The sequence below is a fragment of the Procambarus clarkii genome, chromosome 30 (genome assembly GCF_040958095.1).
Source record: "Procambarus clarkii isolate CNS0578487 chromosome 30, FALCON_Pclarkii_2.0, whole genome shotgun sequence".
Lineage (NCBI taxonomy): Eukaryota > Metazoa > Arthropoda > Malacostraca > Decapoda > Cambaridae > Procambarus > Procambarus clarkii.
In genome coordinates, this window is record NC_091179.1 from 15,682,642 (window position 1) to 15,754,730 (window position 72,089).

The window sequence follows — 72,089 nt, forward strand, 5'->3', positions numbered from 1 at the left end:
TTTCCGATTGGACTCTTCATTGACCTGAGAAAGGCCTTTGATACTGTTAATCACAATTACCTCTTACGTAAACTCCATCATTATGGAATCCGAGGCCATACACTGGACAATATCCAATCCTATTTTAGTGATAGACACCAATGTGTAGCCATCAATAATATAACCTCTCCCACTCTACCAATAACCGTTGGAGTGCCACAGGGCAGCATTTTGGGACCTCTCTTATTTCTTATTTACATCAATGATCTGCCCAACGTCTCTAACATTCTGAAACCTATATTGTTTGCTGATGATACTACCCTCATCTACTCTAACCCCAACCCACATGCACTAAATAATGTTGTTAATAATGAACTAAAAAAAGTCCACTTATGGATGTCAACCAACAAACTAACACTTAACATAGAAAAGACCTACTACATCTTATTTGGAAGTAAATCTACAAATGCAATTCAGTTTCAGATAGACAATGTAAACATTAGCAACAAAAATGATGGAAAGTTTCTTGGCCTATTCCTAGACAAGAGACTCAACTTCAGTACCCACATACAACACATAACTAAGAAAGTCTCTAAAACAGTTGGTATACTCTCCAAAATCAGATATTATGTACCTAACTCTGCTCTCATCTCTCTATATTATGCACTAATCTATCCCTATCTTAATTATGGCATCTGTGCATGGGTTCAACCACTGCAAACCACCTCAAGTCCATCATCACCCAGCAAAAATCTGCTATCAGAATAATAACAAAATCTGCTATCAGAATAATAACAAATTCTGCTTTCAGACAACACTCAGCCCCCTTGTTTAACTCCCTAAACATGCTAAATATAATCTCCACAAATTCTCTTGTGTCAACTACATTTACAAAACCCTGTTCTTAAATGCAAATCCTGCTCTGAAACTCTCCCTGGTGCTACCCTATTCAATCTGAATGATTACACAGTATACATCAAAAACTAGCTATAAGTTCTTCTAATATTCCCATCTCACAGTTTAGATAGTTTAGTTCATTTATTATGCACCCCATACCCATCTTGTGGGCGGTAGTGGAAAGGGTTACAGAGGCACATAATGGGCTCAGGGACTGAACCCCACAATTCATTTAGCTAAGCAAGTTACAATCTTGATGGGCTAGTTACAAAATTCAATATAAGTCGTCACATCATAAACATTGATTGTTAAACAATTTGGCGGGTCGTATTCCGGGAAAAAATAATAATAATAATAATAATAATAATTTTTATTTAGGCAAAGGTACATACATAAAGAGATTTTACAAAGTTTGTTGGCTTTATAGATAGGAGCTAGTACATACAATGCCTAAAGCCACTATTACGCAAAGCGTTTCGGGCAGAAACGAGATAAAGATAAAGTTCTCACCTTCTAAAGGACCTGCGACCCACCTTCTAAATAAGATAAAGGACCTGCCTGAAACACTATGCATGCTAGTGGCTTTATAAGAATGTAAGAACTATTGTATATATAAATAAAAGTAACAAAAATAAAATAGACAAATGAAAATAAATTAGGCATATAGTCAATGTAGCAGTACTCTAACCGCCCAACAAATTGTCTCCCAGGATGAACTAGACCAACACAAGTTACTCGACTCTGTTATTGTCGTCCTCAGCCGTCTCCGTGGAAGAAGGTGAGAACTGTGTTGATATTATACATGCAATGCTCTAAGACCAACTGAATTACGAAATCAGTAAAACCAACATAACTGCTGCATATAGAGTAGGCAAAATTAATTAAGATGGTCAAAATCAAAGACAAATTGGCCTCAAACTAGCAGGCCGCTCCATACAATCCGATCTTGTGCAGGTTTAGACAATAGGATGTGATCCAGGGTAGCAGTATCCTCTAACAAGGGGCTGTACATTAATGAGTGACTGACTAGGGCAAGACAGGAACACCTCGACCGTCTGCGTCAAATCCATAAGAAAAAACAAAAAATGATCCATCAATGTTATGTTAGAGATGGCATCAAACAACGGGAAAAACTTTTGTCATATCAAATGAGGATAACCTCAATAAATTCCTCTCCCAATATGGTCTGTCTGAACAAACTGACCCAATCTGTTCCTCATGGTAATTAACCCCTTGTTGCCTTGCCTCCTCCCTTGCTCCATTCTACTCTGGCTATGCCAGTTCCTGTATTATAAACTTTTGTTATCATTGTATCAGTTTACCTCATAAGGTAAACTACCTCAGTTATCTAGTGGTATTATAGTATTTTTTACTATTTATTTTATAAGCATCGTTTCCATTATATTGTTAACAGACTTTTTACTGTGTGTCATTGTCTCCGTAACCCTTAAGTTTCAGTCACATGATACTGCTGCTGTCTTTAGAGTACAGTACTGTATATCTGTTATAATTAGCTATTAATCTTTTTAGTGTATTCATCTCAATTACTCAGCTGTCTGTCCATATGGTATTTTTTTTGTTCAACTGTTTTTATTAAAATTTATTACTAGTGTATTACAGTCGTACTTTAAGAAATTACTGGTTTCGTAATTCTTAATTATCTGTTGTTAAATTATCCCAGTTGTTAAATTGTCCTGAATTTTATTTCATTTAGTCTTACTCTAATTTTAAGTCATTAAATTTTCACTTTGTTATTCTCTATTAATTTTGTCAATCTAAATTGAATTCATGATTATATTGAATATTTGATTTTGTCCATTTATATTGAATCCTTAATCTTACTTTTTACTTATTGAATATTGTAAATTTTTATTGAATTCTTATTTGTCATATGTATAGTACAGTATACAGTTAATTACATTGAATCTTAGTTCATTTATACTTGTTCCTATTATACAGTACTGTATATTACAAAAATGAGTTTTCGATTGGACTCATTGACCTGAGAAAGACCTTTGATACTGTTAATCACAAATACCTCTTACGTAAACTCCATCATTATGGAATCCGAGGCCATGCCCTGGACTATATACAATCCTATCTTAGTGATAGACACCAATTTGTAGCCATCAATGATATAACCTCTCCCACTCTACCAATAACCTTTGGAGTGCCACAGGGCAGCATCTTGGGACCTCTCCTATTTCTTATATACATCAATGATCTGCCTAATGTCTCTAACATTCTTTAACCTATATTGTTTGCTAATGATACTACCCCATTTACTCAAACCCCAACCCACACACACTAAATAATGTTTTTAATAATGAACTAAAAAAAGCCCCTGCCTCTTTCAGCAGATTGGACCAGTTCTTTACATGGCTGGTTCAATCTTCTTCTCAAGTCTTTGAGTCTGGTTTTTCTGATGCTGGTCTATCACCACTTGTATGGTGAGCAGGTGGCTTCGTTGTTGGTTTCCCACCTACGTGCTTCATCTCGGCAGCAGTATGAAGTTTCCCGGCAGTCTTTCCATTATTTCTTATCCCTTTGTAGGTTTACGTCTGTCTCTGATAGGGTTGTCTTGTCCTTTCTTTTGTGGTTGTTCCAGGACCGTCATCTTATGCTGAATACTGTTGCTTCATATTGTGTGGTGTTGGCGGAGCCGCTGTAGCTTGCGTTCGGCATTGATGTTATATACTTCTGCGCTGTTCCACAAGCTATCTCATGAGTTGTTTCCCCTCTGGCCTGCTCATGCACCGCCTGAGCCATTCTGGTCATTGGACCAGGTGCTCTCCTTTTTCTCTCACCACCTCAGGTTTGTGGTGGCCCCTTCGGTTCAGGATTGTTCGGCGAAGGCTCTTTTTCTTGTTGGCATTGGCTTCTGGGAGTTGCGTCGGGGAGCTTCATTCTCTCCTCTAGCACAGGGGTTTCTGCTCTTTTGGGTCTGATGGTAGGCTTTTGTTTGTTTGCAGCCATCTCCTCCTTTTCTGGCGAAGAATGAGACTGCTGCTTTCCGGAGGGGTCCTTGGGTTGTTGATGCTTGGTTGGTTAGGCCAGGGGTGCATCATGTGTTGTGTCCAGTTGTGGCTCTCTGCCAATACTTGGGCTCCACAGCCACGGCAGTTGGGGATGCGCTTTGGGTTGACACAGTTTCCCTTTTTCCCTGTTACAAGATTCGGGTCTCCCAGGTTGTCAGCAGGGTTATTCGTTCCAGCCAGCCTGCAGTCTATCCTCACGATGTTCGTAAGTTTGGTATGCTGGCTGCCGTCTTCTGTAACATGTCTTGAGCTGACATTCAGGCACGGGGTTTTTGGAGGTCAAACAGGGTCCTAGTTACTTGCTAACTTCTCAACATTCCTGGGCCTAGTCGAGCCTGTGTCGCATTGGGTCGGTGGTTGCAGCCAGTTGTCTTGACTTCTCGTTGAGGAGCGAAGGCCGACCGCCTCTCGGGTAAGTCTTTCTTGTTTCTGTCTATGGGTAAGTAGCTCCGGGGAGCTGAAGGTGCTCTCCCCCAGAAAACCAGTGTTGAATGTAATGAAATGCCATTTTCTGGGCGAGACCCCAGAGACCTCTCTCCCTCCAGTCAACATTTTTTTTGCATGTTTTGACAGAACTACAGCCTCAGAACTGTAGGATAGATTGCCGGTGTGGGGGCCTGGGGTTACCCTTCCCCCTCTCGGTGAGGAGGGGAGGTTGAGCAGACAGTGGCAGGGTGACGTGATGACGTCATGCTCGTTTGCTCTTTTCATTTGGGGAGTTCTGTCCACTACTTCGGCTTTCAGTAGCAATATTTTAACCAAAATAGGGGTTTGTTTTGGGGCGCTTACCTTTCAGGGTACCTGACTCGGTCAATGGCAGACATATAATGCTTCAAACCACATGAGGGTTTCTATAGGCCATTGTTTCACGTGCATCTCTGAGGGGGCTAGGTTCTGGCTTGTGGTCCCCAGTAGGCCTAGAACTCCATGCACATTGATGCCAGGGTCTAATACATTCATATCAGCCTGGATAGCTCTGGGGAGGTTCCAGGACTCGCCCAGAAAATGGCATTTCATTACATACAATGTTAGTTTTTTGTCTTTTTTGGTTGATCTCTGATAGTAAAGCTCCCCTCACCTCATGAAGAGCCGGATTTTGGCCTAGGCTACTGGTTACCTTACCTTGAGGTGCTTCCGGGGCTTAGCATCCCCGCGGCCCGGTCGTCGACCAGGCATCCTGGTTGCTGGACTGATCAACCAGGCGAAAGTAGTTTTGGTAGGCAAAAGTGAGTCTCAGAAGCCTGGTACAATTTTCTAAGGTTTTACAGTGCCCTTGTTTAGGTAGGGGGAGGCTATTAAAGGCTCACCATAAAAGGTTAATGCTTGATTTTTTATATGAAACAAAATTTAAGAGTAAAATTTATAATGGAGAGCAAAATACCAATTAATTAAATTTGAAATGTTTATTCAGGTAAAGTACATACATACAGGATGTGATACAAATATTGATGAATTTATAGATAGAGCTAGTACATACAATGCCTAAAGCCACTATTACGCAAAGCGTTTCGGGCAGGAAAACACTAAAGACTAAAACTTAATACTAATTGAGATTAAAGTATAAAATGTGTTGAGAAATTCTATTATTCCTATTCTGTGTTAAGGAATTCTATTAATATATCTGCAGATGCTTGCTACCTGAGATGATATTGGGCGTTCACCAGTTGCTAATGAGCCACAGTGCAGTGTTCATTCTTCTGTGCAGCACTATTCACAATATGGCTTGTCACCCACCACTTACTACCTCTTCATCCATGTCATCTGAGGTATGGAACTTGTTTGGAAAGCCTGGAGATGGATATTATACAGAACTGGAAATTGGTACACCTCCGCAGAAGGTTTGTTATAACGGTTTCCATTTATTTTCTTACCAGGCAATTATTTGTTACCGTTTGTAGTACAGTTAGCTATGGTCTCTACTCATGTTTGGGGATCCTGAATTCAATTTTCAGGGGGGAGAGAAATAGTTGGGCATGTTTCCTTTCACTTAATGCCTCTATTTACTAGCAGTAAATAGGTACCAGGGAGTTTGGCAACTGTTGTGAGGCTGCATCCTGGGGAGGGTCAGTAATTCGACCTTTGGGGGGGGGGTCTTTGTACAGGCCTAAAGTATATACAGTGCATTCTCACTCTAATTAATCTCGTTCTAACGAATTCCTGGGTGGTCCAAACAAATTGCATTTGATACTGAATGTTCAGTGGAACATACAAATGTTCGATTAAGTGAGGATTGTTCGTTCCAGCAGTTACCGAAACCAATCATTGGAGGTGGCTGTCATCTACTATGAGCAAACTTGGCATCTGACAGCTTCACTTACTTCACAGATGGATACTCTGTAGGTCTACTTCTCAGTAGACCTACAGAGACAAGAAACCGCAGCTGCAGTTAAAGCAGGAAACTCTGTAAATAGTTGGAGACTCTCAAATAGGTGTTCGACTTTACAGAGATGCTAGCCATTCAAAAAGCTTTGGAACATGCTCTTGCTGAACACCGACAATATGTTATCATACATACAGATTCGAGAACTGCCATTGAAACCTTGCAACAAGAACACATATGTGATAACATCCATCTGATCACAAATGTCATATCATTAATGCAAACACTCAACGACAAGGCCGACGGGTACTTATCAACTGGGTGCCAAGTCATGTGGGAATAATAGGAAATGACATTGCAGACGAAGCTGCAAAACTTGCAACTAAGAGAAGAAATGTAGACATTTACACACCACAGAGTCTATCACAGATTAAGAAAGTAATTAGAAACAGAGCAATGCAAAAGATGTACAGTGACCACAACACAGCAGTTGCAATATCAGGATCTGCGGGTTGGTACAAGAATTCAACCAACTACGAACCACTTAGTTTGATGAAAGGGAGCAGTAGAACAACAGAAGTACACTTACAGTACATCGCATCAGGTTTGGATACCCATGTGCATGGGAAATAGACTTACAGGTTCCAGAAGATGAGTGGAATTGTCAGCACTGTGGAGAAATGCCCGACAGACCACTAAAACATTATCTAACATAGTGCAGAGTTACAAACCCATTAAGATTTCAACTTCGATTCAACAGAGAGGAAGAAGTTGTTAAACATGTGGGACAAAATCTTACTGAAGCGACCATACGAGTCATAAATTCTCATACTCCGGCCAAGTAAAACAGAAACAAGCAACACTTAGTGGGCCAGCCAGAGGCTTAGGGCCCCGCGCAGGAATATCCCTGCAAAAAAAAAAAAAAAAAAAATCTACTATGATTCACCAAAGTGTAAACAGTTGTACAGTGTTTTATTTTGCTTACGCATTGTTTCTAGGGAGAAGTGGTTGAAGGATGATAAAATGGTGTCGGGGAGGCAGGTGGTGTCATTGGTGAGGGTTGGAGTCAGAGGGGAAGTGGTGTCAGTAGTTGGAGTTTAGTGTCAGGGGGGCAGGTGGTGGAAGTTGTTAAGGGAGGCAGGTGATACCTGCTTGATGGGGTTCTGGGAGTTCTTCTACTTCCCAAGCCTGGCCCGAGGCCAGGCTCGACTTGTGAGAGGGTGGTGTCAGTGGTAATGTTGTCAAGGGTAGCAGGTCGTTTCAGTGGTGGAAGTTATTATCAGGGGATGCAGGTGGTGTCAGTGGTGGAAGTAGTTGTCAGGGGGAAGCAGGTGGTGTCAGTGGTTGAAGTTATGGGAGGCAGATGGTGTCAGTAGTGGAAGTTGTCAGGGGAGGCAGGTGGTGTCAGTGGTGGAAGTTGTCAGGAGAGGCAGGTGGTGTCAGTGGTGGAAGCTGTCAGGAGAGGCAGGTAGTGTTAATGGTGTCAGGGAAAGTAGGTGGTGTCAATGGTAGAAGTTGTCAAGGGAGGCAGATGGTGTCTGTGGTGGAAGCTGTCAGGGTAGGCAGGTGGTGTTAGTAGTGAATGTCACTGAAGGCAGGTAGTATCAGGGAAGTCAGGTGGTGTCAGTGGAGGAAGTTGTCAGGAGGCATGTGGTGTCAGTTGTCAGGGTAGGCAGTTAGTGATAGTGGTGTCAGGGAAGGCATGTGATGTCAATGGTGAAGTTGTCAGGCGAGGCAGGTTGCATTAGTGGTGAGTGTCAGGGAAGGAGGGTGGTGTCAGTGGGCTAGGTTGAACTGAAAGCACTTTAACATGATGTACCAAAAAAAATCAGGAGCAATATGGAGGATTTGAATCTATGTGCTGGGTACTCCCAGGTACACTCTAGACTAGCGGTCGCCAACCGGTGGTCTACAAGGACATTTTGGTGGTCCGTAGAAAAATCTGGACATTATTGGCATTTTTTATCTTTTATTAATAATAAAAAACTTAGTGTTGAATGTTGTGAAACACCATTTTCTGGGCAAGCCCCGGAGGCTCCCTGGAGCTAGCGGGTTAATGTGTGATTTATTAGCTGGGGCATTAGTCTATGGTGTTCATCCTACAAGGGAACAATGGCCCTGGAAAACTTCCCTGTGGTTGGGGGTTTTCCTTATCTGCCATTGACGGGTCAGACACCCAGAAAGGTAGGCATAGCAAAAAAAACCTTACCTGATAAGAAAATAACAACTAAAACCCGAAAAAAGAGGTAGAACTCCCTCCAATCCTAAGGAAACAAGCAAAAGTCACACTCCACTGCCGTGCCGCTCATTCGCGCAGCCCTCTCCTCCCCACGCCAGTTACCCAGCATTCCAGTTCGGAAGCTAAGCATCAAAAAACGAGTAAAACCGCCAACTGGAGGGAGGGAGGGAGGGAGGGTTGCCAGGGAGTTGCTGGGGCTTGCCCAGAAAAATGCCGTTTCATTACGTTCAATGCTGGTTTTCTGTGGGGAGCCATAGGAGCTACATAACCAAAGATAAGAAAAAGAGGGACTTACCTGAGAGATGGCCGCAACAAACTCCTCAACGCGAAGTCGAGACAACTGGTTGCAACCTGCGACACAAATCAACAAAGGAACGTTAACCAAATAACGGACGGCCAAGACCCTGTTCGACCTCCAAAATCCCTGTGCCCGAATATCAGCCCAAGACATGTTGCCAAACATGGCAGCCAATGCTGCAAATTTCCAAAGTTATGGGCACGAGGATAGACCCCAGGCTGGCTAGATTTAATAACCCTGCAGACGACCTGGGAGACCTTAGCCCTGGAACTGGGAACGAGGGAAACGGGATCAACCCAAAGCGTGCATCCCCAGCCACCAAAGCCAAAGCACGCAGATAATGGTGGAGGGTTGCAACCGGACACAACACATGATGTACCCCTAGCCTGACCAACCAAGCATCAATGACCCGAGGACCCTTTCAGAAAGCAGCCGTCTCGTTCTTCGCCAGAAAAGGAGAAGGCTGCAACCGTACAAACCTCCTGCCAGGGCCGAAACAGCAGAAACCCCTGCACCAGAGGAGAGCATGCTGCTCCCTGACCCGACTCCCAGGGGCTAATGTCAACAGAAAGAAAGCCTTGGAAAAACAATCTTGAACTGAAGGGGCCACCACAAACTGAGGAGAGGAAAGATAGAGCACCCTGTCCAAGGACCAGGACGGCTCATGTGGTGCATGAGCAGGCCGGAGGGGAAACGAAACACGAGAAAGCGTATGGAATGGGGCAGAAGAGACATCCATCTTGAATGCAAGCTAGAGTGGCTCTGACAGTGCCGCATAATTCTGGGCGACAGCATTAGGCATCAAATGGCGGTCCTGAAAAAGCCAAGACAGAAATGACAAGACAACTCGATCTGAAATAGAAGACAACTTATGAAGAGAGAGAAAATGGCGGAAAGAACACCAGGAAACTTTATACTGTCGCTGAGATAGAGCTTTCAGGTGGGATACCATCATTGATGCCACCTGATCACCATACAAATGGTGATAAACCTGCGTCAAAAAGACCAGACGCGAAGAGCATAGGAGAAGACCGATCCAGCCATGTATTGGACTGGTCTGACCCGCTGGAAGAAGCAGAGCCACAGAAAGCATCCTGGGTTCACACGCCGAGCATGCAGCACCTGAAACCAAGGCTGGGCCGGCCCCCAAGGGGCCACGAGGACTATTCCTCCATGGTAGGACTCCAACTGAGCCAGAACCCAAAGCAACAGCTAAACCGGAGGAAAGAGGTACAGGTAACCCCACCTTGACCAGACCTGCCGAAGGGCATCCATTGCGAGAGCCTCGCAGTCATGGAAGGGCACTACATAGATCTGTCCTGGTGAGCACGGGTCACAAAGCCCCAGCCGAGAGACGAAGTGTTTGTGAACACATCGAGCGAGGGTTCGGGTAGGTGCAGAGGCACTGAACCCCCCAAATCACAAAGAGGATGCTGGCACTGCAGCAACTGATGCAAGGCCCCTGGAGGACGAACCCAGCTATTGCGAGAGAAGCAGAAGGGGCATCCTAGAAGGAACCAGAACAGACGCCAAAGCCAAACCCAACCCAGTGGGTAGACCAGCACGGTGAATTTCAAACTCCCTCACAATTGCTCGGGTAACCACCGAGTGACCAGGGTCCCCCCAGACCGCAGCTGCAGCAATGCCTCTGGAGGGAGTGACATGGAAGTGGTCCGAGTGTCCCAAACAAGACCCAGACAGGTCTGAACCCGGAACGGAACCAGATAGGATTTCATCTAGTTCACCAGGAACCCGAACCGGGCGAACTGGGAAAGAACCACATCCCTGGCGAGCAGACAAGCAAACCGACTGGGAGCCCACACCAGCCAGTCGCCAGCCAGCCAAACCCCTAGCAGATACAGATGGATCACCACGACTCGGGTAAGATGCGCGAATATGCGAGATTCATGCCAAAAGGAAGGCAACAAAAGCGGTAAGCCTGATGCCCCACCACAAAACCTAACCAATCCCTGAATCCCGGATGAAAAGGAACATGCTAATACGCGTTCTTGAGGTTCAGGGACACCATCCAGGCATCTGGCTCCAACAGAAGCCAGACCTGAGATAGAGTGGTCATCTGAAATGGAGGGGCCAGGAATCCAGAGGTTCAGACGAGACAAGTCCAGAATGAACCTCAGATCTGCACAGTCCCGTTTTGGCACTTGAAACTGGCGGGAAACCCACGTTTGATCGTTTCGGCCATGCCCAAACGCACCCACTCCAGGATGACCTGACGAACCGCAGGGGAAGAAGCCTGCCTCGCATCCCTGAACCCCCCAAACGGAGGAGGAACCATCCAACGCCACCACAGGCCAGATGACACGACTGAAAACATCCACAAATCGTGGGACCAAGCACGAGCAAACAGAGCGAGCTTCCCCCTTATCGCCCCGTCAACTGGGCAGACCGCGAACGGGCCGATGCCCTTTTTCGAGAAGCCAGTGATCATCACGCTGACTAGACAACGCCGACTCCAAAGGCAACGTCGGTTCAGAAACGGACACCAATGGCCCACCTTGACCAGCGGAACCTCGAGCCCTGGCACGACCCCTTCTGTGAAGGCCGAGACCATTCACCCAGGAGAACCAACAAGTCCGACATAGACAAACGACAACTGGACGAAGCCTCCTGCAGAAACTGCATGACGGCAGCCTCCGCTAACAGCAACGGACAAAACGGAGAACGCCTCCACATGCTCCTTGAGCCAGGCAGAAGATAGCTTGAGAAGCGAAAAGAAGCGCAAGACCGAAGCCAAATGCCCACAGGCTCGCAAATCCTTTGCAACCAAGGATGCCAAAAGGGAAGGAACCTGCATGAGCAGCTGCACAAGGCCAACATTCTGAGACAGCACAGGGGCGAACAAACACACATTAAGGTGCTCAAACTTGCCCCCTCCCCCAGGTGAATCTGCAAAACTGTAGACGTTTCTTGCCACTCAAGCGTCTGGGTCCGACAGAACCCATGCCATGTTCCCAACAAAAAGAAGGGGCAGTCTGCCAGCCAGGAAGACTCCGGAACCTCCAAACGCACCCAATACTGAGAAGAGGAACAGAACTCAAATGAGGACGGATCCATTACTGAGGTGGAATCCGGGTCTCGAAGGAGGTATGCAGCAATAGCCTCCCAAACCACCTCACGTGGAGATATTAGAGGCAGAAAGAGGCCCCGAAATACTGTATACTTATACAAGGAAGGGAGGGGGGGATATGAACCCCTCCCCCTGCAACAACAAGCCCCGTGAAGAGGGTACTAACACCCAATTGGGGTCAAAGGGAGCCCAAGCCCCCAGGTCGACTCCTCCCCAGCCCTGGAATCCCCCAAACTGGGTCCTGGGACAGAGCAGTCCTCTATACCCTCTACCCCTGAAGAAAAGGCAGAGTCCAGGGAAAAGGCTGAAAAGAAAGGGGCCTGCTGGTAGGACCCAGAAGCCTTTGTAGAAGGAACTGGCTCGAAGGTCTCCTTCCCAACCCGAATGGGGCAGCCCCCGAAGCTGCCCGAGTCTCATTACCAACCCAGCTCCGTCTCTGAAATCCTCACATTTGGGAACCGAAAGCGGAAATGGAGGTGCAAGACGAACAACAGGGGAAGGACCAGGGAGCACTGACTGAACGAAACGCTCCCAGGTCTGGGTCCCTATAGCCAAAGTGGGGCAGCTGCGGTGCATCCAGGTGGGAAACCAACCTAGCGCGTTGCAGCAACTTAAACCTAGCACGTTGTAGCAACTTAAACCTAGCATGCAATGCGGATGCTGTCTGTATCATAACAGTAATGTCATGAGAATAGTACTGGAGAGCAAGCAGAGAACATGACTTGCAGGACTTTGGGTCAAAGATGTCGTTGACCCAACAGGCAGCATGACGTAGGCAAAAGAGGTGATTGTCACTCTGAGACAAGGGCACACAGCACCCTTTGAACCCACACAAGGCGGGCTGGAACTCGGAAGACGCATCCATTGATCCACCGAGCCCCGACAGGGTTTTCCAGGGCCCATATCCTGACTGCTATGGGAAACCCGGGCATGGTGTTTGCTAACTGGTTTAGGCCCAAAGCTAACAAGGGGGAGATCAAAACACTGAAACCCCTGTGATGTGTACAATCACGGGGTCCTAGCAGAGGGCCACTAAAATATTATAAGTGGAATGATAACCACACCAGGCAAGAAAAACCAAAAACAAAAGAAAAACCCCGCAAAAGTATGTCTCCAGAGGAAACAGGAACGGGCTGCTGCGTAGGTAGGCAGGCAGCACAATACCTTGACGCCCCAACCAGCACGATACCACTCCCTATCCAAGGCCAAACAAGGACCACGAAACCCTAGTTGGCCCCAAGGGTGGGGTAAATGCTGAGCAGCAAGAATCCCCATGGAAATGGTTATCCCGAGAGCACCAGGGAAGGGTACCCTAATATGCAAAGGCAGTACTCACAGGGCGCCTAGGGAAGGACGCCCTTAAGCACATGCAGCCCTGGCACTGATTAGGAATACCTGCCCACCACACACAACAACACTGCAGAGGTCACCATGAAGGCAAATCATAGCCATGGAACTTGAGGCCAGAGAAGACGTCCACCCCAGATCACATTAGCTAACTAACTGGAGTGCTGGGTAGGCGGCTCGGGGAGGTTCGGGGCTCCCCCTTTCCCCTCGGGGAGGGGAGAACTGCACAGATGAGCAGCACAGCTGTCGAGTGTGATGTTTGCTTGTTTCCCTGGGATTGGAGGGAGTTCTACCTCTCTCTTTTCGTTTTTTTTCTTATTATGTGGGGTTTGTTTTGTTATGCCTACCTTACTGGGTGCCTATCCCCAGTCGATGGCAAATAAGGAAAACCTCCAAACCACAGGGGGGTTTTCCAGGGCTATTGCACCCTGCAACCTCTCTGAAGGGGCCAGGTTTTGGGTCATGGTCCCTGGTTCAGACATCATCAGTTGTAAGTCGTGTGTAAACCGCTTTTCATTCATAAATTCCCAGCGAGCATGAGAAATATTGCCGGAACAACCGTGGACATCTTCAAGATAAAACTAGATCTTTTTTTCTAGGAGTGCCGGACCAACTGGGCTCTGGATATGTGGGCCTGCGGGCCGCTGCAAGCAACAACCTGGTGGACCAAACTCTCAAAAGTCAAGCCTGGCCTCGGGCCGGGTTTGGGGAGTAGAAGACATCGAGTTTCGTGTTACATCTTTCATTTTGGTATCAAATTGTGTGCACTCTAAAGGTGCTTATTTTGAAACTATCCCGAAGTCGATCGGATAAAAAATGAATTTTATACAAATATTTTTGTAATGGACGCGAGCGCTGTCCATGGCTATGACTCGAGAAAAAAAGTGGACATGATCGGTGTCCAAAGCGAGCAATAGTGTTTTAATTGAGCAAAAGCTCATCAATTGAGACAAAGATTCCATGAGTGGCTCGCTCGTTACCTGAAATGCTTGTAGATGGGGCTGCTCGTCACACGAGATTCCTCTGTAATTGCTTTAACAAAAATGACAGTTGGAGACAAGTTCTTATTAGTGGTACAGTACATGGGATTTAAATTAGTGGTCTGTGGGATCATATTAGTGGTCCGTGGGATCATATTAGTGGTCTGTGGGATCATATTAGTGGTCCGTGGGATCATATTAGTGGTCTGTGGAATTAAAAATTATGAATTTAGTGATCCGTGAGGTCCGAAAGGTTGGCAACCACTGTTCTTGACCACTACACCATGACATGGTCAAAAGCATTTCAACCTGGGATTCATCTGAATTCTCTAGGGGTTCCTGAGGCTTCTAATGAAGCCTAGTCAGGAAGAGAAGTTTAGTCTGAAGAGAAGCATTGTAGGTAGAATTCCTAGACTACAAGCTAGAGTGCATGGAGGGATTGTGTGAACAGGAACCCTAGAGGTTTCAGTTGAATCCCAGTTTGCAATGCTTTTGACCATGTCATGATCTAGAATGTGCCCGAGAATACCCAGCACATAGGTTTGAATCTTCCTTATTCCTTAGGGGCCTCGTAGCCTGGTGGATAGCGCGCAGGTCTCGTAATTCTGTGGCGCGGGTTCGATTCCCGCACGAGGCAGAAACAAATGGGCAAAGTTTCTTTCACCCTGAATGCCCCTGTTACCTAGCAGTAAATAGGTACCTGGGAGTTAGTCAGCTGTCACGGGCTGCTTCCTGGTGGTGGAGGCCTGGTCGAGGACCGGGTCGCGGGGACACTAAAGCCCCGAAATCATCTCGAGATAACCTCAAGAAGATGGCTCCTACTGATTTTCTCATTGATACATCATGTTAATGTGATTTCTTGTGTATTTGAAGAGAAGTGTTGGAAGTAGAATGCCTAGACTACAGGCCAGAGCACATGAGGGGCATTGTGTGAAAGCCTGACTAGGCTTCAGTGGAAGCCTCAGGAACCCTAGAGGATTCATTTGAATCCCAGGTTGCAATACTTTTGACCATGTCATGGTGTAGTGGTCTAGAGTTTACCTGGGAGTACCCAGTACGTAGGTTCAAATCATCCTTATGGCTCCTACTAATTGTCTCAATAATAATAATAATAGTCTTGTGATTTTTTTTTTTTTTTGCCAACAAATGTATGAATTTGTTGCTATTGTTAATTTTAATCTTCACCTATTTCAGTTTAATGTGCTAGTGGACACAGGCAGCAGCAACCTGGCAATTGCAGGGGCTCCACATAAAGAATTGGACACTTTTTATGTGAGACAGAATTCCTCAACGTATGTGGATCTTGGCAGGGATGTTAAGGTTATATATACTCAAGTAAGTAATGTGATCTAGATGTATGTTATATTATTCCCTCTATGAATGACAGAGTAAAGGCCTGCTGTTGGGTGTAGGAATTCATTGATCCTGAAAGGTGAGTAAATACAGTGGAATCCTGTTAGAATGTAACATGTGGTTTTAAACCCCTCTTTTGCATCCGATCTTTTCTATTTTTCTGAGGTGGAATAAATAAAGATGGGATTTCTTCTCCATCAGTAACTCTCTGCGTTTATACAAAGGCACTATCAAGTCTGAGTTCCACATACAGTACAAGGCCTCTTAATAACCATATGTCACCTACTGGAAGCCAAGACCAGAGTCTGACTTTACAATGGGAGAGTAAGGGGATCAGAAATCAACCAAGACTGTGAGAACTCCATAAAGCATAGTCACAATAAAACTAGTGACTACTTGAAGGAAATTAGGCCCTGACAAATGTAATTGGCAAACGAGTGTTGCTGCATGGTAATCACAGCAGTTTACCACAATACACCCACCTGATAACCAAACCAAAATTCCCCACAAACACCTCCCCCACACTCTTTTTCTGGGGGAAATCCTGTTGGCTTCCTGGAGCTATCTAGGAAGCCAACAGGAAGAACTAATGCTATATTTCACCATCCATATAATTAAAAGTGGGAGGGGGGTGTTTGGGTTTTTGTACCCTCAGAGCGGGGCTTGGTGTTACAAGGAGAAGGGTTCACTTTCACTCCCTCCTCGTATGAATTGGATTTGGCATGTACCCCTCCCCGGGTTTGGTTCCGTGATCCTGTGGGTTCCTCGGTCCCGTCCTTCCTGAGGTTTTTGTCTTCCCGCGACCCGTCACGTGTGTTGCAGGAAGCCCTTGCCGCTTACCTCCTGCGCGACCTGGATTATGCTCTCGTTATGGATTCGCATTCCTTCGTGCATGGATCTTCGTGTTCGTAGTGGGTTCGTTATGAAGTTCCGGAGTCATCCTGGTTAGCAGACTGCCCGCTCTTCTCATTGATTGCAGCCATCTCCTTCTTTTCTGGCAAAGAATGATACTGCTGCTTTCTGGAAGGGTCCTTGGGTTGTTGATGCTTGGTTAGTCAGGCTGGGGGTGCATCATGTGCTGTGTCCGGTTGTGGTTCTCCGCAGTTATTTGCGCGCCACGGCTTCGGTGGATGGGGATGGGCTTTGGAATGATCCGGTTTCCCTTCTTCCCTATTCCCGGCGCTCGGGTCTCTCAGGTTGTTCGCAGTATTATGAAGTCAAGCCAGCCTGTGTTTTATTCCCATGCCCACGATGTTCGTAAGTTTGCTGCTTTGGCTGCTGTCTTTGGCAATATGTCTAGGGTTGACATTCAGGCACAGGTTTTTTAGAGGTCGAACAGGGTTCTGGTCGCCATCGACCGGGTCAAGCATCCAGAAAGGTAAGCATTCCAAAACAAACCCCTATTCTGGTGAAAATTGCTACCTAAAGCCGAACTAGTGGATAGAACTCTTCAACAGAAAACAAGGAAACTAGTATGACGTCATACGTCACCGCGCCGCTGTCTGCGCAGCTCCCCCCTCCCCGGGAGGGGGAAGGGGGAGCCCCAGACCTCCCACGCCGGCTATCCACCCATCAGTTCTTCGGCTGATGCTATAGGCAACGGTTATGTGCTCCGGCTCCAGTGGTTGTTTCAGCACTGTACCTAGAGTGTGGTGTCTGTTTTCTAGGTGGTGCGTGAGCCGGGAGTGATTCTCCAGTACTTGGGCTGCATGCGCCTAGGGTTCCCTTCCCTAGGTGCCCTGTAAGTACTGCCCTTGGGGCTTGGGGCTACCTTCCACAAGTTCCTTGGGTTCTGCCCCTGCTAGGCCGTTTACTGCTTGGTTTTCGGCCGCCCCTTGTGTGCTCGGGTGTTCTGTCTCCCTTGTTCGCCTTGGGGTAGGGGCAGTTTGCACTGGCGGGGCGCAGGGTACTGCGCAGCTAGTTTTTACCTATTATAGCGGCCGGCTCTGTTCCGCCTGGGTACGCTGTCCTCTTGCAGGGTTTTCTTTTTCTTTTTGTTTTCTGCCTGGTGGGGGGGTCTGCCTTGGTTCTTGCCCCCTTGAACTGAGTACTCTTCCTTCTTCCGGTGGTTTCCCCTGCTAGGTCCCCGTGAGTGTACATGTCCTTGGGGTTCAATTCTTAGAATGTTGTTTGGTAGTTTTGGACGCTGGTTAGCAGTACCCTGCCTGGGTTTACCTGGGCGCAAGTCCTCTTAAAGTAAACGCTCAGGACCCTGGGAATCGCCACGGGGACGCGTGGGTTCGATGGATGTGACCCCGGGGTCCCCCCTTCGCTTTGTGCGAGTTCGAGGGACAGTTCGAGACTCTGTCCCCTTGTCTCAGGATGACTCGCTGTTTTGCCTCCGTCTGCTGCCTGTGGGGTCGGTGGCACCTTCGACCCGGAGCCCAACGAGTTTTGTTGCTTGTTCGTGGCTTGCTGACCCAGTCTTATGCTGACTATGGGGGTGCAGACAGCACGGGCGTTATGCATCGTGTTTCGGTTTGGCAACGCTCTAGGTTGTTGCTCCCGGAAGCCCTGAAGCTGCCCCGTTTTGGTTACGGGGCTTGGGGGTGTTGGTTGTTTTGATTTCCTTCCACGCCCCCTTGTCCTCACCCCCTTCCCCCTCTTCCCTGCATCCAAGTCCTTACCATCTCTGGGTTCGGGGTCGGGGTGGGGTTTCGATGGTTTTGAGACTCGAGTGGTCTTGGGAAATTCCCCTTCCGGGGTAGCGATGGGGGCATTCGAGCCTGTTCCTCCAGCCATGTTGTATGAGTCTGCCAGTGGGCTCTCTTCCTTGGTATTTTTCACGGCTGCCCCTGTTTTTCTTGAGGCCGGGGCTTTGGGGGGACGGCTTGGCCCCGGGGCCTGACATGTGGATTCCTAGGGCTGGGGAGGGGCTGTCTGGGGGGCCCCGGGCCCCATTGGTCCCCGCCAGGGTTATTCTGCCCTTCGAGCGGGGCTTGCAGTTACGGGGAGTGGGTTTTTTTCCTTCCCCCCCTCCTTGTACGATTAGTTGGGCATCGGCCCCTCCCCGGGCTCGGTTTCTTGTTCCTCGAGTCCATTGATTCCGTCCTGTTCGTGGGTGCTCTTTGCGTTTTTTTCACCCCTCTTCTTGGGACGGGACTTCCCTGTCATGTTCCCCTTTTCTTTTTGGGGGTTCTGCATGACTTTTGGTCTCGGGTGCGACTGTGCTTTTATGAGCCTTCATCGGTGTTCGGGAAGGTTTTCCCTATTTCCCGTATTGTTGGAATGTCTTTGGTGTGGCTTCCCTCCGATCTTTTCAGGGGTTGTTGGTCCCCTTCCGGGTTTATTCTGGGTTTTTGGTCCTGTCTCGGTCTTTTGTTCCTGTGTTTTTCTTCATCTTTGGTCTCGACACTGTTCATACTCCTTATCCGGGGTGCCAGTTTGGTCTACTTGTAGCTCAATTGGGTTGCTGGTTCGTTCCTTGTCTTCCTTACATTCACCGGATATGTGTGTCACTGCTTCCTGTTTTTGCTCCTGTTCCCATCCGCTGGGCTGTTTCTGCCCCTGCGTCCAACCCTCAGGTCACGGGCTGTTTGGGCTACTTGTGCAGTGGTCCTTTTGGGTGCCTTCCCGCCGAACGGGTTGTGCGCGTGCTCAGTGAGAGTTTGTTTTAGTCTGGGCGGTGTGCACGAGTGCTCGTGTTTTGCGGCTTTTTTTCTCGGGTGCTTCGCCTCTCATTCTTCTCGCTTCTCCAGTCCTTAACCCGTAGCAGGACTGGAGGACACCCCGTAGCTACTGGGGTATTCTGCGTTGCGGTTATAGGGCGGACACCGGGGTTTTCCCGTGTTATGGGTGCGGGGCGCTTTTTTCGCCTCTCCCCTTCCCTTCTACATGTGCGGCTCGGGGCTTCTTCCCCTGGCGGTGCTCCCAGCATCTTCTCGGCTACGTTGTGTAATTACCTAAGTGTAATTACCCAAGTGTAGTTACAGGATGAGAGCTACGCTCATGGTGTCCCGTCTTCCCAGCACTCTTTGTCATACAACGTTTTGAAACTACTGACGGTCTTAGCCTCCACCACCTTCTCGCCTAACTTGTTCCAACCGTCTACCACTGTTTGCGAAAGTGAATTTTCCTTTATTTCTTCTGCATTTGTATTTATCTAGTTTAAATCTATGACCTCTTGTTCTTGAAGTTCCAGGCCTCGGGAAATCTTCCCCAGTCGATTTTATCAATTCCTGTTACTATTTTGTACGTAGTGATCATATCGCCTCTTTTTCTTCTGTCCTATAGTTTTGGCATATTTAATGTGTCTAACCTCTCCTCGTAGCTCTTGCCCTTCAGTTCTGGGAGCCACTTAGTAGCATGTCTTTGCACCTTTTCCAGTTTGTTGATGTGCTTCTTAAGATATGGGCACCACCCAACAGCTACATATTCTAGCTTTGGCCTAACAAAAGTTATGAACAATTTCTTAAGTATATAGCTCCTGTGCGTTCTTGTCGCCTTAGGTTGCAGCCTGCTGTCTCGGCTTCGCGTTGCGGAGTTTGTGGCGGCCGCCTCCCAGGGTCAACCCTTTCTTTTTCTTTTCTTTGGATATAAAGCTCCAGGGAGCCGTAGGGGCTCCCCACAGAAAACCAGCGTTGAATGCAATGAAACGCCATTTTCTGGGTGAGCCCCTTAGGCTCCCTGGCAACCCTTCCTCCCACCGGTCAGCGTTTTTTTCGTGTTGGTTGAAGCTTAGCTTCCGAACTGATGGTAGGCAGCCGGCGCGGTAGGTCCGGGGCTCCCCCCTCCCCCTCTTGTGGCGGGGAGGGCTGAGCAGACGATCGGCGCAGCAGTAAAGTGTGATGTTTGCTTGTATGCTTGTTTGCTTGTTTCCCTGGGATTGTAGGGAGTTTCTACCTCTCTGTTCAGGTTTTTTGTTTTAGTTTTTTTACCATGTGGGGGTTTGTTTTGTTATGCCTACCTTTCTGGGTACAAACCCCGGTCGATGGCAGATAAGGAAAACCCCAACCACAAGGGGGTTTTCCAGGGCCATTGCTCCCTGAAACCTCTCTGAAGGGGCCAGGTTCTGGCACTGGTCCCTGGTAGGTCTGAACTCCTTAGCTAATGTCCCGGTCTAATATAACATACATTAGCCCAATAAGCTCCAGGGAGCCTCCGGGGCTCACCCAGAAAATGGCGTTTCATTACATTCAACGCTTTTTTTTTTTTTTTTTTTTTTTTTTGGCAAGCTCTTCCCCAAACACCCCCCTCCCACTTTTAATTATATGGATGGTGAAATACTAGACTCATAACAGTTCATGACTTTTTGTGAGACCAAAATTGGAATATGCAGCAGTTGTATGGTGCCCAAATCTCTAGAAGCACATAAATGAACTGGAAAAGGTGCAACGGCATGCTACAAAATAGCTTCCGGAACTGAAAAACAGATTTATGAGAAGAGACTAGAGGCGTTAAACATGCCAAAACTAAAAGATTGAAGAAAGAGAGGTGGTATGATCACCATATACAAGATACTAATAAGGAATAGACCAAATTGACAAAGAGGAATTCCTGAAATCAGCATCTTCATGAACAAGAGGACACAGATTCAAGCTAAGAAAACAGAGGTGCCGAAAAAATATTAGAAAATTTTCTTGTGTAAACTGAGTGGTAGAAGGTTGGAACAAACTAAGTGAGAAGGTGGTGGAGGCCAAAACCATCAGTATTTTCAATGCAGTATACGACAAAGAGTACTGGGAAGACAGGACACCACGAGCGTAGCTCTCATCATGTAACTACATTTAGATAATTACCCTCCTGATACACAGATGTTGCTGAAACTTTTGTATACAAACATAAATGGGGTTAGATAAAAAATACTGAAGTTAAATCATATAATACAATTAAAGATATCAGATAGTGTTGCACTAGCAGGGACAAATCTTTAGAGATAAAATTTTAAATGAGGTGACATTCTGAAAGGCCTTCTCAATTTTGCCAGTAATAGCTATAAAACAAAAATTAAATTTCATAATAAAATAAAATAATATAAAAGCAAAATAGCTGAAAAATTTGATTTCAAGAGAGGACAGTATGGGGAAGTTAGCAAGTTCTTTAACCCCTGCACTGCGCAGGTATTCTAGCATTGGTTTACATGGTTGGGAAGTTCATTAGACAGGTTTTAAGGTTTCATTCTCCTTATGAACCCAGCAGTGGTTTGTTTTGGCTCTACTTTCTGGATGCTTTCCCCTGGTGAAGTGGCAAAATATCACTGCTCCCTGCACCTTTGTGAAGGGGGCCAGGTTCTATCTCTGGTCGCCCGATAGGCCTGAGAACTTCACGGCTGATGGGACCTGCTAGATGGGAACCATCTCAGTGTGTAGCTTTAAGGAGCCACTGGAGCTGACCCAGATATTAGCATTTCATTACATTCAATGCTGGTTTTTCTTTTCTTTTCAGAGTAGTTGGACAGGCCACTTGGGACGTGATTTGGCACAGTTTCCCAGTCTGCCTGGCACAGTACCTCTTGTAACAGACATGGCACTTATTACCATGTCGGACAATTTTTATGTCAACAACTCACATTGGCAGGTATTCTAATTGATCATATTGTTTAAATTATCCCCATTTTTATAATTTTGTTGTTCCAAATTTGTTAACTCTTTAACTGCGCAACGCGCCTGCAGGCCCACGTCTGGGGTGCGCTACGCGCCTCCGGGTATTCGTATTTTTCACGCTCCATTCAAAACTCCCGTGGCTACATGGGGTTTACATCAGCTTCCTCAGGGCTCTTGTAAACAGACGCCATCTTTAACCACTAAACTGTGCCAGCCAAGTATTCTCAGTCGGCGGGAAACTGCGCCAACCGAGAAAACTCTTTTTTTTGATTTTCGGTACCAATTCTAAATGTGTACGAGGTTGGTGGTGTACGAAATGAATTCTTAGGACCTCTAGTGAGAGGCAGCCATCTTGGAAAAAATTCCCAGAATGCCCTAGGGCTACTGGCTGGGTTAGTATTGAATGAGCAACCATGGGTGGTGCACGCGCCTCTGGCTCCCAAACACCTGTCCGACGCGGTGTTGAAAGAATGCTCTGTCGGTGAAATTCAAACCTTATTGTTTGAAGAACATAAGGGTCATAATATTGGTGAAGCTAGGCGCAATAAGGACCTAATACAAAGGTCGGATGCAAGTGATACAGCACCTATGAGGACGATACAGTGAGCATATCCAGTTGTAGCTCTGAGCGTCACCCTTGCAATCCTATGCTATCTCCAATTTATTTAGATGATACATAAATGAATTGTTTTCTGCATTCAGTGATGATGCATCTGATACAAGTAGCATAGATGAACAGTGTTAGCGGCTTCCATGGTGGTGTTTTCCATAGATATTTTCAAGAATACCTGAATCTCTTCCTAACTGACAGACACTCTTTGAGGCTACCTGAATCTCTTCCTTACCGACAGACACTCTTTGAAGCTAGCTGAATCTCTTTCTGACTGACGGACACTCTTTGAGGCAAGCTGAATCTCTTCCTGTGTGGGTCCATACAAAGCGATCTTTTCAAGACTACCTTACAAATTTATCTTTTCCTATAATCTTTTCAATACTACCTTATGCTTTACAAGCTTGGTTACATACAACCTACAAGTTCTAAAGCCAAGGGTGTACGTGAGTGTGTTATTTGCAAGCACACAGAATGAAGAAACAGGAAGCGAAAATTTATCTGTGCCTGGTGCACTGAGAGCAAAATCTCGCTGTGTGCCATGGACTACTTCGTTGATTATTACTCACTTTCGAAGTACTGAGTGTGTAATACAGTGTGTTACTGTGTAAATAGTGTGTGTGGAACTGTACATATTGTAATTTTAGTGAATTTTTAACAGGTAATATAGTGACAATAATTATTTATTGTGGACACATTAATGACACATGTATCACAGTTCCAGAGAACATTATGAACGTTCTACTGTATACATATTGTAAAGGACACAATTATGCATCATATACGATAAAAAAAACAAATAAAACTGCATTGGAAATACATAAAACAAATAATTGAAAATATATTTGTGGCAACACCCGGTGCTTGAATGGCCCGTGTGACCGTGTCTGGGCGATTCACGCACGGGTGACCAGGCCCTGATGACGTCACAGCGCAGCTTGTCCACGTCCCCACAGCCAAAGTAAGTGGAATTTGGTATTTATTTTTACATAGGGGTTCAGGGAAGGGAATTTATCATTTTACAAAGAAAAAAGAATTTTTGGGAACACTTTATTTCATGCGCACTGGGGAAATTTCACAATAAACTCGGCACAACACGGTGGTTAAAAAAAATTGTGGTCCACATTCCCGGGTGTGAGAGCCTCAGTAGTGAGTGAGCAACCAAGGCCGGCACACGCAGCATGAGCGTTCAGCACTGCTGTTCAGCGTATGACCACAGCATCGCCTAATAATGTCAAAAGATATATACAGTGGCACCTCTATTAACGAGTTTAATCGTTCTGGCACTGAGCTCGTTATGTGGAAAACTCATCTTAAGAAATAAATTTCCCCATTTAAAATAAAGGAAATAAATTTAATCCATTCCACTCCCAAAAACATCCATACTTGTATGACATTATTTTATGTAAATATAATATTGCACATGTAATTATAAATGTTTTGTTGTACTGTTTTCATGCTTACTTTACCTTACAAAGAGTCGTTGCTGGCTTGAGGGAGACGATGGGGACGTTGGAAGGAGGAGAGGGGTTAGGGTGTGGAAGGAGAATCCACCTCTGAGTCAGGCGGGCTCTCTCTTCTTGGGAATTTCACCCCACTGGGACCGGGTTGTGGTTCACTATCACTGGCTCTACTTTTCTCTACTTTTGCAAAGAACGTATCTATTAACAATTGCTTTTGTCTTTGTTTTAGGATGTCCCTGAAACGAGGCAGCAGATTGTCATTAAACATGTTCACACATCGGGTTGTCACTACTTTATCAAGGGTGATATTTTTCTAAGAATGCAGTCACCTTTACAAACATTCCCAACACGTCCCTGATCTCACTTTAAGAGGCAGCAGCATCCTCCCCTACCTCCTCCTCCCCTGATGAGCTCTTGTGCCTCCTCTTGATTAAGCTCGTTCTGAAGTTCCAGGAGTTCCTCAGTGGTCAGTACCTCACTGTGCTCCTCCACTAACTCCTGCCCATCAGCAGCATCCAACTCCAGACCCAAAGTTTGCCCCAGAGCAACAATATCATCCACTAGATGCACTTCTGGATCTTCCACAGGTGCAGATGCAGATGCAAGTGCAGGACTGAAACCTTCAAAGTCTCGCTCAGGGACACCCTCAGGCCACAGGTTACGCCATGCAGAGTTTAGGGTCCTCCGTGTCACTCCTTCCCAGGCCTTATCGATCAAACGTAAGGCACCCAGGATATTGAAGTGGTTCTTCCAGAACTCTTTGAGGGTCAGCTCTGTTGTCTATCACATCAACACACCTCTCCAACAAGGCCTTCATATAGAGTTTCTTAAAGTTTGCAATGACTTTCTGGTCCATAGGTTGGAGGAGTGGAGTGGTATTGGGAGGAAGGAACTTGATGGTGATGAACTGATTTTCGGGATACAATTCTTCTCGCATCTGTGGAGGATGTGCAGGAGCATTGTCGAGCACAAGCAAGGCCTTGAGTGGCAACTGCTTCTCTTCAAGATATTTCCTCACTGAAGGGCCAAAAACATCATTGCCCTATTCAGTGAAGAATATCTGCATGACCCAGGATTTCTTATTGGACTTCCACATCACATTCAGTCGCGCCTTGTACACTTTACATGCCTAGAACACGCGTGGATTTTCTGAGTGGTAGACTAGCAGCGGCTTGACCTTGCAATCGCCACTTGCATTGGCGCAGAGCATGAGAGTAAGCCGATCCTTCATCGGTTTGTGGCCAGGCAAAGATTGTTCCTCCTGTGTGATGTAGGTCCTCTTCGTCATTTTCTTCCAAAACAGGCCAGTCTCGTCACAATTAAAAACTTGTTGGGGCAAGAACTCCTCTCTAGCAACAAATTCCTGGAACTCTGGTACAAATTTCTCGGCAGCAGCTTTATCAGAGCTGGCAGCCTCCCCATGTCTCACAACACTGTGGATACCGCTTCTCTTCCGTAAATTTCTCAAACCATCCACGGCTTGCCTTAAATATCTCCTCCTCTTCAGATGACGCACCTGGTGTCTTCCTGACAAGGTCCACATACAACTTCTTGGCCTTAGCACAAACAAGAGCTTCAGACACACTATTGCCATGTAATTGCCTTTCATTCATCCAGACTAGCAGTAGCTTTTCAGACATCTTTCCCCCGGTTCAGTTATTGCTCTAGGTCCTAACTCGCTTGCAGACTTACCAGGGAAAAGTAGTCGTCTTGGCCCCGTGGTGGCCGGCCCAGAAGTGATTTCAGGTGCTGCTTGCTCGGTGTCCGAACCCGGAGGTTTTTCCGTGGCTCTGCCTTTTCCAGCAGATCGGACCGGAGCGTCACGTAGCTGGTTCAATCTTCTTCTCAAGTCTTCACTTATTGTATTTTTTACTCGAGTTTATCATCATCTCTATGGTGATCAGGTGGCTTCCTTGTTAGTGTCTCATTTGGGGGCTTCTTCTCAGCGGCAGTACGAGGTGTCCTGGTGGTCCTCCTGGTAAAGTTCCTGAGACCTGGAACTTTAAGAACAAGAGGGTCATAGATTTAAACTAGCTAAACACAGATGCCGAAAAAATATAAGAAAATTTGCTTTCACAAACAGAGTGGTAGATGGTTGGAACAAGTTAGGTGAGAAGGTGGTGGAGGCCAAGACTGTCAGTAGTTTCAAAGCGTTATATAACAAAGAGTGCTGGGAAGACGGGACACCACAAGCGTAGCTCTCATCCTGTAACTACACTTAGGTAATTACCTCAACTTGACACTTATCCCTCCATCCCTCCCTCACATCTCTCCCTCCCACCATCTCTCCCTCCCTCCCTCCCCTCCCTCCTCCATGGAGCTGGTCGGCCGAGTGGACAGCACACTAGACTTGTGTTCCTGTGGTCCTGGGTTCGATCCCAGGTGCCGGCGAGAAACAATTGGCAGAGTTTCTTTCACCCTATGCCCCTGTTACCTAGCAGTAAAATAGGTACCTGGGTGTTAGTCAGCTGTCACGGGCTGCTTCCTGGGGGTGGAGGCCTGGTCGAGGACCGGGCCACTGAGGACACTAAAAAGCCCCGAAATCATCTCGAGATAAGATCCATCCATCCATCCATCCATCCCTCCCTCCCTCCCTCCCTCCCTCCCTCCCTCCCTCCCTCCCTCCCTCCCTCCCTCCCTCCCTCCTTCCTTCCATTCCATCCATACCTCCCTCCCTCCCTCCTTCCATCTCTCCCTCCCTCCCTCCACCCATCAATCAATCCATCCATCCATCCATCCATCCATCCATCCATCCATCTATCCATCCATCTCCATTCTCTCCCTCTCTGCCTCCCTCCCAGCCTCTGCCTGCCTGCCTCCCTCCCTGCCTACCTCCCAGCCTCTTCCTACCTGCCTGCCTCCCAGCCTCTTCCTACCTGCCTGCCTACATTTCAGCCTCTCCATCCCTGCCTGCCTGCCCATCCACCTACCAGTCAGCCATCACTGACACAATGAGTGCAATTAGAGCCGACATGGTGCACGGATGTTCCTTGATTGTGCAGATATGTCCAACAAAGTCACGGAATGAACACTCCAGCCTTTTGACAAACCAAAACAATGTGCAGTGAATCTTTGACATCACAGGGTAGAAGGCACTAGAGTGGTGGACCAAGTGGCAGTCTGTACAAAATATATCTTACCTGAATGTTACTTGAAAAATTACCGACTCTTAACTTCAGTAATATCGGAGCTCCAGAAATAATGACTAGGGTACAGCCCCATATAGGCCGGTAAATCGAGTGGATTCTGTGTTCGGCTTTTGGTAGCAATTTTCACCAGTATAGGGGTTTGTTTTGGGACGCTTACCTTTCTGGGAGCCTGACCCGGTCGATGGCAGACATAGAATGCTTCCAACCACACTGGGGTTTCTATAGGCCATTGCTCCCCATGCCTAATCTGAGAGGGCCAAGTTCTGGCTCGTGGTCCCCGGTAGGCCCACGGAACTCCATACACATGACTGACTGATGCCAGTCTGACATTATCATAGCAGCCTGGATAAGCTCTGGGGAGCTTCCGGGTCTCACTCAGAAAATGGCGTTTCATTACATTCAACGCTGTTTTTTTTTTTTTTTTTTTTTTACATGATGTACAGGAGTTATTTAATTTTCAATATGTAAAAGAGACGCCAAAAATTTAATGCAATTTAATTGTTAATTCTAGGGTATTTTGGGCCTGGCCTTCTCAGCATTAGCTCAGCCGCAAGGAGTAGTTGTCCCGTGGTTTGATGGACTTGTTACCCGGAACCATACTGCCAATACTTTTTCCCTTGAATTGTGTGGACCTTCTATGGAAGAGGGCGTATATCACCACTTTGGACGACTATTTATTGGTTAGTTGGGTATTCCCATCAGGTGGATACCATGCAATTCTGCATTTCTTTATTGCATATGTGTTTTTATTTCACTATTTTCTTTACTCTAACTGGGAATACCTCTTTCAAATATTATATACACTTGTCTTTTGGGAAGTTTCCCTCATTAGCTTCCCAAGCAAATTGCTAGTCCAACCACTCTTTAGGAAGATGCATCAGGCCTCTGAGTTTACATACATGCTGTTCGTTCCCTAGTTATTTATGAAGCACCTACCTTACTCTTTCTCCAAGCCAATGGGCAAAGGTTAAAGTTATTCAAGAGATGCAATGTGAATCATAACAGGGGTTCCCAGATGAACTAAAATATTAAATCCAAGAGTTGAAATCAAACTAACGTCAGTTCACATAAGAGTAATAGGGCTTGCTGCATATATGCTGATGAAATGACTGGTAGTTTAACTAGGAGAAACGTTTACATTAACAACCACAAAAGCTAAACTTTATATACCAGTCATTACATACCTCCTTATCTCCTTACCTCATACATTAATCAGCGGCGCATTGGTCGTTCTGCCCTGCTGGAGCTTGTTGCGCTGATCCTGCAGGATGCGGTGTCACTGTTTTCACTTCACATCTTGGGTGTTGGCTCATGGTGCTCACTTCCTCGTTGGCCTCTGCCTAGGCCCTGGCTCTTAGGTTTTCATCGTCATTTTGTTCTTGCTATTTGCAGGGTCTGTGGTTGGTCAGTTTCTGCAAGCGGCAGGCTTCTCGTTGTCATCCGTTATCGGACTTGTTGGTCCTTCAGGGGTCCTGGGGGGGGGGGTGGTCCTCCCAGACAGGGCATGTCTGCTTGCCCAGGTTGGTTCTTTCCCGGCTTGCCGGGTTCAGGTTCCTGTTCCCTGGCAGTCGTTCCATCTGGTTCCCTGGTGACCTTGGTTTCAGGCGCTGCTTGCTTGGTGTCCACACCCTGGGGGTTTTCCTATGGCTCTGCCTCTTTTCATTGCTCCGTCCAGTCCGTTACAGGGCTGGTTCAGTCTTCTCCTCGAGTCTTTGCGTCTGGTACTTTTGACTTGAATCTGTTACCATCTGTTTGGTGAGCAGGTGGCTTCGTTGATGGTGTCCCACCTGTGGGCTTCGTCTCGGCGGGGGTATAGGGATTCTTGGCGGTCCTTCCTTTTCCTTTTTGTCTCTTCGTAGGTCTACTGCGCTTTTTATTGAAGAGGTCTTGTCCTTTTCTCGAGTAGGTTGAGGACCGTCATCTTGCCGCATGCTAGTCGCCTTGTCTCATGTGGCACTGGTGGAGTTGTTACGCATTGCTTTCAGTTTTGAAGTTCCTTCTGCACCATTTCATATGCTGTCCTCGTGCATTGTTTCACCTTCCGGCCTGCTCTTACACCGCCTGAGCCGTCCTGGTCTTGAACAGGGTACTCTTTTTCTCTCTTCCCCTTGGTTTGTTGTGGGCTCTTTGGTTCAGGTTTGTTTCTCAGTGGTGTCTGCTCCTTTGGGTTCTGTTGGTCGGCTTGTTCATTTGCAGCTTTCTCTTCTTTTCTGGTGAGGTTGGGACGGCTGTTTTTCATAGGGGTCACTGGGGTTGATGATGCTTGGTTGGTTGGCCGTGAATGCATCTTCTTGTGTCCTGTTGTGGCTCTCAGCCATTGCCTTCGTGCCACGGCTTCTGTGGCCCTGGATGGGCTTTGGGTTGACTTGGTTCCCTTTGTCCCTGTTCCAAAGTTCAAGTCTCCTGGGTCGTCCGCGGGGTTCTTTGGTGTTACCAGTTGTTTTGTTTTTGGATTCCAGCACATGGTTTCTGCCTCCTGGGTTTGTCCCTCTATTGTCCTTGGTTTTAGGTAGTTATCTCCAGAGAGCTGAAGAGGGCTTACCCCAGAAAACCAGCATTGAATGTAATTAAATGCCATTTTCTGGGTGAGACCTGGAGGCTCCCTGGCAACTCCCTTCTCCCGGTCGGTGTTTTTTGCAAGTTTTGACATCCAACCTTCGAACTGGAGGTTTGATCGTCGGTGCGGTGGGTCTGGGGCTCCCCCTTCCCCTTCCCTGGAAGGGTGGAGCTGCGCAGACATGCGACTCGGCACGTGTGACATCATACTAATTTGCTCATTTTCAATTGGGGAGTTCTGTTCACTCATCAGTCTTCTTTAGTAGTTTTAACCAGAATAGGGGTTTGTTTTGTGGCGCTTACCTTTCTGGGTGCTTGGCCCGGTTGATGGCAGAATTAGAATGTTCCTAATCCCGTGTGCATTTCTATAAGCCATTGCTCCTTGTGCCTCTCTGAGGGGCCAGGTTCTGGCTCTTGGTCCCCGGTAGGCCTAGAACTCTATTCACACTGACTGGTGCCAAAGTCTAATGATATACATATAGGCCTGGATAGCTCCGGAGAGCCTCAGGGTCTCACCCAGAAAATGGGGTTCATTACATTCAATACTGTTTTTTTCCCCTGCTTAGTGTTATTTTCTAATTGCTTATGCCTGCAAAGTATAGAAATGGCTATTATTCTTGCCCCCCTTCAAATTTGGCTTTGACCTTTGCTTTAGACAACTTCCCTAAACTGTCTAAGGCCAAAATAAAGTTTGAAGGGAATAATAGCAGTTTTCTATACTATGAAGCAACAAGGAATTACAAAATAACACTCCCAGGAATAAAATTTGTTACATAATAGTCATTCCAACCTTCCTTGCCCACTCATCTGTTTGCTCATTTTTTACCCTGCTTCATCACCAACTCTTATATTCATACACTAAATAATTATTTTAAATTAATAGGTCTTTAATAGCTAAGTTTTATTACAATGCAGGTTAACTCTTTCTTTAATCTGATGGATAATTTGTTATGGTGTTCAGGAAGTGATGTTGGTGCCTGTTCACTCCCGGTTGTCACCACCCCCATCAGACGATCATGGTTTTATGAAGTGTTGGTGGTTGCAGTAGGTGTTGGGGAAACATTACTGAGCCTGCCTTGTGTTAAGTACAACACAGATAAGAGCATTATAGACTCGGGCACATCTAATCTGCAATTGCCTTCAGAGGTATATGTATTGGCTGTTTGTTTTTTAGTTTAATGTATTTTCTCTTATTTTATAAATGGTATTTGATACCTTAAAAATGTCATAAACTTCACGTAACTTGTATTAAAAATTACGACATAGCTTTTGTATAAAATCTTGTCTGTTCAAATTAGACAAAGTTCAAGAAATACATACATATAAATAGTTTAGTTTGTCATAATTAGCACTCCTCCTTTGCAGGAAGATAAATAAGAATATGTACTCTACCTGTTTTCTGGGTAGGCCTTCTCTGTAGCTTAACACTTAAATGGCATAAATCAAATAAATGTTTTTTGTCTAACTGCCTGCACAGCGCACATCACGTAAACATGTTTTAAAGTACCTGTACCATAAAGTACCTGTACCATAAAGTACCTGTACCATAAAGTACCATATCATCAGGAGCCGGTCGGCCGAGCGGACAGCACGCTGGACTTGTGATCCTGTGGTCCCAGGTTCGATCCCGGGCGCCGGCGAGAAACAATGGGCAGAATTTCTTTCACCCTATGCCCCTGTTACCTAGCAGTAAAATAGGTACCTGGGTGTTAGTCAGCTGTCACGGGCTGCTTCCTGGGGGTGGAGGCCTGGTCGAAGACCGGGTCACAGGGGACACTAAAAAGCCCTGAAATCATCTAAAGATAACCTCAAGATAGCCTCGTAAGATTTAAAACTCCTGTGGCTTCACGAGGTTTACATCAGCTTCCTCAGGGCTCCAGTAAACACACTGTTTAAAATATAAATCGAGGGTACCATTCCAGGGTGTGAAAACTCAATACTGAGTAAGCAAGCAAGGCTGGCACACGCAGCACGAGCTACAAGCACTGCTGTTCAGCTTGCGACCACAGCATCGCTTAAAAATGTCAGAATATATATATAACTGCTCTTATTTAGGGATAGTATTACAGAAGAACCTGACTGTGATAAAGACTGTACAATGTTCAGGTATCAGTGAACACAATGCTGTTCAACATGTTCACAGTGCTAGCCACAGCACACTGCCATTGTTTGGTCCTATATAAGAATCTTGAAACGACTTCTCATGTTCCTTAACCCTTAAGTTGCACAACACATCATATGATGGGTTGAGTGACTTGCTATAAAATGCGCGTCCCATCATATGATGTATTGGAGTACTACGCAAGATTTAAACGGCCCGCGGATACATGGGGTTCACCTCACCTTCATCAGGGCTCTTGTAAACAGACTCCATTTTTTTATTAAATTGTGGGCCAAATTCCTGGGTGTGAGGACCTCAGTATTGAGTGAGCCAACAGGCCTGACGCACACAGCATGAGCTCACAGCACGAGCTCACAGCACTGCTGTTCAGTTTGTGACCACAACATCGCCTAAAAATGTCATAATATACATGTTCATGCTATTATTTAGCGATGATATTATTACAAAAGACCCCTGACTGTGATAAAAATGACCAGGATTCTGATAATAGCAGGATTGTTGTGATAATTAGCGCTGTAGTGGGAGGAGTAATCTTGGTGCGGAGGGAGGAAGCATTGTCTGCTGACTCTGTGTGACCACTTTTTATTGTCTGGACTCACTATACCAGCTTAGTTGTTTGCTATGGTAAACAAAACATGCAGATACTTATATATAACATCTGTATATAAAAGTAAAAACAGAATGGTGGGAGGAGAATGGTGGCGAGTTAGGTAAGATGAGGGAGGGAGGGAGTGGCAGCCAGTGGCGGGCTGCCACTGCCCGTGCCACTCAGCATACCAACTTAGTGGTTCGTTATGGTGAACACGAATGTAGATACTTATATATAACGTGTATATACAGTGTAATAACATCAAAAGGAGTGTGAGGGAGAAGCCATTTTGGTGATGGGTGTGGCAACATCTGCATGATTTGTCATGTTGGTAGGGGTGGCCACTATGCTCTTTGGGCATTATACTGGCTTAATTGAACAGTTATGGTGAACAAAACATGTAGATACTTATATATAACGTCTGTATATAGGGTAATAACACTACAAACAGTATTGTTGGGGGGTGAAATTTTAGTGCGTCTGATCTTGAATGTGAGAGAGGGAAGCAGCCACCAGCTGACTGTGTGTAGCGACGTCTCTTAGTGCCTGAACTAACTATATAAACTTAGTTGTACAGTTGTGGTGAACAAAACATATAGAAACTTATATATAATGTCTGTTTATAGTGAATAAAAGCAAAAACAGTATTGTGGGAGGAGAATGTGGGTGAGTAGGGTGAGTTGAGGGAGGGAGGAAATAGCAGCCAGTGGTGGGTTGCCACTGCCACTCAGCATGCCAACTTAGTGGTTCGTTATGGTGAACACGAATGTAGATACTGTACTTATATATAACGTCTGTATATAGTGAATAAAAACAAAGACAATATGGTGGGAGGAGAATGTGGGTGAGGGAGGTGTTGAGGGAGTGAGTGGCAGCGAGTGGCTGGCTGGTGTATGGCGGTCACTCCTCGTTGCTTTTTGACTCATAATACCAACTTAGTGGTTCGTTATGGTGAACAAAACATGCAGATACTTATATATAACCTGTGTATATAGTGTAATAACCGACAAAGTAATTGTTCACTGTTTGATGAACATAATAATTGAATCAACAATATGCACACCGTATTTTTGAGTACAGCAGTATGATTCGCTCATTTTATTATATAAATATATCACACTACACACTATTGAATAATATTACAGCAAAAAAACTACGAAAACTCAGAGACATTGAAATATTTAGGTAATTATCTCTGTGGCCACTCCTGCCTGGCAGCTGGGAGCAACAGACCGTCTGGGATGCACGCTGAGTCAGTGCCTGTTTTTTGCCAGACTTTCCCGCCCTATAGCAGGCATTATATGCCACTTATATATATATCAACCACTGGTTGGTTGAAGCTTAGCTTCCGAACTGAAGCTTGGTAGCCGACGCGGTAGGTCCGGGGCTCCCCCCCTCCCCCTCTCGGGGCGAGGAGGGCTGTGCGGACGATCGGCGCGGCAGTAAAGTGTGATGTTTGCTTGTTTCCTTGTGATTGTAGGGAGTTTCTACCTCTCTGTTCGGTTTTTGTTTTAGTTTTTTACCATGTGGGGTTTGTTTTGTTATGCCTACCTTTCTGGGTGCCTAACCCCGGTCGATGGCAGATAAGGAAAACCCCAACCACAAAGGGGTTTTCCAGGGCCATTGCTCCCTGAAACCTCTCTGAAGGGGCCAAGTTCTGGCGCTGGTCCCTGGTAGGTCTGAACTCCTTAGCTAATGTCCCGGTCTAATATAACATACATTAGCCCAATAAGCTCCAGGGAGCCTCTGGGGCTCACCCAGAAAATGGCGTTTCATTGCATTCAACGCTGGTTTTTTCTAACTACAATACAGTACCAAAGTGTGTCTTGCCTTTATGGAGGGCTCTTGATGGCATATGGAAGATGGTGATGAGGGAAGAAGAAGAGAGTTGTTCCTGTTTGGAAGGGGAGTCCCCTTCCATTATCACATCAGGCAGTGATGTTTTCTCTGGGGTACTCTCTCCTACATTTTGCTTGAATACCACTAGGACCTGGTTGTGGTTCAGTGCTTGTTTGTCTCACTACAAATTTGTCAAGAGGTATTTGTTTTTCCCTTCATTTTAACATTTGTCTGTAATGATGCATCACAGTGTCATTGAATAGGTTATGGCAACGACCTACTGCAACCTGATTTGGGCGAGTCGTTTCAGCAAAGGTTTGCAATTCTTCCCATGCTGCACACATTTTCTTAATTGTTGAGGAAGAGACATTCTGTACTCTAGTTTCTGCTCTATGGTCATCCTTACATGGGTTTTCATATGTTGAGCCTTACCACTGACTTTCCTGGGACTCATGGCGTGATATATAATAATTACTTTAATGTTCAAAATGCAAAAAATCACCACAAAAGCGGAATTTCTTATAGGCGCGATTGTCACTAAGTGGGCAACTGTAGTAAGCTGAGGCAGGTCGGCCGCGTGACTGGAACCACGCGCTCGGTCGACCCGAACGTGCACCAACAAATATTGGAAGTCGATGACACCATCGGATGTCGAGTTGCATTTTTCGATGAAATTTACATCGTAACTCGAAATTATCATAAGTAGGGGCAATCGTATGTCGAGGTGCCACTGCACGCCATAGATACTGTAAATAATGCAGCGAAAATAAATTTGTGGCAACTAGCTGCTTGAATGCCGTCAGCAACGTTCCCAGGACGCACTATGCATGAGCGAGAAAGATCCGTGACATCATCGCCCAACTTCTTGGCTCATTTACGTCATTGTAAGTAAAACAATTTTATTTTACCCCCATGGTCAGGGAACGCAAATGAACAATTTTATAAAACAATTTTTTTTTTTTTATGGGGGGGGGGAGCCCTGTTAGCTCCCCAGAACTATCCAGGCTGATATAGATATATTTTACCTTTCTGGCATCAGTCAATGTGCATGGAGTTCTTGCCTTCCGGGGACCACACAACCCGTCCTCTTAAAAATAACAACACTTCGCTCGTATGCGCGCTATGGGTAAAAGTGGACGTAATTTGAAATGAAATCGACTCACAAAAGTGACGTACTGTCCCCATTTTCTGTTTGAGTCCTCCGGCCTACTCGGAAAGGTTAGGAGAGGAAACTTTCAATTAATATTTTTCATACAAATTTGAAACTTCATGAGAATTTCCTGCCCACCTAACCTACCAGAGGACCATTAACTTACTGTTGTTGAAAAAAAAAATCCCAAATTTATTTTCTTTTTTTTTAATTTTCAAATTACGTCCACTTTCGGCCATGCGGGCAAACAGCCAAAAGCGACGTTATTCTTAAGAGGACAGGTTGGACCACAAGCCAAAACCTGGCCCCCTCAGAGAGGCAAGTGGAGATTTGGCCTGTTGATATCCCCCCGTGTGGTTGGGAACATTCTATGCCTGCCATCAATCGGGTCTGGCATCCAGAAAGGTAGGCGCCCCAAAACAAACCCCCCTATTCTGGTGAAAACATTGTTACCGAAAGCCAAATGAGTGGACAGAACTCTCAAAAGGAAAATTAGCAAACGAGCATGACGTCATCACATTGCCGCTCCGCTGTCTGCGCAACCCCCCCTCCCTCTCAGGAGGGATAAAGGGAAGCCCCAGATCCTCATGCCGGCAATCCACCCTTCAGTTCTTGGCTGATGTGCTACTGGCGAGGCCATGTGCCTCTGGCTTCAGCGTTTGTTTCAGTTTCTGTGTCTTGTGGTGTGGGCTGTCTCTACTGATGGTGTGTGAGCCAGGAGCAATATTCTTCGGTACTTGGGCTGCATGCGCCAAGAGTTTGCTACTGCCAAGTACTGCCTTTGGGGCTTGGGACCACCTTCCACAAGTCACCTTGGGATATACCTCTGCTGTGTCTTTTACTTCTCGGTACTTGGTTGCCCTTGGAGTCAGCTGGGGTTTATTGTTGCCCTTGTTTGCCTCTGGGTAGGAGGTAGTTTTTGTCACTGGTAGGCGTGCGGGGCATTGTACTGCTAGTTTTCACCTATTATAGCGGCTGGCTCTGTTCTGCCTGGGTACGTTGCCCTCTTGTCGGGTTTTTCTTTTGTTTTTATTTTCATGCATGGTGGGGGGTCTGCCTTTGGTTGGTTGTCCCCTATCTATAATTAGGAATGCAATGAAATGTCATTTTCTGGGTGAGCCCCAGAGGCTCCCCTGGCACATTCCCTTCCTCCCTTCAGTCGGGGTCTTTTCACTTTGTTTTGATGCTTAGCTTCTGAACTGGAGAGCTAGGTAGCCGGCATGGAGGGGGGGGTCTCCCACCTCTCTTCTCAGGGAGAGGAGGAGAGGGCCACGTGGATGAGCAGCACAACTACAAGGTGTCACGTTTCTTTGGGATTGGAGAGAGTTCTGCCTCTCTGTTCCATTTTCAGTTTCAATTTTCTTACTGTGTGGGGCAGTTTTGTTATGCCTACCTTTCTGGGTGCCTAACCACGGTTGATGGCAGATAAGGAAAAACCCCAACCACAGGGAAGGGGGGGCTCCAAGGCCATTGCTCCCTGAACCTCTCTGAGGGGGCCTGGTTCTGGCTTGTGGACCCTGGTAGGTTAAACTCCATAGATTAATGCCCTGGTCTAATGATTCACATATTAAAGTCTGATAGCTCCAGGGAGCCTCCATGTCTTGCCCAGAAAATGGTGTTTCATTACATACAATGCTGGGTTTTTTAAATCATCATTCTTTAAACATAGGTGTTCAAGATGGTTGTGTCAGAATTGCAGTCACAGATTTCGGAATCATTGGCACCACTTCCGAAGGAATTTTGGTCAGGAAGTGAAGAAATATGCTGGTCCCAAGATCACAAGGTTAGTTCATAACATTTAATGTCCCATATCTGTGATAAATGTAGAAGCAGGTTTTTTGGCTTTATTTTCACAGCTAATTGAAGTTCTTTAGCTCATGAGAATCACATGATGTAAATAACATGCAGTGCAAACAATGAGTCACAATAATGTGGCTGAAGATTAGACACCTAATCCACAAATCTAAAATTTTTAAATTGACAACGTTTCAGTCTGTCCTGGATAATGGTCCCAGACAGACCAAAATGTTGTCAGTTCTTCATTTTCAACTAACATGCAATGCTTGTCTGTATACCCTGAAATAAGTTTTAAATATATTTTAATTGCCAGAATTATGCATATTTATGGTCTTGCCAAACTTTCTGTTAATGGCCATGTATATACAGTTGAACCTCGAGTGATGAGCAACTCCAGTTATGAGCATTTCGAGTAACGAGCGAGCCACTCACAGAAAATTTGTCTCGATTTACGAGCTTTTGCTCGATTAACGAGCAAACTACATGGTGCTTCCGAGCATTCACACTGGTTCTTGGATGCCTCCGATGACAGTGTTGTTGTTTTGCAAGACGACCATTTCGCATGACAAGCTCGGTGCAGGAGCGGATTAAATTCGTTAATTGAGGTGCCACTGTGCACATATAAAGTATCCTCTAAGTCAGGAACTATGTCTGATAAGTCTGGATAAAAAGCTAACTTTGAATGTACTGAAACTCCTTTTTCTGGTAGAGCCCTGATGACTCCACAGAGCTATCTTGCTGAGATGGTTTCCCACTACAGGGGTCATATGAGTCTCAGGAGTCATGTTTGGCCTACCAGGGGCCAGAGCCTGGACACCACATAGAAGAGCAGAAAGCTAGGAATTGTTATGATCACACACACACCAGGAAAGCATCCAGAAAGTAAGCAAAACAATACAGACTGCTGCAAGGTTCATAGAAAATGAAGCACTGGAAAAGTCAAAAGACAGTGCTAAGGATTGATATAAAACATTTTTTCACTTGAAACTAGCTCGAACCCCTTATTACAGGTGGCTGCTAACCAACCAGCCCCAGGTCAGTCCAGAACTGGCATACTATGAAGCTAGTAGAGGGGAAGGAGGAAGTCAGGGAGCCACTGGGGCTTTACCAGAAAGAGGCATTTCATTGCAGTCAAAGCTGATTTTTTGGTGGAGCCCCTTGATGGCTCCATAAAGCTAATCATAGAGAAGGAAGACATAGAACTTACCTGAGAGGTGGAGAACAGCAGCTTCATGAGTCTTCGGGACCCAAAAAGACTTTCACATCCCCAAAATCAGCTTATGACATGTTAAAGAAAACAGCCAAAGCTGTGAACTTGCGAACATCATGGGCCCAAGGGGTAGACCACAGGTTGGCTAGCCTTAATGACACTGCAGACAACTTAAAATACATGAGCTTTGAAACAGGGAACTAAGGAAACTGGATTAACCACTGAGGCAGAAAGGGTAGCATGCAGATAGCAGCCAACTGCAGCTACTGAACTCAACAGATGATGCACACCCAGCCAGACCAACCAATCATCAAATTCCAAAAGACCTCTTTGGAACCAGTTTGAAACCAATTCTGGTGGCTGCAAATGAAGAAACACCTACCAGGACTGAAAGAACGGAAACCCTGCCTCTGGAGGAGAGCAGCAACCTTCCCAACACCGCAACTGGAGGCAAGAACAAACAAAAATACCAAATCATATATGTAAGTAATGGTAATGTCTTTTCACAGACATAATAACATAGGATGAAAGTGCCCTCTTATGTATACAGTATGTGTATTTTATGTAAAAATTTACACCAAGTCTTTCGCACTCTCCTGAGTGCTTTATCAAGGTCTTTAATAATCCGTACTTACATCTCGATGGCTAATACCATTATTATTAGGTATTAGCCATTGATATGTAAGTCTCGTTCTAACCATACCGTGATAAAGTACTCGGGAGAGTGCCCATGAGCACTTTACATTTAACCCTTAGACCGAGCATATTACTGCGAATTTAGGGGGCATAACATAGAAAAATATTTGAATTATGTAAAAATAACTTAAAAATGTTAAACAAATCTCCAACTTATTTACTTCAGTGTCGTGAAACTCATAAAAATATTTTCAGAAATTGACTTTAGACAAATTTTTGAAAAATAAGAACGTTTTATTGATAAGAAAAACAGCTCCTAATAACTGTAACTGAAGGATTATGGAGTAAAAAAGAAATGCAAGCACCTGTCCTATGCCCAAAGAAGAATAGTAGTAAGAAGTGTCCACAAAGTGGATATGCAGTTGGTGCCTTTATATCATTGCCGAGAAATACATAATAACACAAAACATAATGAATAACTATGTTAATATGATCTATTTTGATATATATCATAGAAATACATTGTCCAATGTTAATATATGTTACTTTCATCATTCTCCCAAAAATATTTTTTCTGGGGGAAGCCTCGTCAACTCCCCGGAGCTTTACCAGGCTGGTATGTTAATGTCAGACTTTGGCATCAGTCATGTGTATGGAGTTCTAGGGCCTACCGGGGACCACGGCCAGAACCTGGCCCCCTCAGAGATTCAAGGGGAGCAATGGCCTATAGAAACCCCCGTGTGGTTGGAAGCATTCTATGTCTGCCATCGACCGGGTCAAGCATCCAGAAAGGTAAGCATTCCAAAACAAACTCCTATTCTCGTTAAAATTGCTACCAAAAGCCGAACTAGTGAATAGAACTCCCCAACAGAAAACAAGCAAACTAGTATGACGTCACACGTCACCGCGCCGCTGTCTGTGCAACTCCCCCCTCCCCGGGAGGGGGAAGGGGGAGCCCCAGACCTCTCACGCCGGCTATCCACCCATCAGTTCTGAGGCTGGATGTCAAAACATGCAAAAAACCGCCGACCGGAGGGAGGGAGGGTTGCCGGGGAGCCTCCGGGTCTCGCCCAGAAAATGGCGTTTCATTACATTCAACGCTGGTTTTCTAGGGGGAGCCCCGTTGGTTCCCCGGAGCTAACTACCCACAGAGGAAGGTCAAAGGGACGGAACCGGGAGGCGGACACCACGCACCCCTCAATGGAAGCGAGATAACCAGCAGCAAATGCCAACCCAAGACGGCACAGCCCCAAAAACAAATTAGCAATGTGTTGTCCAATTAGCACCTCGCCCATTGGCACCTCCTCCTACAGGGGTAGGAGGAGGTGGCCTGGGAGAGCCGACAACCCCACCAATTCAGTTCTTGACTGATGGTGCTGGAGGTCTGACGTCGACTCGGGCTGCAATTTCTTTTCTGGATTTTTGCCTTAATGGCTGTATCTACTCTTGTTGTTTGTGCCAGCCTGGTGTTCTATAGGTTACCAGGGCTGTATGCTTTTAGAGTTACCATTCCTAGATGCTCCATAAGTGCTGCCCTTGCATGGTCAAGGTTATCTTCTCTGGGGCTTTCGGGAATCACTCCCCTTTAGAGGGTGTCCTCACTTGTAGTTTTCCTCGCCTTTGGGGTAGGCTCACCTAATTGTACTCGCCTAATTGTGTTTGCGGGGGTTGAGCTCTGGCTCTTTGGTCCTGCCTCTCAACCGTCAATCAACTGATGTACAGATTCCTGAGCCTACTGGGCTCTGTCATATCTACATTTGAAACTGTGTATGGAGTCAGTCTCCACCACATCACTTCCTAGTGCATTCCATTTACTAACTACTGTGACAGTGAAAAAGTTCTTTCTAATGTCTCTGTGGCTCATTTGGGTACTCAGCTTCCACCTGTCTCCCCTTGTGAGTGTGCCACCCGTGTTAAATAATCCATCCTTGTCCACCCTGTCAATTCCCCTGAGAATTTTGTATGTGGTGATCATGTCTCCCCTACCTCTTCTGTCTTCCAGTGATGTGAGATTCAGTTCATGTAGTCTGTCCTCATAACTCATGCCTCTTAGTTCTGGAACTAGCCTAGTGGCATACCTCTGAACTTTTTCCAGCTTCATCTTGTGCTTGACTTGATACGGGCTCCATGCTGGGGCTGCATACTTCAGGATTGGCCTTACATATGTGGTATACAAAGTTCTGAAGGATTCCTTACACAGGTTTCTGAAAGCAGTTCTGATGTTTGCCAGCCTCACATAGGCCGCTAGATAACCTACGACGAGAGAGGAAATGGCGATAAGAATGCCAGGAAACTTCATTCTGATGCCAAGATGAAGCTCGCAGGTGAGACACCATCAATGAACCACCTGATCACCATACAAGTGGAGGTACACCCTTCGTTTCCTGGGGACCTTACATTGGTTGCTACATCTCCAGCTTCCTCTTTAGGATTTTCAGGGTTCAGTGCCTAGGCTCCTACCCATTCTCTTGCTTGATGTGTTCACAGATGCCTCGTCCCTTGGCTGGGGATTTGTGACCAGTGCTCACCAGGCTGGTCAGGATCATTGGGGTCCATCGTTCCGTCTGGCTTACAGCACAGTGCGGGAGTTCGCAGCAGTGTGATTCCTGCTGCGGTGGATTCGTCTCGCTTGGGGCTTTGTGATCCGGCTACATGGTGGCCAGCCCAGCCTCGATTTCAGACGCTACTTGCTTGGTGACTGAACCCTGGGCATTTTCCGCAGGCTCGGTCTCTTTCAGCAGATTGGATTGATTTGGTACATGGCTGGTTCAATCTACTCCTCCACTCTCTGAGTCTGCTCTTTTTGATGAGGGTGTACCTCCACTTGTATGGTGATCAGGTGGTTCATTGATGGTGTCTCACCTGCGAGCTTCATCTTGGCATCAGAATGAAGTTTCCTGGCATTCTTATCGCCATTTCCTCTCTCGTCGTAGGTTATCTTCTACAGTATTTTTGTTCGAGTTGTTTTGTCCTTTCTTTCTTGGCTCTTTCAGGACCATCATTTGATTTCTAATACTGTTGCCTCGTATTGTGCGAAAAACCACTCTAGCTTGCGTTCGGGGTGGATGTCACTTATGCCCTATTCCGTAAGCTTTCTCATGCTTTGGTTCGCCTCCGGTCTGCTCATGCGTCACCTGAGCTGTCCTGGTCCTTGGACCGGGTTCTCTCTTTTCTCCTCCTTGGTTCAAGATTGTTTTTCCGGGCTCTGTTTCTGTTGGCATTAGCCTTCGGGGGGTGGTTTTGTGAGCTTCATGCTCTCCTCCGGTGCAGGGTTTTCTGCTCTTTCAGTCCTGGTGGTCAGTTTGTTCGGTTGCAGTCATCTCCTTCATTTCTGGCGATGAACAAGGTGGCAGGCTTTCGGAGGGGCCCTTGGGTCATTGATACTTGGTTGGTCAGGCCGGGGGTGCATCATTTGTTGTGTCTGGTTGTGGCCCTTCGCTGTTATCTGTGTGCCTCGGCTTCTGTGGCCGGGGATGCGCTTTGGGTAGATCCAGTTTCCCTCACTCCCTGTTTCCAGGGCTCGAGTCTCTCATGTCGTCCGCACGGTTATTAGGTCGAGCCAGCCTGAGGTCTATCCTCGTGCCCATGATGTTCGTAAGTATGTTGCTTTGGCTACCGGGTTTGGCAACATGTCTTGGGCTGATATTTGGGTGCGTGGGTTTTGAAGATCGTACAAGGTCCAGGCTGCCTGTTATTTGGTAAATGTTCCTGGTCCCAGTTGTTCATGTGTGGCTTTGGGTCGCAGGTTGCAACCTGTTGTCTCATCTTCGAGTTGGTGTGCGTTGTGGCCTTCTCCCTGGTAAGTCCCTTGTTTGCTTGCCTCTGATTAGGTAGCTCCAGGGAGCCAGAAGGGCTCCCCACAGAAAACAAGCATTGAATGTAATGAATTGCCATTTTCTGGGTGAGCTCTGGAGGCTCTCTGGCACCCTCCCTCCCTCCAGTCAGCGGTTTCGTTTTTGATTCTCGGCCTCCGAACTGAGGTGTATGTAGCGGGTGTGGGGGTTCGGGGTTACCCCCCCTCCCCCTTCTGGAGAGGGCTGGACTGTGTGGACAAGTGACGCATTGGCAGTGTGTTGTTTGCTTGTTTTTTTTCGGTTTTGCGGGAGTTCTGCTTTTCTGTTCGATCTTCGGTTGCACTTTACCACATGGAGTTTGTTTTGTTATGCCTACCTTTCTGGGTGCCTAACCCTGGTCAATGGCAGACATGGAATGCTCCCAAACACATGGGGGTTTCCATAGGTCATTGCTCCCTGTGCCTCTCTGAGGGGGCCAGGTTCTAATATAGCATATATCAGGCCAATAGCTCCAGGGAGCCTTCAGGGCTTACCCAGAAAATGGTGTTTCATATTCAATACCATCCTGTTTTCACATATCTAACATCTGGGTCTAATGTATATCTAATTCAAATATAATCTCTCTCTTCTTAGGAATGGGATGCATTCCCAAATATAACAGTTCACTTGGCTTACAACAACAACTCAGCATTTACCATAACACTCCAACCCCAATCATATCTACGCCCTGCTCCAGATGTCATCACTGGCACCAAAGATTGCTGGATGTTGGGAATTGACGAGTCACAAACAGGCACAGTGTTAGGTAAGCCCTATAAATGTGTATTAATTATTTCTTAATGTATCAATAATGATGATAGTAATGTCTATTATTATAGTCTGTGGGTTGGTTGGTGTTAGTCGTCGTTGATCCTTCTCTATGGACAACCCTACCCACAACTCGGTAGAGTGCTTATACTAGGAGATCACCCTTGGCGCTTCTGGCTCTTGGAGAGGGGCTCAACGTCACACATTTAGGGGATGCGGCTCCAACACTTAGCCTCGTTGTCACGTGCACACACCCACTCGAGCCGCTGTGACTCCCCACTCTCTCCTTATGAGATATGATCTCCTCAATCCCCCTTTGACTTACTAGTATTACCTTCTACCCTGTCCACAGCAGTGGTTCTTGGTTCTTTCTCTCTCTCTCTCTCTCCTTCTGTACTATTTCATGGGAAGCCTCACTAGGACAAGGGCAAACACCGGCAAATTGAGATACATTTACTGGACAAAGCACATACACAATACATACACACATACAGTAATAATGAATCCTATACTCTATACTATTACAATCAGGTTGCACTCCAACACCATCAGAACTCTATTATCAGCTTATCAAGTGGTATCCTATCTCCTGGTTCACCACCTGATACTATCAACCTCCTCAAGTTGATCAAGTCTACATACACTGTTGCACCATCAGCAAGAGAATATATATATGTATCTATAAATGTGTACAAAGAAAATCAGCATATGAATGCAATAACAAGTATCAGTATAAATGTTCCTTGATACACAACAATGATCAATCGATCACTCTATCAGCCCTAGAACACATACATCTGTAGGTAATCCAGCCTACGACTGTAACTATAAACTTCAGTATAAAACACTCCTTGACATAAGAATGCAAACAGTCACTCACCTCTCACTGCGTCTTGCACGCTAATGACAACCAAACACTATCAACTCCCTATAAGTATTCCACCAGAACTTCCCTTCCACCTATGGAAGTTCACTACCCTGATATCTTCAGGTTCTTCTGGGCTTCACTACCAGGATCCTCTGCAGCTCCTCCAGGCTGCTATCATGAAGTTTCCCTGAGCAACTACGGTGCTTCACCCTTCTGCTAGGTTCCTCCACAGCTCTCTTGGCTGCTACACCATGAAGTTTCCTCGAGCAACTATGGTGCTTCTCCACCTCTACAGAAGCACAGTGACACTCCTCTTCACTGCTTTTCCTCACAGCTCGAGGTCCTCTGCTTCACTACCTTGGAGTCTCATCAATTACTTCATCTATGCTGGCTTCGAAGTTCTCAGCAACTTCTTCCCCAAAGACAAACCTGCAACCCATCGACACTCCAATAAAATTGATTCCCCGTTAACACATAAACAAAAATAATCACACAATATGTTTGCCTCCAACCTCTATCTGTCCTCTACATACAGTGAGAGTGGACTCCCCCGTTTTGGGCGGGTCCATACTCCACCTCGCCCGGCGGGCCTCACTCACTCCAGGAGGGTCCTTCACCATCAGGAGCCGGGCTCCCTCAGTTGCCCGCCAGCGCTCAGAGGGGACGGACGTCGCTCCGTGTTCCTCCCTCTCCACTCTCTTATTTCAGGCCTTCTGCCTTATTAAAACATGTCTAACTTATCAATAAACATTGCTACTGTCGCTGGGCACACGACCAACTACAAGCAATCACTATGAACTGGCATATATCGTGCTTACCACAGATTATCTGGTCGAGGGCGCTCTCCCTCTGACGGCGTCTGGTCAGGGCGCTCCACACAGCCCACGAAAATGCCTCTGAGCAGCTTATTAAACTCTCCTCGCCGTCCAAGACTTGAGACCACAACGTTCTCAGCTCAATTCCACAGCTGGCACGTCTGCACACTTCTCTTCTCTTGGAGATATATCACTAGGGGTTCCTTTCTGACGGGAGCTCAACGGAGCGCGGCTTTCCCCCTGCGATGTCACGTCCGTGGGGTGTCCAACGTCCTGGCGGACAGCCTGTCACGGTTCATTCTGGCACCTCGCGTTTTCACATGTCTTACTCGGGTCGTGGTGACCTGCCTGCGTCTGGTAGGTGTTTGGGTGCTGGCCTATCTCGACGACTGGCTGGTTTGGGCTCCCAGCCGGTCCGCGTGTATGTTCGCCAGGGATTTGGTTCTTTCCCAGCATGCTGGGTTCGGGTTCGTGGTGAACTGGAGGAAGTCCCATCTGCTTCCCTCTCAGGTTCGGTCTTGGCTGGGTCTGGTTTGGGATGCTCGCACTGCTTCATTGTCTCTTCCTACGGCGGCTCTCTTGCGCGCACGGTCCCGCCTTCGCCCGTTTCTGAGGGGGTTCCCGGGTGACGAGGCGATTGCTCGAGAGTTTGTGCGGGAGCTTGAACTTTGCCATGATGGTCTACCCGTCGGGTCGGGTGTGGCTACGTCGACTGTTCTGGTTCCTTCGGGGCCGGCCCTTCTGCCTCTCTCAGCGATCGTTGGGTTCGGCCTCCGGGGGCTTTGCGTCGGTTGCTGCGTCGCCGGCTTCCTCTTCAGGTTTTTCGGGGTTCGGTGCCTTGGCGCCTTCCCAAGCCCTCGCTCGATGTGTTCACGAATGCTTCGTCTCTTGGCTGGGGTTTTGTGACCAGTACTCACCAGGTCAGCCAGGGGCGGTGGGGTCCGTCCTTCCATCGAGCTCACAGCACGGTACGGGAGTTCGTGGCTGTGTGGATGTCGCTCCGGAGGATTCGAGTCACTCACGGATCGACGATCAGGCTCCATTCAGACTGCTTCCCGGTGGTTCATTGCCATGAACCGCGGGGGTTCGATGCGGTCCTTGGCTCTTTGGGGCTGGTCGCCTCAGTTGACTCGTCTGCTGAGTTCTCGGGGTTTGGCTCTCCTGGCAAGTTCACGTCCGGGGGGTTTCCAACGTCCTGGTGGACTGGCCTGTCCCGGTTTCCTAACCCTTTCCATGGAATGGACGGTTGATGCCGACTCCTTCAGTTGGCTGTGCCGGACGTTCGGGACTCCGAACATGGATCTCTTCGCATCGGCATGGTCAAGGCATCTCCCGGTATACGTGACGCCCTTCCCCGACTGCGAGGCCGTCGTGGGTCAATGCCTTCAGGAAGGACTGGGCGAGGTGGGGTTACCTGTACCTCTTTTCCCCAGTTCCGCTGTTGCTCCAGGTCCTGACTCGCTTGGAGACTTACCGAGGTCGAGTTGTCCTTTTGGCTCCTTGGTGGTCAGCCCAGCCTTGGTTTCTGGCGCTGCTTGCTCGGTGTCCGAACCCGAGGGTCTTCCCGCGGCTCCGCCTCTTCCAGCAGATCGGTCCAGCCCTGTACGAGGCTGGTTCGCCTACCTTTCTGGGTGCCTATCCCAGTCGATGGCAGACATAGAATGCTCCCAATCATAAGGGGGGTTTCTGTAGGCCATTGCTCCTCATGCCTCTCTAGAGGGGGCCAGGTTCTGGCTCGTGGTCCCCGGTACACAAGAACTCCATGCATTGACTGATGCCTGAAAGTTATACATATCCATTCAGCCTATATAGCTCTGGGAAGCCTCCGGGACTCACCCAGAAAATGGCGTTTCATTACATTCAACGCTGGTTTTTTAAACTCACCTGTAGTGAATCAAAGTGTATTAACACTTTCGCCCGGGCATGACGCAGCATTGCGTCATCCGTTTACTGTCGGTAATGCCGGGGATGACGCAGCATTGCGTCATCCACTTTAAATAATCGCCAAAAATCAGGTTTTTATCCGATTTTTTGGGGACTGGTTTTAAAATGCGCGCCGTTGTCTTCCCATTTTCTTTGTTGAGCCTGGTGGCCCTCAGGCAGCTTGGCACACGCCATGGGCCCATTGTTTTCGCTCCACTGTTGTGACCAATGTCGCCTCCCCTCGCATCTCAAACGTGTGAACATTTCGGCTATTTTCCGTGGCTATATTTCTTACTGCGGCTTTAGAAACTATCTACGCTTACTCCACGATGGATAGTGATCATGAACAAGGCCCTTCCAGGAAGAAAATTGTGAAAGAAAGGCTTGAAAAGGGCGGGAATTGGGAGTGTAGCTGGAAGGCGTCTGAGCGCTCACTTGCGGCTAACGCGTGGCCCGTCTTCAACTCGTCGGCGGTTGGAGCGTGACCAGGTTTTTTATTTTATATGCTAATGTTCCTCTAGAGAATTCTATTGCGAACCCATTGAAACCAAAATGAAAGACCTAGGACGAAAATTGAGGTGACCAGAGTGAAAATAGTGAAAAAAAATTTCGTGTTTGCGCGCTCCTGGGTAACTCGTTCGCACTTTCTCTGTTTGCTGCAGGTAATTAGCCGGGCTTTTGGAGTTTATATGCATTTAGTGCTGTAGAGAATTCTATTGCGAACACAATGATACAAAATTTAATCTCGTAGGACGAGAATTAAGGTGACAAAGTTGAAGAGAGTATACACTTTTCAGAATTTACGCGCGCTCCCGTGACACCCTGGGTCCCATATCGCACAGTTGAGGGGTGGCGCGCGGGGTACGCCAAAGTGTTAATTTTCTAAATGTTTAGTATTTTTATTGTGCTTCCTTATTTTTTCCTGAATCATGCCCCCATAACTTATGGAAGTGGGATAATGTGTCAGTTTTGCTCTCACTAAAATGTTAATTAACATATAATATTAAAATAACATAAAAATTAATTAAAAGTTTGTTTAAATACAGTATCTTCTTGTAGGTGCTGTAGTGCTGGAGGGTTTGTGTGTAACATTTGATCGGGATCGGAATGTGATTGGGTTCTCTGAATCACGCTGTGGTCCTGCCATTACTCTCGGAGAGATATACAACTTCTCAGGTAGTATACTATAGAATTTTATTATATATTATATATGTAGAAAAAGTGCAGCTTTCTGGGAGGGCTTCCCCTCCGTATCTCCATGAGCTACCCATCTGAAGTCCTCCAAACCCAGGTACCACACTAGGCTCTAGCAAGCGGCATATACAAGAGATCAGTACCAAAATCTTGCCCCACTCAATAGCAGCAAGAGAAGTCTGGGGGCAGTACTAGATCCACCATAGTAACCATGGGGAAAACCCAACAGAAACCCACCTGTTCTGGTTCCTTCTGAGCAGTCTATTTCACTGCTCTCGCTGGGTTCATCCTGCAGGAGCCTTGTGTTGGTTGCTGCATCCCCGGCTTCCACTTCGGGTTTTCTGGGGAAAGCCCCTACAGCTCCCCGGAGTTAATCCAGGCTGATATTGCTATAATAGACTTTGGCATCAGTCATGTGAATGGAGTTCTGAGGCCTACTGGGGACCATGACCTAGATCCTGGCCCCCCTCAGAGAGGCATGAGGAGCAATGGCCTATAGAAACCCCCATGTGGTTGGAAGCATTCTATGTCTGCCATCGACCGGGTCAGGCACCCAGAAAGGTAAGCGCCCCAAAACAAACCCCCTATTCTGGTTAAGAAATTGCTACTAATAGCCGAACTAGTAGACAAAACTTCCCAAACAAAAATGAGCATGACAACAACACGTCGCAGGGCCATCGTCTACGCAGCTCCCCTCCCCCCCCCTCCCCAGGACGGGGAAGAGGGAGTCCCAGACCCCTCGCGCCGGCTACCCAAACCCGAGTTCTGAGGCTGATGTGCTAGGCTGAAGTCGTGTGCTTAGGCTCCTGATTTGTCTCGAGCTCTGTGCCTTGTTCTGTAGGGGCTGTTCCTTGGGGGGTGCACAAGCAAGGAGTGGGAGACTGGACTGGACCTTGTATTTAGCATCAGATGGTTCTGGGAATCAACGTCCCTGTGGCCCATTCTCTGTCCAAACCTTCTGGTTGCTGAACTGGTCAACCAGGCTGTTGGAAGATCCGGACAATTTCTTTATGCGTGATATCCAAACCCCTGTAAATATAACTGATATAAGCACGAGCATGGCAAATTTTGAAAGAGAAATTGACAATATACCCATGCACTCAGCCCCGGGTTCAGACTCATGGAATTCAATATTTATAAAGAAATGCAAAGTGCCAGTAGCACAGGCACTTAGTATAGTGTAGAGGAAGAGCTTGGACACGGGGAGATACCAGATGTGCTTAAAGCAGCAGACATAGCCCCTCTACACAAGGTAGGTAGCAAAGCATTGGCAAAGAATTATAGACCTGTTGCACTAATGTCCCACATAATAAAAGTATTTGAGAGAGTGATCAGGAGTCAGGTCACTAGTTTCATGGAGACCAACGACCTCCACAATCCAGGCCAACATGGATTTAGAGCAGGAAGATCATGCCTCTCACAGCTACTTGACCATTATGATAAAATCACTGAGGCATTAAAAGAAGAACAGGATGCAGATGTGGTATACACGGATTTTGCAAAGGCATTTGATAAATGTGACCATGAAATGATAGCACACAAAATGAGGTCAATGGGAATAACTGGTAAAGTAGGACACTGGATACTCAGTTTTCTGTCGAATAGAACACAGAGAGTAACAGTCAACCATATAAAATTGCGTCCAAGCGCAGTTAAAAGCTCAGTACCTCAAGGTACAGTTCTTACACCATTGCTTTTCCATATTCTCATATCTTCTTGAGGTTATTTTGAGATGATTTCGGGGCTTTAGTGTCTCCGCGGCCCGGTCCTCAACCAGGCCTCCACCCCCAGAAAGCAGCCCGTGACAGCTGACTAACACCCAGGTACCTATTTTACTGCTAGGTAACAGGGACATAGGGTGAAAGAAACTCTGCCCATTGTTTCTCGCCGGCGCCCGGGATCGAACCTGGGACCAGAGGATCACAAGTCCAGTGTGCTGTCTGCTCGGCCGACCGGCTGCAGTCCCATCCCGTTATATCAGATATAAACTCAAATACAAGGCACAGCTTCGTATCATCCTTTGCAGATGACACAAAAATCAGCATGAAAATTACCTATGCTAAAGATAATGAAAAACTACAAGCAAATATTAATAAAGTTTTCTACTGGGCAGCAGAAAATAACATGATGTTTAACAGCGATAAATTCCAGGTACTCAGATACCGTAAAAATGAGAACCCTAAACATAATACAAGGTACAAAATGCAAACAAATTTGCCCATAGTAGGAAAGCAACATGTAAAGGATTTGGGAATAATGATGTCTGACGACCTAAATTTTAGGGAGCATAACCAAGCAAATATTGCGGCAGGCAGGAAAATGATAGGATGGATTATGAGAACTTTCAAATCCAGGGATCCCATCACAATGGTTGTATTCTTCAAATCACTTGTGCTGTCCTGTCTTGAGTACTGCTCAGTACTCACTTCCCCATTTAGAGCAGGAGAGATTACTAAAATAGAGGGTTTACAGAGAACATATACAGGATACATAAACAAGATAAAGCATCTAAATTATTGTGATTGTCTCAAAGCTCTCCAGATGTACTCACTAGAAAGACGACGGGAGAGATATCAGATAATATACTCCCAGAACCCCATCAACTGGGTATCAACCAGGGGTTTCCCCTCCCCCCCCCCCCTTCCTCTTCGTACGAGTTGGATTTGGTGTCTGCCCATTCCTGGGGTCAGTTCCATGTCCCTTAGGGTGCTTTGGTCCTGTCTTTCCGGAGGTTTTCGGCTTTCTGCATCTCACCTCATGTGGTCCGGGACGCCTTTGCGGCTTACCTCCTGCACGACCCAGATTATGCCTCTATCGTGGATCTGTTTTCGTTCAGGCTTGGGTCTTCGTTTCCCTACTGGATTTGTTATGAGGTTCCAGAGTCATCCTGGCCAGTGGACTGTCCTGTGTTTTTGTTGGAGGCTTGGCATACGTTCTGTTGTTCCCCACGCTTGAGAGGCTTGAGGAGTGGATGGTTCAGGTTTTCCTGGAGGGTGAGTTTGAGCACCTCAATGCGTGCTTGTTTGCCCCTGCCTTTCCTGGGGATGTTGGCTTTGTGCAGCTTCACGTGCAAGTTCCCTCCCTTTCGGCTGCCCTGATTGCTGAGGATTTGCGCGCTTGTGACCTGCTGGCTTCGGTCTTGCGGTTCTTTTTCCTCCTGGAGCTGTCTGCGGATTGGCTTGAGGAGGATGTGGAGGCATTTGGGGCTGTTCCTGGGTCTAGTGCCTTGGGCTCTGCGGCGAGCGTATCGTCTGCCCTGTTGAACTGTTTGAGCTGATCCTACGACCGGATGCAGTGTGTCTGTTTAATGCTAGTTTTCGGAGTCAGCGCCACCTTCGGACCCGTCTTCGTCAGAACGGTGTTCACCTTGTGCATGGGTCGGGTTCTCGTAAGGGGCGTTGGCCTTATCGCAGATCGTCCCATTGACAGGGCGATGGGGAAGAGGCTCGCTCTGTTTGCTCATGCCTGGTCTCACGATTTGTGGGCTTTTCAGGTCATTTCAGCCAGCCTGCAGTGGGGTTTGGTGGCCCTCTCCTCCTTCGGGGAGTTCGGGGCTGGCGGGGCAGACCTGTTCTCCTGCGCTCTGTCAGGTCATCTTGGAGTTGGTGCGCTTGGGCATGGTTGAAACGACGATGTCTCTCAGATGGGTTTCCTCTGTTCCCAGTCCTGAAACGGGACTGTGCGAACCTGTAGTTCATTCTGGACTTGTCCCATCTGAACCCCTGGGTTCTTTACCCCTCCTTTTGGATGACTACTCTGTTTCAGGTCTAGCTTCTGTTGGAGCCGGGTGCTTGGATGGTGTCCCTGGATCTCCGGGATGCTTATTGCCACATCCTGATTCATCCGGGGTTCAGGGACTGGCTAGGTTTTGTTGTATGGCATCTTGGTTACTGCTTGTGTTGTCTCCCATTTGGGTTGAACCTGGCACCCCGCGTTTTCACATGCCTTACCTGGATCGTGGTGGCCCGTCTGTCTCTTAGGGCGCCTGAGAGCTGGGTGGACAGCGCTTCGGATTTGTAGTCCTGAGGTTCTGGGTTCAATCCCTGGTGGAGGCGGAGACAAATAGGCAAAATGTTTCTTTCACCCTTATGCCCCTGTTACCTAGCAGTAAATAGGTACCTGGGAGTTAGACAGCTGCTACGGGCTGCATCCTACGGGTGGAGGCCTGGTCGAGGACTGGGCTGCGGGAACACTAAGCCCTGAAATCAGATCAAGATAACTTCAAGATAATCTTACGTGTTTGGTGCTGGCCTACGTCGACGACTGGCTGGTCTAGGGCTCCCAGCCAGTCCGCGTGTCTGCTTGCCAGGGATTTGGTTCTTTCCCAGCTCGCTGGGTTCAGGTTACTGGTGAACTGATGGAACTCCCATCTGGTTCCTTCTCAGGTTCGGACTTGGCTGGCTCTTGTGTGGGACTCTCGAACCGCTTCCTTGTCTCTCCCTCTGAAATCTCTTCTTCGGCTGTGCTCGCGCCTTTGCTTGTTTCTGGAGTGTTCCCGGGTCACTTGGTGGTTGCTCGAGGGTTTGTGCGGGAGCCTGAACTTTGCCATGATGGTCTACCCGCCGGGTCGGGTGTGGCTTCATCGGCTGTTCTGGTTCCTTCGTGGACATCCCTTCCGTCTGTCTCGCAATCGCTGGTTTTGGCTGCTAAGTCGCCAGCTTCCTCTTCGGGTTTATCGGGGTTCGGTACCTTTGGCACCTACCTGAGCCCTCTCTCGATGTGTTCATGGACGTGTTGTCTCTTGGCTGGGGCTTTGTGACCAGTGCTCATCAGTCCAGTGGCGGTCCGTCCTTCCGTTGGGCCCACAGCACGGTGCGAGAGTTTGTGGCGGTGTGGATGTCACTTCAGAGGGTTTGGGTCGCTCGCAGATCGACGATCAGGCTCCATTCAGACTGCTCCCTGGTGGTTCATTGCCTGAACCATGGGGATTTATTGCGGTTCTTGGCTCTTTTGGGCTGGTCGCTTCAGGTGATTCATCTGCTGAGTTCTCGGGGTTTGGCTCTCCTGGCCACTCACGTTCAGGGGGTGTCTATACAAATTTGTACTCTACAAATCACTTGTACTGTCCCATCTTGAGTATTGCTCAGTACTCACTTTTTTTCCCTTCAAAGCAGGAGAGATTGCTGAAATGGAGGGAATACAGAGAACATAGACGCAATAAAACACCTAAATTATTGGGATCGTTTCAAAGCTCTCCAAATGTACTCACTAGAAAGGAGACAAGAGAGAGATAAAATAATATGCATGTGGAAAATACTGGAGGGCCAGGTCCCGAATTTACACAGTAAAATGACAACATACTGGGGTGAACGATATGGAAGAAAATGCAGAATAGAACCAGTGAAGAGCAGGGGTACCATAGGCACAATCAGAGAACACTGTGTAAACAGTGTATGAGCCTGATGTGGTAGCTCGGTTTGTAAGATTCCAGGTGGGTAGCTCCATGAAATATAGAAAGGAATCCACCAGAGTTTTTTTAATTATAATCAGTACTGGACGTTTTATTATACTGTATTATTTGGAAATATCAGGTATTAATGGCACCTTAACCAATTGATCTGGATAAATGAGGTTTCATTATTGATTGTATTAATTGAAGTATGTTTTCATTCAACAGATGTGCTGTCGTGTGTGTATGTGCCAAGTGTAGTGGATGAACTGACAGTAGCATCTTATGTTATGATTGGAATCGTTGTACTGCTCTCACTGCCTCTAGTATTGGCAGCATTGAGGTGGACTTGGAAATCTCTCATTAAGCCGCGCATTAACCCTGAGCTCCCATTTCTTACCTTGGATGAAACAAACACCTGAGAATTCAACATCATAGTTTAAATATGCTTTGTATTGTGTCATAATTAAGTTATCATAGATGCAGCAATTTGCTAATCTGTCACATTCATAATACTAGCAAACCTTGAACTACTTTTTTTATGATTTACTGGAAGGGGTGTCCAGTGTTGCCCAGGATAGACTGTATTTCCCCACCCTTCTTCCAACACACACACACACAGGACCACTTGGTTTGTGGACTTAAGTTATCCGAAAGTTCCAGTTTCACAATTGGGGGGTTGGGGTTTTCACACCTCCCAAACAACATTCGGGAAATGGTCTGCCAGGCCTCGCGCTGGCCCAGGCTTGGGAGATGGTCTAGTTTGCCCACTGACCGTGTCGGGCGTCACTCTAGTGCCTCATACCCTGTGATGTCACTGATTCATGGCCCATTGTTCCCATTGTTTTGATTTGTCACGAGGCTGGGGGTGTTTATTCCGTGACTTGTTGGATATATCTGTACAATGTAGGAACATCCGTGCACAATGTCGGCTCCAAATGCACGCATTGTGTCAGTGATGGCTGACTGGTGGGTGCATGGGCGGGGCAGAGTGGGCAGGCCAGCAGGGATGGGGGTGGGGGATGGGATAGCTGGTAGGCAGGGTGAGTAGGTGCATGGGCAGGGATGATGGCTGGGTGAGTGGGCGGGTGGGCAGTGTAGATGGATGGATTGGTGGCTGACTGGTGGGCAGGCTGGGTGGGTAAGTTAATCGGTGGGCGGGCTAGGTGGGTTGCTGGGCAGGCTGGGTGGGTGGGCTGGGTTGCTGGACAGGCAGGCTGACTTGGTTGGTGGGCAGGCAGGCAGGCTGGCTGGGTGGATTTGGTGGATGGGGGGGGGGCAGTCTTGAATGGGTTCGGGCAGGTAGGCAGGCTTGGGCGAGTTTGTGCGGGTAGGTGGGCTTGGTTGGGTTTGGGAGGGTTGGCAGGCTTTTAGGCAGGCTTAGGTGGGGCTCAGGTAGTTTTGGGTGGGTAGGTGGGCTTTAAATGGGTTTAGTTGGGTTCAGGCAGGCTTGGGTGGGTTCGGGCAGGCTTGGGAGGGTTTGGGCGAGCTTGGGAGGGTTTGGGCGAGCTTGGGAGGGTTTGGGCGAGCTTGGGTGGGTTTGGGCGGGCTTGGGTGGGTTCTGGCAGGCTTGGATGGGTTCAGGCTGGTTTGGGTTGGTTAGGGTGGATAGGCGAGCTTGGATGGGTTAGGGCGGGTAGGAGTGCTTAGGTGGGTTCGGGCGGGCTGGCGGACTATCACAGTCTGGCTGTGGCCACACCACATTCCCTCAGCTGCCCCATCCCTGCTACAACCTAACCCTCCCCCCTTCCCATCCCCATACCGGACCCTCCCAGAAATATCCCTTCACCCTTCCAGGCACGTGTAGATGGGTATTAATACAGTTCTTATTCTGGGCAACCTTCCTTCCAGATGGTGGCCTTGGAGGCAGACTGACTGCTCTGACTGACTGACTGCCCTGCCTTACTTATATACAAGAAGGTACATTGGGTTTATGAGAGTACATAACATTGGTGTTGTATAAACATCAGAATCATGTTGTTTACAAATTGTGACTGGCATTCACAGTTGTGGTTGCTACCACAACTGTGAATGCCTAGCAACCTCTGACTGGTTATGACTGACTGACTTGTGACTGAATACCTGACTGACCAGTACAATTTGTATATGAAGATTTTTGAAAACAAGATCAAAGGAAATGAAACAAATGTCAATTAAAGAGTCATTTGCAAAGGCTTCCAAGAAAGCTCACATTGCCTCACCTGCACCCGACTCATCACATGTTGACCCAAGTGCGTCAACATCTGAGGTTACCTTACCACCATTAATCTCCACTTCAGTCAACCCAACACCACCAACATCCACCACCACCAACATCCACCACCACCTCATTCATGTAAATAACAATGCTCCATCAACAATTATCATCAACATAAGAAGTGGATGATGACTTCTCTTATTAGTGAGTACAGTACAAACAAAATACTGTCACAGTGATGCTATGAACCGGTTGATTTTCCCCCTAGGTTTTTCCCCCTTCATTTCTCATCCCTCCCCCACCCACATTTCTCATTTATTTTTATTACTACATTTCTAGTTTATGAACTTAGACAGTAACCGACGGGTTTTATACCAGAGGGGTTTGCAAAGCAAGTGGTCCTCTGTGTGTGTGTGTGTGTGTGTGTGTGTGTGTGTGTGTGTAACTAAGGTTGGTAATTACACACACACACACACACACACACACACACACACACACACAGATGGAGGAAGTTACACAGGGAATAGAACAGTGCAAGAAAGATATGCAACTCACTTATGCACAAGTGGCCAAGGAGAAGGAAAAAATAGAAGAAGCAGTAAAGGAAGTCAAACACTGCAGCAACCAAGATAAAACAAACATTAGGCTAGAAGTGAGGAAAGAATTGGCATCTAACCCGAAGTTGGTGCAAAACACAGTTGATCGGAGTAAGTCCCTGATCATTTTTGGCTGCAAAGAAAAGGCGATAACATCTAGGTCAGAAAGAGCTGTAGAAGAAGCTAAAGTAGTAGATAAAATTGTTGGCCTCGTGGAAGGTCTTACAAACAGAGAGAATGTGTGCGACTACAGGAGAATAGGCAGGTACGTAAAAGGGAAAGATCGACCTTTGAGGATCACCCTAAACGGTGCCAAACAGATGGAAGAAGTACTAAGGAATGCTAGAAAATTGCAAAGGGATGAGGATGGGAAAGGGTGGTCGTTAAGACGAGATCTTTCAAAAGAAGATAGAGAGAAGCTGAAACTGAACCTCGCCGAGGCAAAACATTTAAATGAGAGCAGGAATGAAGAAGAAATAAATTCTTTTTTCTACAAAGTGATAGGGGTAGGCAAACCAGTAAAGTGGTACATAAAGGCAAACCAACAAAATCAATAGAGAGAGGGGGAGTGAAGAATAAGGAGAGGGGGAACAAGTTCCTGAAGATTGCATACACCAACATAGATGGAGTGAGATCGAAGATACTGGAGTTAAGTGATGTAATACAGCTGCAGACACCAGACATTGTTGCACTCACGGAGACAAAACTTGAAGATGTAATTTTAAATGAGGTCATATTCCCAAGGGGCTACTCAATTTGGAGACGGGACAGAAAAATTAGGAAAGGCGGTGGCGTTGCTGTGCTGGTAAAAGAACACCTAAAGGTGAAGGAAATAATGACTGCCAATCCACAAGAAGTTGACATAATAGCACTAGAGATCTGCTATGAGGATGATAAACTAATGATGATAAATGCATATAGTCCACCGCCAAGCAGCACATGGTCAAAGGAGGAGCTAGATAGTAAACGTGAAGGTCTTATAACAATAATGAGAGAGATTATAGCGAGAGCGGATAACGATAGATCACGACTGTTGATAGTCGGTGACTTCAACTTGAAATCCATAGACTGGGAAGTATATGAAGCTAAAACAGAAGATTTTTGGACCTGTAAATTTGTAGACCTCATCCTGGAAACATTCTTGTATCAACATGTTAAACAAGCTACGAGGATGAGGGAAGGGGACGTTCCCTCCATGCTAGATTTGATATTTACCAGGAAGGAGGAAGAGATATTTGACATTCAGTACCTTCCTCCCTTGGGTAAAAGTGACCATGTCTTTTTGGGAATAAAGTATGCAATGCGTTATAAGCTGGAAGAAAATAAGGAGGTTGAAGCAGTTGAAAAACCAGACTTCAGGAGAGGACATTATGGTGACCTTAGAAATTTTTTTAGTGAGTATAATTGGACAGACTTGATGCTAGGCAAGGAAGTGAATGAGATGTATGGCAAGTTTTGTGAAATATATGATAAAGGCACAAAAAAATTTATACCAAAACAGAGATGCAGGACCAGAAAACAGGATTGGTTCGACAGAAATTGTGAGAGGGCAAGAGACCAAAAGACACAAAAATGGAATCAGTATAGGAAGAGGCCAAACCCCCAAACATACCAGCGATACAAAGATGCGAGAAACAATTATACAGCAGTAAGGAGAGAGGCAGAAAGAAATTTTGAAAAAGGGATAGCAGATAAATGTAAAACAGAACCGGGCCTATTCTACAAATTCATAAACAACAAATTGCAGGTAAAGGATAATATCCAGAGGTTGGAAATGGGAAACAGATTCACGGAAAATGAAAAGGAAATGTGTGAAACATTAAATGAAAAGTTCCAAAGTGTGTTTGTACAAAATGAAATCTTCAGAGAACCAGACACAATAAGAATTCCAGAGAACAACATAGAGCGGATAGAGGTGTCTAGAGATGAAGTGGAAAATATGCTAAAGGAGCTCGGGAGGAACAAAGCAGCTGGCCCAGATGGCGTTTCACCATGGGTTCTGAGAGAATGTGCATCTGAGCTCAGCATTCCACTTCACCTGATCTTTCAGGCATCCCTGTGTACAGGAATCGTAGCAGACGTGTGGAAACAGGCTAACATAGTTCCAATCTACAAAAGTGGCAGCAGGGAAGACCCCCTCAATTATAGACCTGTATCATTGACAAGTGTAATAGTGAAAGTATTGGAAAAGCTAATCAAAACTAAATGGGTAGAACACCTGGAGAGAAATGATATAATATCAGACAGACAGTATGGTTTTCGATCAGGAAGATCCTGTGTATCGAATTTACTTAGTTTCTATGATCGGGCCACAGAGATATTACAGGAAAGAGATGGCTGGGTTGACTGCATCTATCTGGACCTAAAAAAGGCTTTCGACAGAGTTCCACATAAGAGGTTGTTCTGGAAACTGGAAAATATTGGAGGGGTGACAGGTAAGCTTCTATCATGGATGAAAAATTTTCTGACTGATAGAAAAATGAGGGCAGTAATCAGAGGCAATGTATCGGAATGGAGAAATGTCACAAGTGGAGTACCACAGGGTTCAGTTCTTGCACCAGTGATGTTTATTGTGTACATAAATGATCTACCAGTTGGTATACAGAATTATATGAACATGTTTGCTGATGATGCTAAGATAATAGGAAGGATAAGAAATTTAGATGATTGTCATGCCCTTCAAGAAGACCTGGACAAAATAAGTATATGGAGCACCACTTGGCAAATGGAATTTAATGTTAATAAATGTCATGTTATGGAATGTGGAATAGGAGAACATAGACCCCACACAACCTATATATTATGTGAGAAATCTTTAAAGAATTCTGATAAAGAAAGAGATCTAGGAGTGGTTCTAGATAGAAAACTATCACCTGAGGACCACATTAAGAATATTGTGCAAGGAGCCTATGCAATGCTTTCTAACTTCAGAATTGCATTTAAATACATGGATGGCGATATACTAAAGAAATTGTTCATGACTTTTGTTAGGCCAAAGCTAGAATATGCAGCTGTCGTGTGGTGCCCATATCTTAAGAAGCACATCAACAAACTGGAAAAGGTGCAAAGACATGCTACTAAGTGGCTCCCAGAACTGAAGGGCAAGAGCTACGAGGAGAGGTTAGAAGCATTAAATATGCCAAAACTAGAAGACAGAAGAAAAAGAGGTGATATGATCACTACGTACAAAATAGTAACAGGAATTGACAAAATCGACAGGGAAGACTTCCTGAGACCTGGAACTTCAAGAACAAGAGGCCATAGATTTAAACTAGCTAAACACAGATGCCGAAGAAATATAAGAAAATTCACCTTCGCAAATAGAGTGGTAGACGGTTGGAACAAGTTAAGTGAGAAGGTGGTGGAGGCCAAGACCGTCAGTAGTTTCAAAGCGTTATATGACAAAGAGTGCTGGGAAGACGGGACACCACGAGCGTAGCTCTCATCCTGTAACTACACTTAGGTAATTACACTTAGGTAATTACACTCACACACACACTCTCACACACACTCTCACACACACACTCTCACACACACACTCTCACACACACACTCTCACACACACACTCTCACACACACACACACACACACACACACACACACACACACACACACACACACACACACACACACACACACACAGTAAATTCATAAACAACAAATTACAGGTAAAGGATAATATTCAGAGGTTGAAAATGGGAAATAGATTCACGGAAATTGAAAAGGAAATGTGTGAAACACTAAACGAAAAGTTCCAAAGTGTGTTTGTACAAAATGAAATCTTTAGGGAACCAGACACAATAAGAATTCCAGTGAACAACATAGAGCACATAGAGGTGTCTAGAGACGAAGTGAAAAAATGCTCAAGGAGCTAAGTAAGAGCAAAGCAGTTGGTCCAGATGGAGTTTCACCATGGGTTCTGAGAGAATGTGCACCTGAGCTCAGCATTCCACTTCAAATGATTTTTCAGGCATCCCTGTGTACAGGAGTTGTAGCTGATGTGTGGAAAAAGGCTAACATAGTTCCAATCTACAAAATTGGAAGCAGGGAAGACCCCCTTAATTATAGACCTGTATCATTGACAAGTGTAATAGTCAAAATATTAGAAAAAATAATTAAAACTAAATGGGTAGAACACCTGGAGGAAAACGATATAATATCAGACAGACAGTATGGTTTTTGAACTGGAAGATCCTGTGTAACGAACTTGCTCAGTTTTTATGATCGACCCACAGAGATTTTACAGGAAAGAGATGGTTTGGTTGACTGCATCTATCTGGACCTAAAAAAGGCTTTCGACTGAGTTCCCATAAGAGGTTGTTCTGGGAACTGGAACATATTGGAGGGGTGACAGGTAAGCTTCTAACATGGATGAAAAATTTCATAACTGACAGAAAAATGAGGGCCGTAATCAGAGGCAAGGTATCGGATTGGAGGAATGTTACGAGTGGAGTACCACAGGGTTCAGTTCTTGCACCGGTAATGTTCATTGTCTACATAAACGATCTACCAGTGGGAATACAGAATTACATGAACATGTTTGCTGATGATGCTAAGATAATAGGGAAGATAAGAAACCTAGATGATTGTCATGCCCTTTAAGAAGACCTGGACAAAATAAGTATATGGAGCAATACTTGGCAAATGGAATGTGAATAAATGCCATGTTATGGAATGTAGAATTGGAGAACATAGACCACACACAACCTATAAATTATGTGAGAAATCTTTAAAGAATTCTGACAAAGAAAGGGATCTAGGGGTTGTTCTAGATAGAAAACTGTCATCTGAGGACCACATTAAGAACATTTTGCGAGGAGCCTATGCTACACTTTCTAACCTCAGAATTGCTTTTAAATACATGGATGGCGAAATACTAAAGAAATTGTTCACGACTCTTATTCCAGACCAAAGCTGGAATATGAAGCGGTTGTATGGTGCCCATATCTTAAAACGTGATTATATATATGTATCATGTGGACAGTTTTTAATGTAATTTTTTCTCCTGATATTCGGGTTCTTTATTATGCTTCATCTTGAGGCAAAGCCCAATACCTTACGCCATATTGATGCTCTGTCCACAGATCATTCTCTCTCTCAAATCATATACATTGATGGTTTCCTACACCGCCCCACGGGTGCAGCTGCAAGTGCAGTTGCCTCTACCTATCAAACAGAACTATTTGCCTTGCTTGTTACACTAAAATGTGTACAAGTGTGTGTGTGTATGTATGTATTAACACGATGTACTGAACGGGGTGAGAATAGCTTGAGCTACCTCATCCCTTTGTGTATATTTTACCTCAATAAACTTATTTCAATTTCAATTCAAGTCTCCAAACTTGATGCATTAATTGTGATTTTCTACCATCCTGCATTAATTGTAAGTGATTTCTATCATCCTTAATTGCGCGCAACTCTCTAAGACACAATTGTAACATGACCGTGTCCAAAGCTAGACAGAGAAAAACACAACATTATTAGTGATGGTAACATAATCCATTTCATGTGAATTCCATCTTCGTTGACCTCCGAAACTTGAGGAATGGTCCAGAAAATAGCTACTAAAGTTTAAGTCAAGTGTGAAGATACTTTAGTTGATACTTAAAATACTTCCAATAAGTGTAAACATAAGTGCTGACGATGCTACCTTCATCTATTCAGACCCCAAACCAAACGCACTATATAATAATGAAAATAACAGATTTAAAAAGTCCACTCATGGATGTAAACTAACAAACTCACATTAAACATAAAAAAGACCGACTACTATTTTTGTTCGGAAGAATCCTGAAACCAAATTCAACTTCAGATACACAATGTTAACATTAGCAATAATGATTATGGAAAGTTCCTTGACCTATACATAGACAAGAGACTGAACTTCAGCATCCACATACAACACATATGTGGGTGGTGAGAGTGAGAGAGTATTCACCTAGTTGTGCAGGCGCGGGTTGAACTCTGTTCATTCGGCCCGCCTCTTAACTGTCAATCAACTATTACTAACTACTTACTATTTTTTTTCTCTCGCACGCACGCACGCACGCACGCGCGCACACACACACACACACACACACACACACACACACACACACACACACACACCAGGAAGACATTTACAGAGAGTAGGGAATTAATTAGGTATCTGGGAGCTAGTTAAGTGGTGTGGGATTTATATCTTGAGGTACTGTATACAATGTTCACAACAGAGCAATGTATAATCATTTCATTGTATACAACACATTTTGGTGAAATCCCACGGTATTCCTAGACCAGAATCATAAACATTTCCATCATAAACCTGTTCCTAAATGCAAATCCTTGTCTGAAACTCTTCTTGGACAGATGTAATAGGACCCATTATCACCACACTAGAAATAAATATCTCTTTGATATCCCCAGAGTTAAACTTAATCTGTGTAAACACTCTATGCAAATAAAGGGACCCAGTTTGTGGAACTCACTCCCTACTGAATTGAAAAGCTGTCCAACTTTTACATCATTCAAAATCAATACTAAAAAGTACCTAATTTCATCTTCATAGTTTTTCACTTTTTGCCTTAAAATTGCACTGTATCAATTGCTCTGTATCAATCATACGAAGCAGCTGCTATTGGCCCATACGAAGCAGCTGTTACGCGGTGTTCTGAATGTGTTGATGGTGAATGTATATAGTGTGTAAATAGATTGTATATATACACAAATTAGCATGATACATAGCTGCATATGTGCTGCATATGTGTACACAAGTTTCATGCACGTAACACAGTGTCTACGGACAGTACGGATGTTGTACTGCGATATTATAGTGTACGTGTTCATTATACATTGGATTGGCACATAAAAACAATGAAAATGTATTTGGAAAGGTGCAAAAAATGAACGAAAATATATTCGCGGCAACTCGCACGCCCCGCCCCGAGCGCCCCACCGCCCCCGAGAGCTTACGGCACGGGCGCACGGGGAATGATGACGTCACGCCCCAACTTCCGGACCCCATAGCAGCCAAAGTAAGTACAATTTCGACTTTTTTTTTTTTTTACATACCCATACTGAGGGAAGGGTTTTTGACACTTTAAAAAGAAAAAAAAAATTTCCAGAGAATTTATTTCCTGCGCACTGCGGGGGTGTCACATTTGGAGGCAACACAGTTAAGGGGTTAAACATTTCAATTGTATTATTTGCATATATATATAATTAGGAAGTAATGTTTATCTGGGTAAGTTGTCAGCTTTTATGAACTAATAGCTAGTGCGGCTTGTATACTGGGTACATCCGGTCTCTTACCCTCTGCGGCGGTAACTTTATGGTCAGGAAGCCACAAATATTTACAGTTCAAGTTCAAGTATGTTTATTGAGACAAGAAAAAAATACATTTCAAAGGGATAGAGTAACTTAGGCTATTTCTACCCCCTCTACTGCAAGTCCCTCAAGGGGCGCACAAATTCAGTAAGTACATATAGACAATTAACATTACAAGAATCCCATTTAACATTGCAGGTTAATATAGTAAGTACAGCATCTAATTGTTACACTCTTGGGGCAAAATTTTTGTAGCTCCTAAGTATACTGTCTATCATACCATTATCACACATACAAACAATTTGATGTGGTACATTACTTATTTCCTTATTTCTATAGTTATCAATAAGTTGACACTCTAATAAATAATGTTCTAAGGTGTGGGCGTGCGGCATACTACATAATTTACAATCCTTATCTTTTTCACTGACATCAACTCCTGTATTGCCAGATATATTTGTATTGTAGCGAGTAGATTATCCCAATAATATACTCGCTCCAAATGCTTTGTTAATATTCCTGTCAACCTTTGGAGATGAATGAGGTGAGGCGTTGCCCGGGCAACACGGTGAGGTGTTGCCCGAGCATATAAGCAGCAGAATAGCAAACATTAACCAGAGTCTACTTTCAAGTGTGGTCTAGAGCAGACACTTGCGAGATACTGTACCGACACTCAGTGCGCTCAACTCACACCAAAGTATCACCTGTGTACTTCTGTATATTCGACCAAATATATATATAGTATCTTAGTGTCTGTGTTTATTTGTCACCATACTTTACGTAACAATAGAACCGTTACATTGGTGACCCCAGAGAGTTTCGACGATACCCAGCCACGATGGACTACAACATGGACTCTCACTGGACCTCCACTGCTGCTGCTTGCTGTGGACCGCAGCCACCTGTCATGGAACGTTGCCAACACTCTTGCCACAGCTATGATTTTCATCGCGATCGTCTCTGCATTTTCATCTACTACGGCTTGCTGCTCCACGATCACTACTCACTCATCTGGCAGCTTCATCAGTAACTACATAATGTGGGATCTACAGCCTGTCCTGCCGACTCTCCGTCGCTGCCAGGGCACTGCTTGTTCTACAGGGGCGTCCACGAAAGCTACTCTTTCGTCAGATTCATCTACACGTTCACTGCATTCTGATACTCTGCCGACTCAAGCACTTTGCGCAGTACAGGACTTACAGCTTGCGTTTCCGACTCTTCGTCGCCTCCAGGACAATTCAGCTCTAGCAGTGATTACCTCGTTGTCCTAACTACGTGCCTACATTACCTCCTAATGTCCTGGTGCCCGAGCCCATCCGCCCCAGATCTAAATGCTCCACCAGCGACCCAAGGACGCAACAATTATGCACATTCATCTCTCCTGCTACACCGAGCTTGTCCACACACTGCCTACATCTTTTGGTACCAGACTACAATTTCCACAGTCAACAATGTAGTACTCGGCGTGTACAGTGTACAATCCTAATCAACCCAAGACGCTACAGCTTCGACACAGAGCAGACAGCAGACTACGACCGCATCGAGCCGCCACACTCTCGCTCCCCGAGTTCAGACACTCACAATTCTCAATCGAGCCGCCACGCTCTCCCACATAGAGCTCCACGACTCCGGCCTCACTCAGCTCTCTGCTCTGCTCCAGGCTTCGTCTCAAATGTCTGCGACACTGCTAAATCCAGAGACACATCCGCCGACTACGCAGTTCACTTTTCGACCACAGTTACCAGCAGCACCGCCACCTACGACAACGGACGATCCTGTACGACCTCTCACCCTACAACCCCAGTTACCAGCCGCACCACAACCTGATCCTACGACGACGGACGATCCTGTGCGACCTCCCACCCTACGACCCCAGTTAGATGACATCGCTCAACTCACACCAAAGTATCACCGGTGTACTTCTGTATATTCGACCAAATATATATATAATATCTTAGTGTCTGTGTTTATTGTCACCATACTTTACGTAACAATAGAACCGTTACAATGTCTATTACATCACTAAACTTCATTCAATAACTATATGCCTGTTAAATAGAAGATTTTAATTGTTAATAGCATTATATTGTCGTTTTAATATGGAACACGTACACATATGCGAAACGTCTAAAGCTAGTGTCCGAAGTGGTAAAAATATTAGTGTGCGATGTTGTCAATGTGCGGAGTGTCTTGTATCCGAGTCCATAGGAATTACCGTTTGTCCTGGCGCCATCTATGTTTTGACAGCAGTACTACTAATGTTCCCACGTTATGTGATGATCGCTATACGGGTGTTACGGTCAGTTGCTCTTCTATATATGTTTATGGACAACGTAGGTGATTTGAGGCAATTTGCGGCCAGAATGAAATAGTATCCACGCGGTGAGTGATGGAGGAGGATATATACTGCTGTGTACTCGACCAGTGGGTGAGAGGTAAGTTATATCGAACAATTATGGGGAATAGATGGGTTATTTTAAGCGTAGAATGTCAGGTAACTACACAGATGGGGTAGTGTTTTTTTAAGTCTTTATTTACTAAAGTGGAACATTACATTATGCCTTTAGCTGAACAAGTCTACTGGTGGGGGAAGTAGACGGGTTTTATGAAAGTATTTTACCTAAATATTTGTATTTGGTTAACTAGTTCAGCCGTTACCAGGGAGGGTGTTCCTTTAATCTAATCTAAAAATTCTAGTCGGACAAAGTGATTAAATAAAGAAATTGAATAGAACGAAGTGGTTTGCCAGGGTGCTTAACATTTAGTTTAGTTCACTTACTATGCAGCCCATGCTTAAAGAATGCAAGTTTATCATATTGAATTTACCGTAGTTTTACTGCATTTAATATACCGTTTTTACCCTATTTAATTATGTCGGGTAAAGACAGGTCGTGGAAAGTTCATAATATAGCAAGTTTTAAAGGAAAAGTTTGAGTTAACTTTAACGCTTAAGTTAGTGACCAATTAGCTTAGTCTATTGTGAGGAAAGTTACTAGAATCTAACATTGCAAGTGCCATTTCCCTACTCTTTTTGAGAAACATGACTAGATACATGAATCGCATAGTTTTATTACTAAATGTTCATGGATTAGGTTGCATAGTTGAGGAAATAGTGATAAGGTTTGTGATTTTGTGTACCTTGATTTCAGCACAGATTTTGATAGTGGCGCAAAATTGATAGGGGGCTCGGATCATTGGGAATGCTGACTGAAGTTGATTAGGTCATGGCTCGATTATGGTCATCGCAAGATTATGGTTTAGACTGCAATAGTTGCAGAATTGGCAAATAAAAAATACCGATGCCCTATATAGTTTTGAAATGGTTAAGACTACCAGATGCAGTTTAATGCTGACAAATGTAAGGTTTGGGGGCTAGGTAAAGATGAGATAGATGGTGTAGGTTGTTAAGAGTATTAAATTTTTTGCAGGTGGTAAATTCTCCCAGAGCTGGCACTGCTCTCCAGCCTGGGATGTTGATTGGTTAGTCTTCAACTGCCTCTCAACATGGTAGTGAGGTCCTGAGCTGACATGCAGTGAGGAACGTGGAAAGCTTCCTGAATTGGCACATGGTATGCCTCCCTTTCAAACCGGCAGCTGGCACAAATGTTCCAGCTAACATCAGAATAGTGGATGAAGCCCACACTAAAATGTAAGTGGTACAGTAAATGGACACCTCCCCTCCCTTTTGACACTGAACAGTTGGGAGGAAGGGGGGGGGGGGAGAAAGTGTGGCTTATAGTTCTATTGCTACAGAATCTTTTGCCATAAGCCAGTGGCAGTGCCTATTGGCACTTGCTATTCAGAATCTCCCCCTTACATAGTTAATTAAAAAAGAAATGCTGTAGACAAGCTTAACTTTTGAAGGGGGCAACATTTTCGTTGCCATCAAAGCACATCAAAGATGCTCTGAGCTAACTTCCCCTAGTCATTAGTGAATAGTGGCCAGTAACTCTCTAGTAGGAACTTTCTGCATGGATTCTAATGGCAGTAAAGTGTACACTTCTGCTGTATCTGCCAGTTTGCTAGAAATTGAAATTGGCATACTTGCTCAGCAACTACTTGCCCTCTTGTACCATGTTACTCAACCATAACATAACCACCACACCACCCATTCTTCTAAAATAACATCCCATATGATAAAAACTTCTGCCCTTAATAAATATTTCTAATTTTAATATTAGTTGGCTTGCATGGTGTATTAATCATTCCTTTGGCAGAACTGTAGCTAAATTGTTCCCACAAAACATTTAATCCATTAACAGTACTGTATCAGGTTCATAAAGAAATTTATAATAAAGACCAAGTGTGGTCATGAGTGCTGCAGATGGGGGAGATAGAACCTTACACCTGCAGAAGTGTGGTGATAACTAGAGAATATGGCCTTGTATAGTTGCTAGTGTAAAAATATTACTAAATTTAGTAAAATCAGTCTTGGTAGTATAGTTGGGTTAATTATGAATTTTCAGACTAAAAAGCTTGGTACATAATTCAACAGAATAAATTTGTCCCCCTAGTAGTAAGCAGTGGTTGCAAAAGAATAAGAATTTGTATATATAAATTTTGTATTGCTTTTATTCAAATGTTATACATGGTTAAATTAAAGTTTTTGCAATGTTCCAGAAAAATGTTCATGACTAAAGTTGTTGGAAAATAAAATTTGTATAGGATGTTGACTTGAAATGACTATAGCTTTGGTTTTTAATTAATAAAGATGGGACAACAAGATAGTTAGTGTGCCATTTAAAACGGCAACTGTTAAACTGGTGGTACAGGTATGAACAAAAAAACATCGCTATGCAAATAACTTTTTAGTAATATTTGCTGTTCACATGACAGGTTGTGGAAGGTCCTGGCAACAAAGCTGCAGGAAAATACTTGCAGATCTACAGTAAGTAGTGTTGTGTACATTGGAATTAGAGGGTAGAAGTTAATTGCTAAAAACCTATTAAATATTAGGGTATGGAAGTCTAGGCTTAGGCTAGTGGGTACCATATCTGCAAGTTTAGTCCTTTCAGGAATGTATTGAATAGAATGGTATGTTGAAATTGTGAAAATTGTAATGAGGGGCATTAGATCTTAAACAGCATAGTTGAGGGTGTTTTATTAATAAAATATAAATCTTGTTTAGTTAACATTAAATGATTGTTAAATAAGCTTTAATCTATAAATGTATAACACTGTTAAGGGTAATCATGAGTCAAATAAAGTTAATGGCAGGAAAAGTTTTGTTCTAAGTGATGGTATTTTTCCCTTGAAAGTAAAAAAAATATTCAATGTTTAGCTTGGTTTTAAATTTATATAGTTTTCCAGAATGTGGTTTGGAAAGTCCAGAAGTCCCTCTGTCAGTTGGAAGAGTTAATTGCTTAAACAGAATCAGGTGAGTTGTAGTAAAGGTTAATCTGAATAGATTTGCATAAAAGTAAAAAAATAGTAATAACTTAAACAATATAGCATTGGCTAAAGATAAATGTAAATTGCCATTGAAGTGCAGTTGTGGATAGTTTCTAAAATGACATTTACTGAAACTTGGCAAATTGATGCCATATATTTATATTGCTAAATTAGATCTTTACTACTGCTACTAGAATATGTAGGAAAGGTAAATTCCTGAAAGAAATTGTTTCCATCTAAATTTGTAAACTACTGAATGCTAATTTGAAAAGTAAAGCAAGATTGGCTTTAAATCTGAAAATAATTTGTTGAAATATTTTTCAGGTGAAAGTGATTATGATGCATGGACTGGCTTGGAGTGAGTCTCCTTTACTCTACAAAAGTGGGCGAGTTTGAATTTGATGTTTTAGCTATATCAATGACCTAATCTTAATTCTCTTATCTAGTCCATTTATAGGTGTGTAACCATGTCCTACTGTTACAACCCACAGGGGATGATGCAGTTTGTACTGATCCTACCCCATTTCATAAAAGGGGACCAGGCAGTCCTGCAGATTTCCCTGGCTTGGCTTTTTCAGAGCTTTGCTCTACTACCCATCTAATAGATGGACTAGATTTGCATAGGTTTAGGGACCCTTAACAATGGTTACATTGTTAATTCTCACAGGGCTTGTTTGCTGAATGGGTGGATGCATCTACAACTTTAGTGCCTGGCATGCATTGTACAGTGCTTTCAGTAAAGCATATGTCAACCTGTTCTCGCAAATTTAATAAGTCAATATTGACTTATTAAATATGTGCATAGGTGACATACTTAACATAAGATACCCTTAAAAAGATTCATAGAAAACACCTGACCTTACCTAACCTTGTTAGTATCTTAAGATAAGCATCTTATTGCTTCGTAATTACAATTATTACCTAACCTATAATAGGTATAGGTTAAGTAATAATTGTAATTACGAAGCAATAAGATGCTTATCTTAAGATACTAACAAGGTTAGGTAAGGTCGGTGTTTTCTATGAATCTTTTTAAGGGTATCTATTATGTTTAGTATATCACCTATGCACAGTAGTTAATAAGTCAATATTGACTTTATGTATTTGTGAGAATGGGTTGCATATGTACAATGTGTTGATGGCACTAAAGTGGTGGATGTAATGCACCCATTCAGGGAACAAGCTCTGCGCTGAAATCAGGAAGGGATAGGCCTTGCCGAGCCAATCTTAAAAGATTGGGTGTTAGGATTTTTTTGGCTTATTAGGCATTGGTGATAATAAAAGTAGTGTCCCTGTTTAATGTTTATTTTTCTTTTACAGGTGATTGTCTCTGGAGTTGTCTTGGCCTTTTGGCTCTTCTGTTCATCTAGGAGCATCTGTCCCACAACCTGAAACAGTAATAAATATTAGATGTATTAAATACTATGTAAAACTTATTTAATAAAACAATTTTAATGAAACTACTTTACATATACCTTATCCTGAAATTATGCTGGAAATTATTGTTTACTACTATTGATGCAATGTTTAAACATTGAAATTTTTTTACTTTGAAAATAAATACTTGGTAAAATTTACACCTATTTGTAACTTGTTACATAGGTGCATGCAAAATGCATTGAAAAGATGTAAAAGTGGACTACCTACTCAATTTACATAAACTAACAAATATTGCAAATTAGTCTGAAATATTAAAGTGGAAGAAACTTTAGTCAATATTAGTTTTCAAATTTGAAAGTAAATTTAAAGCTATGCAACACCTAAGCTTTGTACAAATTATGATTAAATTAACTAAAGATCATTGTTAAATTTACAAAACATTTGAAAAGTGACAGTGAAAACCATGTTGTATAGATGCTTCAAAGTCTTTAACTTAAATTTAATCAAAGCTCTTAAATGATTTCTGCCAAACTTGTCAGATATTCTGAAATATTTTACCTAGATTGAAACCATCATTGTTTGAAAGGGCAAAACAGATTACTGTCAATTAGCTTGACCTAACATCTGCAAGGTCCTGAAGGAATGGAATTTTTTTTTTAAAACTGTTTGCTAAAAACAAACCCTGCCTAATGAACCTGCTCATTTTTTTTAGAAATGGTAATTGCAACATTACCAAAGGCCATTGTTTTAATAGCCAAATTACCAAATGAAAGACCAAGAAGCAACAAACAGGTACATGGTAGAAAGGACAAAAGAATGGTTACGAGGACCCTTTCATTTGTTAAAGAAATGACTGGGAAAAATGCTGTCATACCACAAGGGGTCTTAACCCTTGTCATATACATCACTGACATTAATCTAAATATTACCAACCACAAAAATTGCTGACATGTTATAAAAAAAATAAAGAATATAATATTGAGGCCTTAATGCAGATCTCTAACTCTACAAATAGTAACAAGACTGGCAATTTCTTAATATAAAACAAAAAAATCAAAGACCTTGCACATGAGCCAGAACAATCCATATCACAACTACCACATTAAAATGAAACAACAATGAAGGTAAGGTAATTACCAAAAGAAGGCACCAAACCGGGAAGGCCATGTAGCACCATCAAAGTGCGAAATAATCAGAGGGCGCTAAATATCACCAAGAATGCCAATAC

General features: G+C 45.2%; 1 protein-coding gene across 3 annotated transcripts; it reads left to right on the forward strand.

Moving 5' to 3' along the window:
- Positions 1-1,496: 1,496 nt before the first annotated feature.
- Positions 1,497-54,838, forward strand: LOC123765497 (beta-secretase 1). 3 transcript variants are annotated; one of them, XM_045754121.2, is made up of 10 exons: positions 1,497-1,654; positions 5,542-5,752; positions 15,381-15,521; positions 21,924-22,055; positions 27,815-27,983; positions 30,821-31,005; positions 37,229-37,342; positions 43,630-43,801; positions 48,469-48,585; positions 54,221-54,838. In XM_045754121.2, the coding sequence occupies exons 2-10, from the start codon at positions 5,558-5,560 to the stop codon at positions 54,412-54,414; spliced, it is 1,419 nt and encodes a 472-aa protein (XP_045610077.1). In that variant the 5' UTR covers positions 1,497-1,654; positions 5,542-5,557; the 3' UTR covers positions 54,415-54,838. The 3 variants fall into 3 exon arrangements, with proteins under 3 accessions (XP_045610077.1, XP_069190031.1, XP_045610078.1); XM_069333930.1 differs by having other exon boundaries at positions 5,542-5,680; XM_045754122.2 differs by lacking the exon at positions 1,497-1,654 and adding an exon at positions 1,951-2,097.
- Positions 54,839-72,089: the final 17,251 nt, after the last annotated feature.

What these genes read in the sequence shown, in the direction of transcription:
- LOC123765497 (XM_045754121.2), top strand. Translation starts at nt 5,558, where the DNA reads ATGATATTGGGCGTTCACCAGTTGCTAATGAGCCACAGTGCAGTGTTC. An exon ending in CTTTGGACGACTATTTATTG is followed by an intron (nt 27,984 to 30,820) that starts GTTAGTTGGGTA and finishes TATGGTGTTCAG; the next exon opens with GAAGTGATGTTGGTGCCTGT. An exon ending in ATCTGCAATTGCCTTCAGAG is followed by an intron (nt 31,006 to 37,228) that starts GTATATGTATTG and finishes CTTTAAACATAG; the next exon opens with GTGTTCAAGATGGTTGTGTC.